The following is a 72,089-nucleotide window of genomic DNA, read 5'->3' as shown; positions in this document are numbered from 1 at the left end:
TGCTATTGCTTTCTTCATGACTTATACATGTTCCTATGACTATGAGATTATGCAACTCCCGTTTGCCGGAGGAACACTTTGGGTGCTACCAAATGTCACAACGTAACTGGGTGATTATAAAGGAGCATTACAGGTGTCTCCAAAGGTAGATGTTGGGTTGGCGTATTTCGAGATTAGGATTTGTCACTCCGATTGTCGGAGAGGTATCTCTGGGCCCTCTCGGTAATACACATCACATAAGCCTTGCAAGCATTACAACTAATACGTTAGTTGTGAGATGATGTATTACGAAACGAGTAAAGAGACTTGCCGGTAACGAGATTGAACTAGGTATTGGATACCGACGATCGTATCTCGGGCAAGTAACATACCGATGACAAAGGGAACAACGTATGTTGTTATGCGGTCTGACCGATAAAGATCTTCGTAGAATATGTAGGAGCCAATATGGGCATCTAGGTCCCGCTATTGGTTATTGACCGAAGACATGTCTCGGTCATGTCTACATTGTTCTCGAACCCGTAGGGTCCGCACGCTTAAGGTTACGATGACAGTTATATTATGGGTTTATGCATTTTGATGTACCGAAGGTTGTTCGGAGTCCCGGATGTGATCACGGACATGACGAGGAGTCTCGAAATGGTCGAGACGTAAATATTGATATATTGGAAGCCTATATGTGGATATCGGAAGTGTTCCGGGTGAAATCGGGATTTTACCGGAGTACCGGGAGGGTTACCGGAACCCCCCGGGAGCCATATGGGCCTACATGGGCCTTAGTGGAAAGGAGAAAGGGGCAGCCCAAGGTGGCTGCGCACCTCCACCCTCCCCTAGTCCTATTAGGACTAGGAGAAGGTGGCCGGCCCCCCTCTCTCTCTTTCTCCCCTTGGAATCCTAGTTGGAATAGGATTGGGGGGGGGGGAATCCTACTCCCGGAGGGAGTAGGACTCTCCTGGCGCACCCATTGTGGCCGGCCAGCCTTCCCCCCTTGGCTCCTTTATATACTGAGGTAGAGGCACCCTAGAACACACAAGTTGATCCACGTGATCTATTCCTTAGCCGTGTGTGGTGCCCCCTGCCACCATATTCCTCGATAATATTGTAGCGGAGTTTAGGCGAAGCCCTGCTGCTGTAGTTCATCAAGATCGTCACCATGCCGTCATGCTGACGGAACTCTTCCCTGACACTTTGCTGGATCGGAGTCCGGGGATCGTCATCGAGCTGAACGTGTGCTCGAACTCGGAGGTGCCGTAGTTTCGGTGCTTGATCGGTTGGATCGCAAAGACATATGACTACTTCCTCTACGTCGTGTCAGCGCTTCCGCAGTCGGTCTGCGTTGGGTACGTAGACAACACTCTCCCCTCTCATTGCTATGCATCACATGATCTTGCATGTGCGTAGGAATTTTTTTGAAATTACTACGAAACCCAACAGTGGCATCCGAGCCTAGGTTATTTATGTTGATGTTATATGCACGAGTAGAACACAAGTGAGTTGTGGACGATACAAGTCATACTGCCTACCAGCATGTCATACTTTGGTTCAGCGGTATTGTTGGACGAGACGACCCGGACCAACCTTACGCGTACGCTTACGCGAGACCGGTTCCCTCGACGTGCTTTGCACATAGATGGCTTGTGGGCGACTGTCTCTCCAACTTTAGTTGAACCAAGTATGGCTACGCCTGGTCCTTGAGAAGGTTAAAACGGAGTCTATTTGACAAACTATCGTTGTGGTTTTGATGCATAGGTGAGATTGGTTCTTGCTTAAAGCCCGTAGCAGCCACGTAAAACTTGCAACAACAAAGTAGAGGACGTCTAACTTGTTTTTGCAAGGCATGTTGTGATGTGATATGGTCAAGGCATGATGCTGAATTTTATTGTATGAGATGATCATGTTTTGTAACCGAGTTATCGGCAACTGGCAGGAGCCATATGGTTGTCGCTTTATTGTATGCAATGCAATCGCGATGTAATGCTTTACTTTATTACTAAACGGTAGTGATAGTCGTGGAAGCATAAGATTGGCGAGACGACAACGATGCTACGATGGAGATCAAGGTGTCGCGCCGGTGACGATGGTGATCATGACGGTTCTTCGGAGATGGAGATCACAAGCACAAGATGATGATGGCCATATCATATCACTTAAATTGATTGCATGTGATGTTTATCCTTTTATGCATCTTATCTTGCTTTGATTGACGGTAGCATTATAAGATGATCTCTCACTAAATTATCAAGAAGTGTTCTCCCTGAGTATGCACCGTTGCCAAAGTTCGTCGTTCCCAGACACCACGTGATGATCGGGTGTGATAAGCTCTACGTCCATCTACAACGGGTGCAAGCTAGTTTTGCACAAGCAGAATACTTAGGTTAAACTTGACGAGCCTAGCTTATGCAGATATGGCCTCGGAACACGGAGACCGAAAGGTCGAGCGTGAATCATATAGTAGATATGATCAACATAAACGATGTTCACCATTGAAAACTACTCCATCTCACGTGATGATCGGTTATGGTTTAGTTGATTTGGATCACGTAATCACTTAGAAGATTAGAGGGATGTCTATCTAAGTGGGAGTTCTTAAGTAATATGATTAATTGAACTTAAATTTATCATGAACTTAGTACCTGATAGTATCTTGCTTGTTTATGTTGATTGTAGATAGATGGCTCGTGCTGTTGTTCCGTTGAATTTTAATGCGTTCCTTGAGAAAGCAAAGTTGAAAGATGATGGTAGCAATTACACGGACTGGGTCCGTAACTTGAGGATTATCCTCATTGCTGCTCAAAAGAATTACGTCCTGGAAGCACCGCTTGGTGCCAGGCCTGCTGCTGGAGCAACACCAGATGTTATGAACGTCTGGCAGAGCAAAGCAGATGACTACTCGATAGTTCAGTGTGCCATGCTCTACGGCTTAGAATCGGGACTTCAACGACGTTTTGAACGTCATGGAGCATATGAGATGTTCCAGGAGTTGAAGTTAATATTTCAAGCAAATGCCCGGATTGAGAGATATGAAGTCTCCAATAAGTTCTATAGCTGCAAGATGGAGGAGAACAGTTCTGTCAGTGAGCATATACTCAAAATGTCTGGGTATAATAATCACTTGATTCAATTGGGAGTTAATCTTCCGGATGATTGCGTCATTGACAGAATTCTCCAATCACTGCCACCAAGCTACAAGAGCTTCGTGATGAACTATAATATGCAAGGGATGAACAAGACTATTCCCGAGCTCTTCGCAATGCTGAAAGCTGCGGAGGTAGAAATCAAGAAGGAGCATCAAGTGTTGATGGTTAACAAGACCACTAGTTTCAAGAAAAAGGGCAAAGGGAAGAAGAAGGGGAACTTCAAGAAGAACGGCAAGCAAGTTGCTGCTCAGGAGAAGAAACCCAAGTCTGGACCTAAGCCTGAAACTGAGTGCTTCTACTGCAAGCAGACTGGTCACTGGAAGCGGAACTGCCCCAAGTATTTGGCGGATAAGAAGGATGGCAAGGTGAACAAAGGTATATGTGATATACATGTTATTGATGTGTACCTTACTAGAGCTCGTAGTAGCACCTGGGTATTTGATACTGGTTCTGTTGCTAATATTTGCAACTCGAAACAGGGACTACGGAATAAGCGGGCACTGGCAAAGGACGAGGTGACGATGCGCGTGGGAAACGGTTCCAAAGTCGATGTGATCGCGGTCGGCACGCTACCTGTACATCTACCTTCGGGATTAATATTAGACCTAAATAATTGTTATTTGGTGCCAGCGTTGAGCATGAACATTATATCTGGATCTTGTTTAATGCAAGATGGTTATTCATTTAAATCAGAGAATAATGGTTGTTCTATTTATATGAGTAATATCTTTTATGGTCATGCACCCTTGAAGAGTGGTCTATTTTTGAATCTCGATAGTAGTAATACACATATTCATAATGTTGAAGCCAAAAGATGCAGAGTTGATAATGAAAGTGCAACCTATTTGTGGCACTGTCGTTTAGGTCATATCGGTGTAAAGCGCATGAAGAAACTCCATACTGATGGACTTTTGGAACCACTTGATTATGAATCACTTGGTACTTGCGAACCGTGCCTCATGGGCAAGATGACTAAAACACCGTTCTCCGGTACTATGGAGAGAGCAACAGATTTGTTGGAAATCATACATACTGATGTATGTGGTCCGATGAATATTGAGGCTCGTGGCGGATATCGTTATTTTCTCACCTTCAGAGATGATTTAAGCAGATATGGATATATCTACTTAATGAAACATAAGTCTGAAACATTTGAAAAGTTCAAAGAATTTCAGAGTGAAGTTGAAAATCATCGTAACAAGAAAATAAAGTTTCTACGATCTGATCGTGGAGGAGAATATTTGAGTTATGAGTTTGGTGTACATTTGAAAAACTGTGGAATAGTTTCGCAACTCACGCCACCCGGAACACCACAGCGTAATGGTGTGTCCGAACGTCGTAATCGTACTTTAGTAGATATGGTGCGATCTATGATGTCTCTTACTGATTTACCGCTATCGTTTTGGGGTTATGCTCTAGAGACGGCTGCATTCACGTTAAATAGGGCACCATCAAAATCTGTTGAGACGACGCCTTATGAACTGTGGTTTGGCAAGAAACCAAAGTTGTCGTTTCTTAAAGTTTGGGGCTGCGATGCTTATGTGAAAAAGCTTCAACCTGATAAGCTGGAACCCAAATCGGAGAAATGTGTCTTCATAGGATACCCAAAGGAAACTGTTGGGTACACCTTCTATCACAGATCCGAAGGCAAGACATTCGTTGCTAAGAATGGATCCTTTGTAGAGAAGGAGTTTCTCTCGAAAGAAGTGAGTGGGAGGAAAGTAGAAATTGACGAGGTAACTGTACCTGCTCCCTTACTGGAAAGTAGTTCATCACAGAAAACTGTTTCAGTGACACCTACACCAGTTAGTGAGGAAGCCAATGATAATGATCATGAAACTTCAGATCAAGATACTACTGAACCTCGTAGATCAACCAGAGTAAGATCCGCACCAGAGTGGTACGATAATCCTGTTCTGGAAGTCATGATACTAGATCATGATGAACCTACGAACTATGAAGAAGCGATGGTGAGCCCAGATTCCGCAAAGTGGCTTGAAGCCATGAAATCTGAGATGGGATCCATGTATGAGAACAAAGTATGGACTTTGGTTGACTTGCCTGATGATCGGTAAGCAATTGAGAATAAATGGATATTTAAGAAGAAGACCGACGCTGATGGTAATGTTACTGTCTACAAAGCTTGACTTGTCGCGAAAGGTTTTCGGCAAGTTCAAGGGATTGACTACGATGAGACCTTCTCACCCGTAGCGATGCTTAAGTCCGTCCGAATCATGTTAGCGATTGCCGCATTTTATGATTATGAAATTTGGCAGATGGATGTCAAAACTGCATTCCTGAATGGATTTCTGGAAGAAGAGTTGTATATGATGCAACCGGAAGGTTTTGTCGATCCAAAGGGAGCTAACAAAGTGTGCAAGCTCCAGCGATCCATTTATGGACTGGTGCAAGCCTCTCGGAGTTAGAATAAACGTTTTGATAGTGTGATCAAAGCATTTGGTTTTATACAGACTTTCGGAGAAGCCTGTATTTACAAGAAAGTGAGTGGGAGCTCTGTAGCATTTCTGATATTATATGTGGATGACATATTGCTGATTGGAAATGATATAGAATTTCTGGATAGCATAAAGGGATACTTGAATAAAAGTTTTTCAATGAAAGACCTCGGTGAAGCTGCTTACATATTAGGCATTAAGATCTATAGAGATAGATCAAGACGCTTAATTGGACTTTCACAAAGCACATACCTTGACAAAATTTTGAAGAAGTTCAAAATGGATCAAGCAAAGAAAGGGTTCTTGCCTGTGTTACAAGGTGTGAAGTTGAGTAAGACTCAATGCCCGACCATTGCAGAAGATAGAGAGAATATGAAAGATGTTCCCTATGCATTAGCAATAGGATCTATCATGTATGCAATGCTGTGTACCAGACCTGATGTGTGCCTTGCTATAAGTTTAGCAGGGAGGTACCAAAGTAATCCAGGAGCGGATCACTGGACAGCGGTCAAGAACATCCTGAAATACCTGAAAAGGACTAAGGATATGTTTCTTGTATATGGAGGTGACAAAGAGCTCACTGTAAAAGGTTATGTTGATGCAAGCTTTGACACTGATCCGGACGATTCTAAATCGCAAACCGGATACGTGTTTACATTAAACGGTGGGGCTGTCAGTTGGTGCAGTTCTAAACAAAGCGTCGTAGCAGGATCTACATGTGAAGCAGAGTACATAGCTGCTTCGGAAGCAGCGAACGAAGGAGTCTGGATGAAGGAGTTCATATCCGATCTAGGTGTCATACCTAATGCATTGGGTCCAATGAAAATCTTTTGTGACAATACTGGTGCAATTGCCTTGGCAAAGGAATCCAGATTTCACAAAAGGACCAAACACATCAAGAGACGCTTCAACTCTATCCGGGATCTAGTCCAGGTGGGAGACATAGAGATTTGCAAGATACATACGGATCTGAATATTGCAGACCCGTTGACTAAGCCTCTTCCACGAGCAAAACATGATCAGCACCAAGGCTCCATGGGTGTTAGAATCATTACAGTGTAACCTAGATTATTGACTCTAGTGCAAGTGGGAGACTGAAGGAAATATGCCCTAGAGGCAATAATAAAGTTATTATTTATTTCCTTATAATCATGATAAATGTTTATTATTCATGCTAGAATTGTATTAATCGGAAACATAATACATGTGTGAATACATAGACAAACAAAGTGTCACTAGTATGCCTCTACTTGACTAGCTCGTTAATCAAAGATGGTTATGTTTCCTGACCATGAACAATGAGTTGTTATTTGATTAACCGAGGTCACATCATTAGTTGAATGATCTGATTGACATGACCCATTCCATTAGCTTAGCACCCGATCGTTTAGTATGTTGCTATTGCTTTCTTCATGACTTATACATGTTCCTATGACTATGAGATTATGCAACTCCCGTTTACCGGAGGAACACTTTGTGTGCTACCAAACGTCACAACGTAACTGGGTGATTATAAAGGAGCTCTACAGGTGTCTCCAAAGGTACATGTTGGGTTGGCGTATTTCGAGATTAGGATTTGTCACTCCGATTGTCGGAGAGGTATCTCTGGGCCCTCTCGGTAATACACATCACATAAGCCTTGCAAGCATTACAACTAATACGTTAGTTGTGAGATGATGTATTACGGAACGAGTAAAGAGACTTGCCGGTAACGAGATTGAACTAGGTATTGGATACCGACGATCGAATCTCGGGCAAGTAACATACCGATGACAAAGGGAACAACGTATGTTGTTATGCGGTCTCACCGATAAAGATTTTCGTAGAATATGTAGGAGCCAATATGGGCATCCAGGTCCAGCTATTGGTTATTGACCGAAGACGTGTCTCGGTCATGTCTACATTGTTCTCGAACCCGTAGGGTCCGCACGCTTAAGGTTACGATGACAGTTATATTATGAGTTTATGCATTTTGATGTACCGAAGGTTGTTCGGAGTCCCGGATGTGATCACGGACATGACGAGGAGTCTCGAAATGGTCGAGACGTAAAGATTGATATATTGGAAGCCTATATTTGGATATCGGAAGTGTTCCGGGTGAAATCGGGATTTTACCGGAGTACCGGGAGGGTTACCGGAACCCCCCGGGAGCCATATGGGCCTACATGGGCCTTAGTGGAAAGGAGAAAGGGGCAGCCCAAGGTGGCTGCGCACCTCCACCCTCCCCTAGTCCTATTAGGACTAGGAGAAGGTGGCCGGCCCCCCCTCTCTCTCTTCCCCCCTTGGAATCCTAGTTGGAATAGGATTGGGGGGGGGAATCCTACTCCCGGAGGGAGTAGGACTCTCCTGGCGCACCCCTTGTGGCCGGCCAGCCTTCCCCCCTGGGCTCCTTTATATACTGAGGTAGAGGCACCCTAGAACACACAAGTTGATCCACGTGATCTATTCCTTAGCCGTGTGCGGTGCCCCCTGCCACCATATTCCTTGATAATATTGTAGCGGAGTTTAGGCGAAGCCCTGCTGCTGTAGTTCATCAAGATCGTCACCACGCCGTCGTGCTGACGGAACTCTTCCCCGACACTTTACTGGATCGGAGTCCGGGGATCGTCATTGAGCTTAACGTGTGCTCGAACTCGGAGGTGCCGTAGTTTCGGTGTTTGATCGGTTGGATCGCGAAGACGTACGACTACTTCCTCTACGTCGTGTCAGCGCTTCCGCAGTCGGTCTGCGTTGGGTATGTAGAAAACACTCTCCCCTCTCGTTGCTATGCATCACATGATCTTGCGTGTGCGTAGGAATTTTTTTGAAATTACTACGAAACCCAACAGGTCGGGCTACATATGGCCCAACTATACTGTGGGCCTTTAGCAGGCCGAAAGAGACAACGGGCTCGTACTGGACCATGAAGAGCATGGGCCGCTAAGAGGCCGAAAGTCAGGTCGTATAGTAAATGGCCCAACTGTGTTGTGGGCCTTTAGCATGCCAAAAGAGAAACCGGGTTGGTATTGGACCATGAAGAGCATGGGCCGTTAACAGGCCAAAACTCAGGTCCGACTACAAATGGCCCAACTCATTTATGGGCCGTCAACAGGCTGAAAGACACAGCAGGCCGGGAATTGGCCCAACACTTAAATGGGTCGCTAAAAGGCCGAAACTGAGGTCCGACTACAAACGGCCCAACTCATTTATGGGCCGTCAACAGGCTGAAAGACACACCGGGCCAGAAATTGGCCCAACACTTAAATGGGTCGCTAAAAGGCCAAAAGATGTACATCCTGAAAATTGGCCCATCCCTTGAATGGGCCGTTAACAGGCCGAAATCACATCGGGCCGATATTGAGCCCAAATATATAGCGGGCTATTAACGGGCTCGAACTGACGATGGGCTGCAATGGTCTCAAATCTTTAACGGGCCATTGACGGGCCGAATTGGCACATCTCGTATGGGCCGTGGGCTTAAATGGACCTGACACAAGTAGGCCTTATATGGGCCGGCAAGCTAAATTTTACTGGGGCGGCCTTTTTCACCGGAATGGGCCACTATTGGGCCATGCCATGTGTCGACCTATCATAGGCGCCTCCTGTCCAATGAGTGGATGACATGTGTCCCAACGGTGAGCCAACACATGTTTCCTCCGGCCAATGAGAATTTTACACATGGAAAATCCCCATTGGTCTGGGCTGTTAACGGGTTATCGGATCTGAAACCGGACCCGATAGCTTAACGGCGACCCGTTACGTTGGATGCCACTTGTCGGTCACCCTTGACGAAAGCACTTTCATGACGCGCCATTTATCGTCATGGAAGTGGACACTTCCATGATGATAATTTTGGTAATGTCATGGAACACTTCTACGACAACACAGGTATGACTATCTTGATTCTGTCAGAAATTTTTCATGGATGTACATGCATGACAGAAAACGTGACCTACTGTGACAAACATGTATCATCACATATGTGTATTTTTTGTAGTGATCGCAGCCCACAATTAGGAGACAGGTTCATTTGCATGCTTCAATATGATGAATCAGGAGTGCTACATATGTTCTATGCTATTTTACCTGAAAGAGAGCAGAAGGAGTGATTAGCTAGCTAGAATGAGTTTGAAGATGATGATGTGCTACACTATGACTATGATGATTAAATAGCTAGTGTTGGTGGTGATTAGATAGCTACCGTTGCTAGTGTTGGTGGTGATTAGCTAGCTAGAATGAGTTTGAAGATGATGATGTGTGCTACACTATGACTATGATAATTAAATAGCTAGTGTTGGTCGTAATGACTATGATGATGATTACATAGCTTGTGTAGGCGAATTAGATTCAAGTGGAGGCAACATGTGGTGCACCACATGTTGCCTCCACTTGAACCTAATCCACCTTAGTATACACAAGAGTGTGTGAAATGAAGGTCGATTAGGTTCAAGTGGAGGCAACATGTGTTGCACCACATGTGGTTTAAGTGGAGGCAACACATGTTGCCTCCACTTGAATCTAATCCACCTTAATTTCACACACTATTGTATATACTAACTAATCATGGTTATAAAATCATATGATGAAAGTACTGTATATAAAACATATACAAATACAGCGAAAATAAGGTGCAATTAAAAAACAAAAACTAAGCAGTAGCACTTTTCAGAAGAAATGCTACTGCTACTTACCTCTATCAGCAGCGCTTTTCCAACAAGAGCGCTACTGCTAACTAGGTGTATCAGTAACGCTGGTAAACCAGTGCTACTGCTACCAGTTAGCTATAGCGCCTTAGTGGTAGCGCTGGTACAAGCGCTACTAGTAGCTCTAAAACCAGCGCTACTACTAGGGTTTTCCCTAGTAGTGCTAGCCTGGGGCCTCACGAGGACATACAACACACTAGCCATCTTGCCTATGTCGACTCCATGTTTAGTTAAATGAAGTTTGCCTGCTTGTGTGTATCTTATAAATATGTGAAGTATTTTGGCATCCAGATGGCCTCAAATGAAAAAGTGTTCAACGTGTAATTTGTTTGTCTCGTTGAAGTTTACAAATTTGCTTTTTGGATTATCTTAATTCAAGATCATATGCAATCTCCACAGATGATAGAATGTGATAGCCTATGACTTGCATGAATTCTAGACCCACTTGTACAAAAAATATTATTAGTATAAAATGCCGATACTTTTGCATGTGCTCATGTCAAGGTATTATATGATCAATAGGGGAAAAAGTATCATGAGATTTGGAAAAAAGTTTTGTGTACTTTGCTTTGTAATAGGAGGATCTACTATGGTGTTTCCTGGACATTCAAGTCCAACTATGATGTTCTCATTGACTAATCATCTTCTTTGTAAATGTAACTTCAAAATGGAATAGATCATCTACTTCATCTTTAGTATTGATAAATTCAACTTCATACTGTCACTTGTGGTGTCATAAATTAATTTTCCTATTTTGTAAATACCTAAAACTTGATACCTTGTGAAGCACAATGCAAAAAATATCTACCCAACACACTCCATAGTTTTTCTATGTAAACTAGACCACATACTAGATTTTTTTTCAATTTTTGAGATTTTCAAGATCTCATCTGCTTTTTAGGGTTATTTTTTGAAGTTTTCTTTTTAGGGTTTAAAAGGCATTTTTCATCCAAAAAAATAAAACTTTGGACAAGAAATGTAAATAGATAAAAACTGAGGCAAGATTCAAACCCATAACCTTGGCTTTACACATTGGTTGGACTAAGAGGGTTACCATAGGGCTAGTGTGTCACTAATGAATACAAAATGTAACTAATTTTTTTGTAGTATGTATAATGACAGTATACTTTTTTTAGGAAAGAAAGAGACGCTACATGCTACATGTACATTTTTTTAGTGAAAGCCATCATGGCGCACCACTACATGTACTTCTAGTAGTCAAATAAAAGAAACAAAACAACACGTTGCTTTGAAACGAGTCTAATTAAAAATCGGACCCACCTATCATATTATATTTAAAAAAATCTGTAGTAAAAACAGGTGATGTACGTGAGATTTGAACCGTGGTGATGGGCATAATGTACAGGGAAGTTTGGCACTAGGCTAGGGTTGAATTAGTTGTACACATTTATAGATCTATCCTTCTTTAGTATGTCCAATGGCACTACATGTATATTTCAATGAAAAAATAGACAAAAACACGTTCTATTGTAACTATTCTAATTAAAAAGGAAACCTACCTCATGTTTTCTTGAAATTATTCTAGTTAAAAAGCGGATACCACCTTGAAAAATCTGATGAAAAAATAGGTGCTATGGGAATTGAACCATGATGCTGGGCATCATGGGCCAGGCCCGGGGGCTCCTGTCGGTAAAACAAAGATTTACGTTTGTTGCCCAGACTTATAGACATGCGTGTTTGTTGGGGAACACAGTATTTCAAAAAATTTCCTACGATCACGCAAGATCTATCTAGGAGATGCATAGTAACGAGATGGGGAGAGTGTGTCTACATACCCTCGTAGACCAAAAGCGGAAGCGTTTAGTAACGCGGTTTATGTAGTTGAACGTCTTCGCGATCCAACCGATCCAAGTACCGAACGCACGGCATCTCCGCGATAAGCACAGGTTCAGCTCGAGGACGTCTCTTGAACTCTTGATCCAGTTCAGGCCGAGGGAGAGTTCCGTTAGCACGACGGAGTGCCGACGGTGATGATGAAGTTACCGAGCCAGGGCTTCGCCTAAGCACTACGATGATATGATCGAGGTGTGTAACTGTGGAGGAGGGCACCACACACGGCTAAAAGATCAACTTGTGTGTTCTAGGGTGCCCCCTCCCCATGTATATAAAAGAGGGAGGAGGGGAGGGCCGGCCAACCCCGAGGGCGCGCCCAAGAGGGGAGTCCTACTAGGACTCCAAGTCATAGTAGGATTCCACCAAAAGGGAGAGAGGGGGAAGGAAGGAGAGGGAGAGGGAGTAGGAAGTTGGGGGGGGGGCGCCCCCTTCCCTTGTCCAATTCGGACTGCAAGGGGGGGCCTGCCCTGGCTGCCCTCCTCTCTCTTCAATAAGGCCCATGGCGGCCCATTAGTTCCCCCTCGGGGGGGGGGGGGGGTCCAGTAACCCCTCCAACACTCCGTTTTTACCCGAAACGATCCGGAACACTTCCGGTGTCCGAATAACATGGTCCAATATATCAATCTTTATGTCTCGACCATTTCGAGACTCCTCGTTATGTCTGTGATCTCATCCGGGACTCCGAACAAACTTCGGTTCATCAAAACACAAAACTCATAATACAAATCATCATCGAACGTTAAGCGTGCGGACCCTACAGGTTCGAGAACTATGTAGACATGACAGAGACACATCTCTGATCAATAACCAATAGCGGAACCTGGATGATCATATTGGCTCCTACATATTCTATGAAGATCTTTGTCGGTCAAACCACATAACAACATACATTGTTCCCTCTATCATCGGTATGTTACTTGCCCGAGATTCGTTCGTCGGTATCATCATACATATTTCAATCTCATCATCGGCAAGTCTCTTTACTCGTTCCGTAATGCATCATTCCATGACTAACTCATTAGTCACATTGCTCGCAAGGCTCATAGTGATGTGCATTACCGAGAGGGCCCAGAGATACCTCTCCGATACACGGAGTGACAAATCCTAATCCCGATCTATGCCAACTCAACAAACACCATCGGAGACAATTGTAGAGTATCTTTATAATCACCCAATTATGTTGTGACATTTGATAGCATGCAAGGTGTTCCTCCGGTATTCGGGAGTTGCATAATCTCATAGTCTGAGGAACATGTATAAGTCATGAAGAAAGCAATAGCAGAAAAACTAAAAGATCATTATGCTAAGCTAACGGATGGGTCTTGTCCATCACATCATTCTCTAATGATGTGATCCCCTTCATCAAATGACAACACATGTCCATGGCTAGGAAACTTAGCCATCTTTGATTAACAAGCTAGTCAAGTAGATGCATACTAGGGACACTCTGTTTGTCTATGTATTCACACATGTACTAAGTTTCCGGTTAATACAATTCTAGCATGAATAATAAACATTTATCATGATATAAGGAAATATAAATAACAACTTTATTATTGCCTCTAGGGCGTATTTCTTTCAGTCTTCCACTTGCACTAGAGTCAATAATCTAGATTAAAAAGTAATGATTCTAACACCCATGGAGTCTTGGGGCTGATCATGCTTTGCTCGTGAGAGAGGCCTAGTCAACGGGTCTGCAACATTCAGATTCGTATGTATCTTCCAAATCTCTATGTCTCCCTCCTTGACTTGATCGCGGATGGAATTGAAGCGTCTTTTGATGTGCTTAGTTCTCTTGTGAAACCTGGATTCCTTTGCCAAGGCAATTGCACCACTATTGTCACAAAAGATTTCCATTGGACCCGATGCACCAGTTATTACACCTAGATCGGATATGAACTCCTTCATCCAGACTCCTTCATTTGCTGCTTCCGAAGCAGCTATGTACCCCGCTTCACACGTAGATCCCGCCACGACGCTCTGCTTAGAACTGCACCAACCGAGAGCTCCACCATTCAATAGAAATACGTATCCGGTTTGTGACTTAGAGCCATCCAGATCAGTGTGAAAGCTTGCATCAACGTAACCGTTTATGATGAGCTCTTTGTCACCTCCATAAACGAGAAACATATCCTTAGTCCTTTTCAGGTATTTCAGGATGTTCTTGACCGCTGTCCAGTGATCCACTCTTGGATTACTTTGGTACCTCCCTACTAAACTAATACAAAGGCACACATCAGGTCTGGTACACAGCATTGCATACATGATACAACCTATGACTGATCCATAGGGAATGACTTCCATTTTCTCTCTATCTTCTGCATTGGTCGGGCATTGAGTCTGACTCAACTTCACACCTTGCAACATAGGCAACTTCTTCAAAACTCTATCAAGATATGTGCTTTGTGAAAGTCCAATTAAGCGTCTTGATCTATCTCTATAGATCTTGGTGCCTAATATATAAGCAGCTTCACCGAGGTCTTTCATTGAAAAATTCTTATTCAAGTATCCTTTTATGCTATTCAGAAATTAAGAATCATTTCCAATCAACAATATGTCATCCACATATAATATCAGAAATGCTACAGAGCTCCCACTCACTTTCTTGTAAATACAGGCTTTGTGATGCCCTCGATTCAATCGTACACTAATCATACATGCAAATGTGTACGATCAAGATCAAGGACTCATGGGAAGATATCACAACACAATTCTAGACACAAATTAAAATAATACAAGCTTTATATTACAAGCCAGGGGCCTCGAGGGCTCGAATACATAAGCTCGAATACACAAGAGTCAGCGGAAGCAACAATATCTGAGTACAGACATAAGTTAGACAAGATTGCCTTAAGAAGGCTAGCACAAAAGCAACAATGATCGAAAAGGCAAGGCCTCCTGCCTGGGAGCCTCCTAACTGCTCCTAGTCATCTGCGGTCTTCACGTAGTAGTAGGCATCCTCCGAGTAGTAGTAGTCATCAGTGGCGTCTTCTGGCTCCTGGGATTCGTCATCTGGTCGCAACAATCGGGTATGGGGGAAAAGAAGAAGCAAAGCAACCGTGAGTACTCATCCAAAGTACTCGCAAGACTTACATCAGATCTAAACTATGTATGCATATGTATCAAAGGAATGGGTTGTATCTATGGACTAAACTGCAGAGTGCCAGAAGGGAAGGGGAAAGCCTAGCCTATCGAAGACTAGCATCTTATGGAAACCACCATTTTGCAGCAACATGAGTGAGTAGAGTAGTATAAAGTAAAGTAGTAGAAGTGTTATCAACCTCGGCTAGAGATCCTTTCTTGACTCCCTGCGAGAAAGCAATCCCAGAGCCATACTATCCATTTTTCATATCCATTTGTCATCACACACCGTTTCTCATAACCACTTCTCATCTCAAGTATCCAGTTCTAGTTGTATCAATCGGGATACAACTCCACGTGTCCATTACCATAGGACATGCTATCGATAGATGTTTTCTTCCCTGCAGGGGTGCACCAACTTACCCACCACGCTCGATTAACTCCGGCCGGACACACTTTCCTGGGTCATGCCCAGCCTCGGCCAAACAATACGCCGCAACCCGACCTAAGCTTAATAGAGAGGCCAGCACGCCAGACTAAACCTATGCCCCCAGGAGTCATGGGACATCTCCCAGGGAACTCTTGCATGTTGCGTACGTGGCCGGTGAGCAGACCTAGCTACCTACTTCAACAAGGCAGGAGCTTACGCAGTCCAACCCGGCGCGCGCCGCTCAGTCACTGACGTCTATTATGCTTCGGTTGATGTATACGACGCAGAACTCCCATACTATGCCCACGTGATGGTTAGTGCTATCAGGCCAGAGGCCCCTTGGATCAAATATCCAAACTGTAGTGGATTAGGAGCATGCGGTAACGAGCAGAGACTCACGATCGATGTGACCCCGTCGCCCCGTCTCGAGTACTTGCGGCAAGGGCTAAGAATGCCCGGCCACACCTCGTAAGTATCTCGCGGGCACCTTCCAAGTCAACCCGACTCCACATCACTCGCTATTAAGCTCGCGCGGGTACCCCTCAGGGCCGACCCGTCTTTAGTAACATGGCTCAGTGCAAAGTCATAGTAACCATAGTAACTGTGTGTCTAACACCAAGGGTAAAACCCGAGGATTCACCCCCGGTGAATTTCACTCGATGTTATCATCAAGGTGAACGTAAGTCATGACCCACAAGTATACGGGATCTCTCATAGTCCTTTCGATAAGTAAGAGTGTCGAACCCAACGAGGAGCATAAGGAAATGATAAGCAGTTTTCAGCAAGGTATTCTCTGCAAGTACTGAAATAAGTGGTAACAGATAGTTTTGTGATAAGACAAATTTTAGCGAGCAACAAGTAACAAAAGTAAATAAAGTGCAGCAAGGTGGCCCAATCCTTTTGTAGCAAAGGACAAGCCGGAACAAACTCTTATAATAGGAAAAGTGCTCCCGAGGACACATGGGAATATCGTCAAGCTAGTTTTCATCATGTTCATATGATTCGCGTTCGATACTTTGATATTTGATATGTGGGTGGACCGGTGCTTGGGTGCTGTTCTTACTTGAACAAGTGTCCCACTTATGATTAACCTCTATTGCAAGCATCCGCAACTACAACAAAAGTATTAAGGTAAACCTAACCATAGCATGAAACATATGGATCCAAATCAGACCCTTACGAAGCAATGCATAAACTAGGGTTGAAGCTTCTGTCACTCTAGCAACCCATCATCTACTTATTACTTCCCAATGCCTTCCTCTAGGCCCAAATAATGGTGAAGTGTTATGTAGTCGACTTTCACATAACACCACTAGAGGCTAGACAACATACATCTTATCAAAATATCAAACGAATACCAAATTCACATGACTACTAATAGCAAGACTTCTCCCTTGTCCTCAGGAACAAACATAATTACTCACAAAGCATATTCATGTTCATAATCAGAGGGGTAATAATATGCATATAGGATCTGAACATATGATCTTCCACCAAATAAACCAACTAGCATCAACTACAAAGAGTAATCAACACTACTAGCAACCTACTAGCACCAATCCCGGACTTTGAGACAAGAATTGGATACAAGAGATGAACTAGGGTTTAGAGATGAGATGGTGCTGGTGAAGATGTTGATGGAGATTTCCCTCTCCCGATGAGAGGAGCGTTGGTGATGACGATGGTGATGATTTCCCCCTCCCGGAGGGAAGTATCCACGGCAGAACAGCTCTGCCGGAGCTCTAGATTGGTTCCGCCAAGGTTCCGCCTCGTGGCGGCGGAGTCTCGTCCCGAAAAGTTCCTTCTGATTTTTTTCTCATCGAAAGACTTCATATAGGAGAAGATGGACGTCGGAGAGCCACCAGGGGGCCCACGAGGTAGGGGGGCGCGCCCTAGGGGGGGGTGCCCTAAGGGGGGGCGCCCCCCACCCTCGTGAGCAGGGTGTGGGCCCCCTGGCCTTCATCTTTGGCGAGGATTTTTCTTTATTTATTTTAAGATGTTCCGTGGAGTTTCAGGACTTTTGGAGTTGCGTAGAATAGGTCTATAATATTTGCTCCTTTTCCAGCCCAGAATTCCAGCTGCCGGCATTCTCCCTACTTATGTAAACCTTGTAAAATAAGAGAGAATAGCCATAAGTATTGTGACATAAAGTGAAATAACAGTCCATAATGCAATAAATATCGATATAAAACCATGATGCAAAATGGACGTATCAACTCCCCCAAGCTTAGACCTCGCTTGTCCTCAAGCGAAAAACCGATAACAACAAATATGTCCTCATGTTTAGAGGTAGAGGCGTCGATAAAAATAAAATATGGACATGAAGGCATCATGATTATTCTCATAACAGAAACATATATAGATTTTCGTCATAGGATTACTTATGTTCAAGTGATGATCTATTCACAATGCAAAAGTATAAATCATAAACCTTATTGGGCTCCGACAAACTATAATCTCAGTCACTGAAGCAATTGCAATTTATCATAACATCAGAAAGAGTCTATGTCAGAGCTAAAAAGCAAGTCCACATACTCAACTATCATTTAGTCCTCCATAATTGCTAACACTCACCCAATACTTGTGGTTACGGAGTTTTAATCGGACACAGAGAAAGATAGGGGCTTATAGTTTTGCCCCAAAACCTTTTACCTCAAGGGTAATGTCAACAATAATGGTTCATGCTCCCCTACATCCAATTCGATATATATATATATATATCATGTTCCTTCCAACATGCTGAGCTTGCCAAAGGATAAAATGAAAAAGAAAAGGTGAAGATCACCATGACTCTTGCATAGGGTAGAAGATAATAATAAAGGATATGCCCTTCACAGAGGGAAGCAGAGGTTGCCATGCGCTTTTATGGTTGGATGCATAAAATCTCAATGCGAAAGAACGTCACTTTATATTGCCCCTTGTGATATGAACCTTTATTATGCAGTCCGTCGCTTTTATTACTTACACATCACAAGATCGTATAAAGCTTATTTCTCCCACACCAATCTATCATACATATTTAGAGCAATTTTTATTGCTTTTCCCCGATGACAACTTACTTGAAGGATCTTACTCAATCCATAGGTAGATATGGTGGACTCTCATGGCAAAACTGGTTTAAGGGTATTTGGAAGCACAAGTAGTATTTCTACTTGGTGCTGAGAATTTGGCTAGCATGAGGGGGAAAGGCAAGCTCAACAAGTTAGAGGATCCATGACAACATACTTTATCTCAGATATAAGAAAGACATAACTCATTACGTTGTCTTCCTTGTCCAACATCAACTCTTTAGCATGTCATATTTTAATGAGTGCTCCCAATCATAAAAGATGTCAATGATAATATATCTATATGTGAAAACCTCTCTTTCCTTATTACTTCCTATTAATTGCAACAATGACCAAAGCTATGTTTGCCAACTCCCAACAACTTTTAATCATCATACTCTTTCTATGTGAAGTCATTACTCTCAAGAAGATCAATATGAACTTTTTGTTTCTTTTTATTCTTTTTCTATTTTCTTTTATTCACCCAAGATCATGGCAAAATAATCAAGCCCTTGACTCAACACTAATCTTTATTACATATAGCTCACTGACTCGATTACATAGAGAGATCATAAAGCAAACTCAAAACTAGATCATGTCATAAACTTTAATCTACTAAATCAAGATACTACTAATAGGATCGAACTAAGAAAAATGGTAAAGATAGGAGTTGTGATTGTGATACGATACCGGGGCACCTCCCCCAAGCTTGGCAGTTGCCAAGGGGAGTGCCCATACCCAAGTGATTATATCCCCTTTGTTGGTGAAGAAGGTGGAGGTGACGGATAATCGCACATCAAGCATAAGAGGTCCTCTAGCTTGCGAATAATGCCCTTGAGTGCAACAGTATGCTCCTTCAACAAAATATTTTCTTGTGTGAGATACTTGTTTTGTATACGAGCTAACTCAATCATCTTGAAAGCTTCGATCTCAGTTGGGGTAAGAAGGTTATGATCAAGTTGGAGGGTGTCTTTTGCTGCTGGAGCTTGATCCTCCGTGGCCTTCTTGATCCTTTCATCCTTGTTGACCCTCGTGGGTTCTTCCCTCTTCAGATCTATCTTCATTAGCCAAGCATCGTTGTCACCATTGTTGGGGGAGGGAGACGACATGATGCCTAGCTTGGAAAACCCTGACAGAAAATAGCTTGAAACAAGAACAGAGGAGGTTTGCGTGATACGGGAGTCAAAACCTTCGGGAGATTATATAATGAATTTTTACCGAGCAAAATACGTATTGTGCAAGAAAATGGAGTCCGGAAGGCACACGAGGTGCTCACGAGGTAGGGGGGAGCGCCCAGGGGGGTAGGGCGCACCCACCACCCTCGTGGGGCCCTCGTGTCCTTCCCAGTCTGCTACTTATTTTTCTATTTTTGTAAATATTCCAAAACGGAGAAATATTGCCTTAAAAATTGTTTTGGAGTCGGTTTACTTACCGTACCACATACCTATTCCTTTTCGGAGTCTGAAACATTCCAAAAAGTGTCCCTTATGTATTCCTCTTGGGTTACGGTTTCAATAATATCGGTTTCAACATTTATGGGATTACCTGAGATATAATGTTTAATTCTCTGACCGTTTACCACCTTCGGATTTGTGCCCTCGAAGTTGTTGATTTTTATGGCACCAGAACGATAGACCTCTTCGATAACATAGGGGCCTTCCCATTTAGAGAGAAGTTTTCCTGCAAAAAATCTTAAACGAGAGTTGTATAGCAATACATAATCACCTACATTAAACTCATGCTTTTGTATCCTTTTGTCATGCCATCTTTTAACTTTTTCTTTAAACAACTTGGCATTTTCATAAGCTTGGGTTCTCCATTCATCAAGTGAGCTAATATCAAATAACCTCTTCTCACCGGCAAGTTTAAAATCATAATTAAGCTCTTTAATAGCCCAATATGCCTTATGTTCTAGTTCGAGAGGTAAGTGACATGCTTTTCCATAAACCATTTTATACGGAGACATACCCATAGGATTTTTATATGCAGTTCTATAGACCATAATGCATCATCAAGTTTCTTGGACCAATTCTTTCTATACCTATTAACAGTCTTTTGCAAAATTAATTTGGATCTCTATTGCTCAACTCTACTTGACCACTAGACTGAGGGTGATAAGGAGATGCAATTCTATGATTAACATCATATTTAGCAAGCATTTTACGGAAAGCACCATGAATAAAGTGTGAACCACCATCAGTCATTAAATATCTAGGGACTCCAAACCTCGGGAAAATAACTTCCTTAAGCATTTTAATAGAAGTGTTATGATCAGCACTACTAGTTGGAATAGCTTCTACCCACTTAGTAACGTAATCAACAGCAACTGAAATATGTGTGTATCCATTAGAGGCAGGAAAAGGTCCCATATAATCAAAGCCCAAACATCAAATGGTTCAATAACAAGTGAATAATTCATAGGCATTTCTTGACGTCTACTAATATTACCAATTCTTTGACATTCATCACAAGACAAGACAAACTTACGGGCATCCTTGAAGAGAGTAGGCCAATAAAAACCAGATTGCAATACCTTATGTGCAGTTCTATCTCCAGCGTGGTGTCCTCCATAAGACTCGGAATGACACTTGCGTAGGATCTGTTCCTGTTCATGCTCAGGTACACAACGTCTAATAACACCATCTACTCCTTCTTTATAAAGATGTGGGTCATCCCAAAAGTAATGTCTTAAATCATAGAAAAACTTTTTCTTTTGCTGGTATGTGAAGCTAGGTGGTATAAATTTAGCAACAATATAATTAGCATAATCAGCATACCATGGAGTACTACGAGAAGTACTTATAACATTTAATTGTTCATCAGGAAAGTTATCATTAATAGGCAGTGGGTCATCAAGAATATTTTCTAACCTAGACAAGTTGTCTGCAACGGGGTTTTCAGCTCCCTTTCTATCAACAATATGCAAATCAAATTCTTGTAGCAAGAGAACCCATCTAATAAGTCTAGGTTTAGCATCTTTCTTTTCCATAAGGTATTTAATAGCAGCATGATCAGTTTGAATAGTTACTTTAGAATCAACAATATAAGATCTGAACTTATCACAAGCAAATACAACTGCTAAAAGCTCTTTTTCACTAGTAGTATAATTTCTTTGAGCATTGTCTAGAGTCTTACTAGCATAATGAATAACATTTAATTTCTTATCAACTCTTTGCCCTAGAACAGCACCTATAGCATAATCACTAGCATCGCACATAATTTCAAAGGGTAAATTCCAATCAGGTGGCTGAACAACAGGTGTAGAGACTAATGCTTTCTTAAGTATTTCAAATGCTTCTACACAATCATCATCAAAGACAAATGGTATATCTTTTTGCAATAAATTAGTCAGAGGCCGAGAAATTTTTGAGAAGTCCTTAATGAACCTCCTGTAAAATCCGGCGTGACCAAGGAAACTTCTTATACCTTTGATGTCCTTGGGACATGGCATCTTTTCAATAGCATCGACCTTGGCTTTATCAACTTCAATACCTCTTTCAGAAACATGCCCCAAGACAATACCTTCATTAACCATAAAGTGGCACTTTTCCCAATTCAAGACAAGATTAGTTTCTTCACATCTCTGCAAAACTCGATCAAGATTGCTCAAGCAATCATCAAAAGAGGAACCATAGACGGAAAAATCGTCCATGAAAACCTCACAAATCTTTTCACAAAAGTCAGAGAATATAGCCATCATGCATCTTTGAAAGGTAGTAGGTGCATTACATAAACCAAAAGGCATACGTCTATAAGCAAAAGTACCAAAAGGGCATGTAAAAGTAGTCTTTGATTGATCTCTAGCCGACACAGGTATTTGAGAGAAACCAGAATAACCATCTAGAAAGCAATAGTGTGTATGTTTGCATAATCTTTCTAGCATTTGATCAATAAAAGGTAAGGGGTAATGATCTTTCTTAGTAGCTTTATTTAATTTGCGGAAATCAATTACCATCCTATAACCTGTGATAATTCTTTGTGGAATCAATTCATCTTTATCATTAGGAACAACAGTAATACCTCCCTTCTTAGGGACACAATGGACAGGACTTACCCACTCACTATCAGCAACGGGATAGATTATACCTGCCTCCAGAAGCTTTAGTATTTCTTTTCTTACCACTTCTTTCATTTTAGGATTCAGACGTCGTTGAGGATCACGAACTGGTTTGGCATCTGCTTCCAAATTTATTTTATGTTGACATAGAGTGGGACTAATGCCCTTAAGATCATCAAGAGTATATCCAATAGCAGCACGATGCTTCTTCAGAGTTTTCAATAATCTTTCTTCTTCATGCTCTGAAAGGTTAGCACTAATAATAACAGGATATATCTTCTTTTCATCAAGATAAGCATATTTAAGATTATCAGGCAAAGGTTTAAGCTCAAACACGGGATCACCCTTGGGTGGAGGAGGATCCCCTAAAATTTCAACAGGCAAATTGTGTTGCAGAATAGGTTCCTGTTTAAAGAATACTTCATCTATTTCCCTTCTTTCATTCATGAACATATCATTTTCATGGTCTAGCAAATAGTGTTCTAAAGGATCACTAGGAGGTACGAAATAGAAGCAAGACCAATAATTTCATCCTTACTAGGTAATTCTTCCTCACGATGTTGTTTACTAAATTTAGAGAAATTAAACTCATGAACCATATCATCCAAGCCAATAGTAACAACATTCTTTTCGCAATCTATCCTAGCATTAACAGTGTTCAAGAAGGGTCTACCAAATATAATGGGACAAAAGCTATCTTGCGGAGAAGTAAGAACAAGAAAATCAGCAGGATATTTAGTTTTCCCACACAAGACTTCAACATCTCTAACAATTCCAATTGGTGAAATAGTATCTCTATTGGCAAGTTTAATTGTGACATCAATACCTTCTAACTCAGCAGGTGCAATTTCATTCTTAATTTCTTCGTATAAAGTATGCGGTATAACACTAGCACTCGCACCCATATCACATAAGCCATGATAACAATGATCTCCTATTTTAACAGAAATAACAGGCACGCCTACCACAGGTCTATGTTTATCTTTAGCACAAGGTTTAGCAATTCTAGCAGTTTCACCTTCGAACTGAATAACATGCCCATCAATATTATCAGACAAGAGATCTTTAACAATAGCAATATTAGGTTCTACTTTAACTTGCTCAGGAGGTGTATAAGTTCTAATATTGCTTTTACGAACAACAGTTGAAGCTTTAGCATGATCCTTTATTCTAACAGTGAAAGGTGGTTTCTCAATATAAGAAGTAGGAACAATAGGATCATTATAAATGACAGTCTTTTCTTCAACTTTAATAGGTGCAGCTACTTTTACTTCTATGGGAGGATGATATTTAAACCACTTCTCCTTAGGGAGATCAACATAAGTAGCAAAAGATTCACAGAAAGAAGCTACTATCTCAGAGTCAAGTCCATATTTAGTGCTAAACTTACGGAAAATATCGGTGTCCATAAAAGATTTAACACAATCAAACTTAGGTGTCATACCTGACTCCTTACCTTCGTCGAGGTCCCAATCTTCAGAGTTGCGTTTAATTCTATCCAATAAATTCCATCTGAATTCAACAATAGTCTTCATCATAAAAGAGCCAGCACAAGAAGATATCGAGCATGTGCGATTTGTTATTCAGAAAGAGCCGAGCATAAAATTTTTGCATAATCATTCTCAGGAGCTCAATGATTGGGGGCATGAATATACATTGATTTAAGCCCCCCAAGCTTGAGCGATGCTTTCTCCTCGCGAGGCCAGAAATTATATATATATAATTGTGATCACGATGAAACAAGATGCATAGGGTAATACTTTTGATGAAATTCCAACTTCAAAATCTTATAGTCCCATGATCTCATATCATCACATAGCCTATACCATATGATGCGTCTCCCTTCAAAAGATAAAGGGAAGACCTTCTTCTAGGCAACATCATCGGGTATACCTGCAAGCTTAAATATTCCACAAACTCATCCACATATATTAAGTGCTCATCAGGATGCTTCGTTCCATCTCCTGTAAAAGGGTTAGCTAGCAGTTTTTCCATCATACCCGAAGGAAATTCAAAAGGAGTTTTCATTTTCATAGGTCAGTAGGTTGAAGGAAGCAACTCTTTGCTCTACTGGAACGGGGTTGAAGATACCCGAACAAGCCCCTCAGAGAATTACTTTCCATAGTAACAAGTGACAGTAAATTTCAGCACACTATATAATTTTTTCTACCAAATTCCACCTACCAAGGCGGCTACAACTCCCCGGCAACGGCGCCAGAAAAAAGAGTCTTGATGACCCACAAGTATAGGGGATCTATCGTAGTCCTTTCGATAAGTAAGAGTGTCGAACCCAACGAGGAGCAGAAGGAAATGATAAGCGGTTTTCAGCAAGGTATTCTCTGCAAGTACTGAAATAAGTGGTAACAGATAGTTTTGTGATAGGAAATTGTAAGAGCAACAAGTAACAAAAGTAAATAAAGTGCAGCAAGGTGGCCCAATCCTTTTGTAGCAAAGGACAAGCCGGAACAAACTCTTATAATAGGAAAAGCGCTCCCGAGGACACATGGGAATATCGTCAAGCTAGTTTTCATCACGTTCATATGATTCGCGTTCGATACTTTGATAATTTGATATGTGGGTGGACCGGTGCTTGGGTGCTGTTCTTACTTGAACAAGCATCCCACTTATGATTAACCTCTATTGCAAGCATCCGCAACTACAACAAAAGTATTAAGGTAAACCTAACCATAGCATGAAACATATGGATCCAAATCAGCCCCTTACGAAGCAACGCATAAACTAGGGTTTAAGCTTCTGTCACTCTAGCAACCCATCATCTACTTATTACTTCCCAATGCCTTCCTCTAGGCCCAAATAATGGTGAAGTGTTATGTAGTCGACGTTCACATAACACCACTAGAGGCTAGACAACATACATCTTATCAAAATATCAAACGAATACCAAATTCACATGACTACTAATAGCAAGACTTCTCCCTTGTACTCAGGAACAAACATAATTACTCACAAAGCATATTCAAGTTCATAATCAGAGAGGTAATAATATGCATATAGGATCTGAACATATAATCTTCCACCAAATAAACCAATTAGCATCAACTAAAAGAGTAATCAACACTACTAGCAACCTACTAGCACCAATCCCGGACTTTGAGACAAGAATTGGATACAAGAGATGAACAAGGGTTTAGAGATGAGATGGTGCTGGTGAAGATGTTGATGGAGATTGCCCTCTCCCGATGAGAAGAGCGTTGGTGATGACGGTAGTGATGATTTCCCCCTCCCGGAGGGAAGTATCACCGGCAGAACAGCTCTGCTGGAGCTCTAGATTGGTTTCGCCTCGTGGCGGTAGTCTCGTCCCGAAAAGTTCCTTCTGATTTTTTTCTCATCGAAAGACTTCATATAGGAGAAGATGGACGTCGGAGAGCCACCAGGGGGCCCACGAGGTGGGGGGGCGCGCCCCCCACCCTCGTGAGCAGGGTGTGGGCCCCATGGCCTTCATCTTTGGCGAGGATTTTTCTTTATTTATTTTAAGATGTTCCGTGGAGTTTCAGGACTTTTGGAGTTGCGCAGAATAGGTCTCTAATATTTGCTCCTTTTCCAGCCCAGAATTCCAGCTGCTGGCATTCTCCCTCCTTATGTAAACCTTGTAAAATAAGAGAGAATAGCCATAAGTATTGTGACATAAAGTGAAATAACAGTCCATAATGCAATAAATATCGATATAAAAGCATGATGCAAAATGGACGTATCAGTAAGAGGATCCACCCTCGAGGTTCACACTTGAGGGGTTGCATGACAGAGCCGTAACAGAAGTGGTTAAGGAGGAAATCACCGTCGGTGACCTCGACCATATAGCTACACTACAGAGATCTCACCAGGAGTGATGTAAGAGGTTCCACCCTCGGCACTCGATGATAACTCTGCAAAGTCATACAACTAGGGGTGTGATGTGCGGTGTCGGGGCCTGGACGCCGATCACGTTGATCGAGTCATCGAACATAAGCAAGGCAACTGGGACAAGGTGGGGTCAATGATGGATCTCTAGCCAACCTATACTAAGCAGTTTTGGATAAGCAGGTAAGGTATAAAAGCAGGTAACAACAACAGGATATGCATCAGAGTAGGATCATACAGAAAGCAGTAGCAGTTCTAATGCAAGAATGAGAGGGAAAGAAATAGGCGATATCAGAATGCTCAAGGGGGGTTTGCTTGCCTGGATGCTCTGTTGAAAAGAAAGAAGTGTCGTCGTCGACATAGTCAATCACAGGGGCGGCATCGGTCTCAGGGTCTACCGGAGAGAAGAGGGGGAAGAAACAATAAATATAAAGCAAACAAAGCATCACAAAACATAACATGGCAATATGTTGTGCCGGGTGTGACCTAACATATGGCTACACGATACAGGTGAAGGGGGAATTCAACCGGGAATGTTTTCCCAGTTCCGGACCTGTGTCAAACAGATGACCGAAGGGGGATGTTCCATGTTCAGATAGTTAGAGGCATCTGACAGGTATGTGGGTAGCGTATTCAGGTTCGTCACGTTTTTCTGAGCAACTTTTATGTAGAAAACCTTTTCATCCGAGTTATGAATTATTTTCTATGAATTATCAAAGATTTAAAGATTTTCTGGAATATTTTTATTTAATATAATCAAAATTTGACCAAGTCAAAATGACTAGTCAAAACGGGGTGATGTGGCCCACATGTCATTGGCACATAATTTAATTGATGGCTAAACTAAAATGGAGGCGTTAAAATTAACATAGGGGGCCACATGACATAGGCTAGCAATTATCCTAAGAAGTACTAATTAGTCTAACTATTTGACCACTAAGTATTTAATCAACCTAAACTAATCAGGGCCATCCGCACTTGGCAGTGAGCCATCCTGCCTCCCACGCACACACACAACACATTCACGCAGACAGTTCTGTTTTCTGCTAACAAAAGGTATCACTTTGTGATTTTCATCGAATTTAATCTATGCACCAAATGGATTTGGTCCAATGGAAACACTTGAGCCTTGTCAAGTGTACTACCTTCTCATATTTTACTTAGTCATTTTACCAGTTGTTTAACCACAGATTAGGGGCTGTCTAGGCGGTTAGTCAATGTAAAAATTGAAAAGCTAGCTAGCAATACAGTAAGCAGCAACAATATTAGCGCATTAGCCGAGCAAGAGCTTCAGCAGAAACAGCGCAGGCAGGCATAGGGGCGCGCGCGGGACGGCAAGCAGGGCTGGGCGCGGCCTGGAGCAATGGGCACGTCATCGGGCGAGCAGCAGACTACGAAGGCGGGCGCTGCCAGGCGACAACTAGTGAGCGGAGCGCGCGCAGCTGCGGGCACGACAACGAGGTACATGGCAGGGGCCAAGGCGGTGCTTGCGCACGGGCGATGGCAGACGGCTCCAGCGGCAGTAGGCGAGCGGCGAGCGGGAGCGAGGCGTGTAGGGGCGCACGACCAGAGAGGCTCGCGGGCATGACACGGGCGCCCACACCTAGCAGCAAAAGCAGTAGGTAGCATCTGTCCAGCGGCAGCGGTTGCTCGCGGGAGTAGCGGTGGGCGGAAGGCCACGAGGGCGGGCAACGCGAGATGGCGTGGGGAGAAGAGGTCCGGGCGCGAGCGCAGCAGCAAGGGAGACGCGGCGGGGCGCACACGGTCAAAATGCGCGTGAGGCCAGGGCACGAGCACGCATGCGCAGCCGGCGCCGGGGCGCGACCACGGGCATGGCGACCGCGGGGTTGTTGGTTATTGGTGCGAGTGGTCGCGGTGGCGTAAGGCATTCGGGATGGGGGGGGAGGAGGGAGGGTTTGGACGGGGGCCTCACCGGACCTGTAGTTGTGCAAGAGGTTGCTCGGGGAGGGGTCGAAGCATAGGACAACGACGAAGTTGATGAAGAAGGTGGCGGAGCTCGAGGACGAGGATGGCATCGATCCGCTCGATGCAGGGACGCCCAGCTCGAGCCCGCCCATGTAGATGTCATAGGGGAGGTGGACGCATTGGAGGGGCTCAGGGACGGTGGTGGCCGCGGCTACGTCGGTGTCGGCGTCGCGTCCATGGCAGAGCTCGGAAGGAGGGGAAAGGGGACCTGGCCGAGGGGATAGGCGGAGGAGGAGAGAGGGGAGTGGGTGGAGATATTTTGGGCAAGATGGGGAAGGGCTCGAGGCGTCTGGGAGGGTCCTTATACTCTCCGGCGTCGCCGGCGAGGCGGTCGGGGGCAACCATGCCCCTGTAGCGACCGCACCACGGGAATAGGAGGAGAAGGAGACGGGTGGGGGTAGTTGGGCTGGCGCAAGTGGGGGTGGACCGAGGCCCGGGGGAGTCAGGGGCCTTTCTCTTTTTATTTACTTTGCATTTCTTTTCTTTTTTTAAATTTTCTGTTTTCTATTTAGTTTTATTCTAACTTTTGTAAAATACAAACCTAGACACCAAATTAGTACTATTAAATATACCACTGCCACATTTAGTTTGAGGTTCAAATAAAATAGTTTAGTATTTTTATAACTTAAAAACATTTAATAATTATATTCAGCCACTGTTATATTCGCAAAATAGGATTAAAATACTTTTCAAAAGTGTTGGGTCACCACCATAATTAGTTATGGAATATTTGCCACACTTTGAACATTTTGTTTGTATGTTTGAGAAATTTGAATATTGGACTTTAATTTGAATTAGAATTAGAATTGTGATCTGGATAAAGTGAGGATTAGCAACAATAATGTGATGATGTGGCACCATTAGTAGGGGTTTACTGTAGCTTAATTATCCGAGCATCACAATTCTTCCCTACTACAAGAAATCTCGTCCCGAGATTCAAGGGGTGGAGTAAGGGGGTAAAACTCCGGAAGGACGGAGCTCAACACAAGATAGGTACCTCAATGTGGCATAGAGGTATCTCTCGAGTTGAAATTCAAGAAAGTCATTGAGAGCAAGGTGAGGTGCAATAAGAAGCTTCAACCTGGTAGACAATCGTTTATTGCCTGAAAGAAGGGGTGAAAGGGGTTCAAAGCGATGGAATAAGTATTGCGTCTGATACCAGAATAGATCGCCTCACGGAAGGTGGCTCGGGATTTTCATATGAAGCCAAGCGTGAGAAATAACGTTAGAAACAAGGGTGTACAAGAGAGTCAGGTTTCGATCTTGTGGAACTGTGGGTTATGGGACCACCATGTGAGTTAAAAGCAGGAAGGCGCTAACACCTTGAACGGCCATGATAGCAAGGCAGGTTAGAGGATAGCCTGTCAGTTATGTTGGCAACAAAGTTTGGTACCAAGGGCGTGGGACGAAGAGAACCATTTTCCTGCTCGTAAGATGAGGCGGACCAATAGGCAAAGTTCTCGTCCATCGGTGGTTACCGGAATGTCATCAACAATAGTAACAGGGTCTTACTGATAGAGTTGTACACCAAGGTGCTTACTTAAGCAGGGATTTATCTCTGCTCAGACAAGTTAAAATACAAGAAAGGTGAAACAAAACAATGGAAAGGAAAATGTGATTACTATGATAATCAGACCAATGGAAAGGAAAGTTGTTTATACCCAAGTATTAGAGTACAACTTCCCCAAGGAAAGGCAGAGCATGATAGGGCTCCAAGTATTAAAACGTTTAGACAGAGGGGCAAGGAATTTATGAGGTTTACCCATACAACAATGTTTGGATAATTGATCAAGAATAGTTAGCATTGCGCTCCCAATGTTCTTGTTGATGACCGGAGTACCACACACATGCTTTGGGATAGTGTTGACATGGTCATCAGGGAAAGGTCAAACTTCGGATACACAAAGGATCCATCGGAAACAACTTATAAAATAAGTCATACAATTTCAGCAAGGAAAAGATGAGGATGGGGCCCACGGGCTTAGCAACAATTCATCGAGGGGGCAAGGATGGTATTTCTCATCATGAATTAGATTGATAACCTAGAAGAGCTCAGAATTGTTGAGATGATCACAACATATTTGTCGAGAGGTTTCATGAAAATGCAATCCATCGGCGATGACATCAAGTCAAAGGAATGATGAACCGAAAGGTTATTGGAACCACGGGTATGATACAAACTCAAAATCAAGCTTGCTATTCAAGGAAAAATGATATGACAAGGAAGAACGACGTAGGCTTAGCTCATCGTCAAAAATTTTGCTCCGGGAAGAAGGACCAGGTAGCACAGTTAAAATTTAGCACAATAATCATATAGCCGATCACGCTAGGAATGACTTGAAGGACAAATATACTCGTAAGCAAAAAAAAATTACTTAGAGTTATTGAATCGAAGTGCAAAATCGATTCACTTATCGATGTTCTCGAGTGACTAATAACTCATAACCCGGGGGGAAATCTGAAGTCGGTGAGAAGTAATACTAGATGAAGACTCATAGGAAGCAACAGAGTTCCTTGTTATTCTCGAGATACTGGAGGGTAATAGTCGAGAGAAGATAAAAATAGAGGTTGCGGATATGCATTGATCTGTAGAAGACAAGTGCTCTAACTTGTCTGAGAAATGGTATCAGGGAGAAATATGGTCGGAACCACAATTGTAAAGGATCAATTCACAGATACCAGATGATATTATATCAAGGAATTAGTTATTATAACAAGAAGCTTTCATGATAGGATCTACATCGTGTCCATGGGCATGAACACAAACTTCAAGGCCGACTCCCACTTCTTCAATGCCTAACATTTCATTCACTTCTTGTCTTTGAAGAAGTTGTAGTGTTGGAAGTTTTATCTGGCATAACACCAGTAGAGTATGAATTGTAGGAGTTTCCGGGTTCACACAGATTAGAAAAAGGCATAGGTTCAACCCATCGGGGCATCTTAGGAGCGTATACCACAAACTTAAAGAGTAAATAACACAAGCTCGAAGGTAGAGCATGGTTCACAAAAGGAGAGGATACAATTTACCAAAGGCATTATGTAACAAGGCAAAAACTCATGAGAATTTAGAATGTGAGAGTCACTATCGGATAATAATCCAACAAAGGATTTGGCAGTCCACAATGGATCTGATGTGATTATCGGTACTCAACCAGAGGAAGAATGAATGCAAAGGCATCGGATTATAGATATATCTGGATAATTTCAAAGCTTAATTACAAAGGAATTATGATTTCCAAATCAGGGGATCAGAAGCAGATGCTCTAATCAAAAGATAAGCAAGTTGAAAAGACATAGCTCAACAATCATTCAAGGTTTGATTTGCCAAGAACAAGCTCAAGTTCGGGGTGATGTCTGAGCTGGAAGAGTGAATGCTAGGATATGATTGAGGATTGCGAGCATTCGCAACATATTGGATCAAGGAACTCGAAAGGATAGTGACAGAGGATGTCAACGGAGATTACTAGAAATATGGAATTAACCATAGTGCAGGCACGCAAGACTTTCCAAAGCAATAGGTTGCAAAGGATTCTCGGAAAGTCGAATAGAATTTAGGGGTATTTTATGAAGCACATGCATAACAAGGAATGAACAAATCATCGATAAGTGTGAGGAATTATTCAAACATGTATTCATCCGGAAAAAGGAGCTGCAAAGTAGCAGGCACAAAGGATTCTCGGAATATCCAAAGTATTTCAGGGTATCTTGTAACAACAGGAGCAACTGGGGATGAAGGTACAAGCGGCAAGGATGTTATTCATGGGGGTTACCAGTGGTTAGAAACTACAAGGCAGTGGACACAGGGTCTCGTGATACATCGAGAAGTACCTTCAGAGTCTTCTGATGTAGCAGACGATCATCTATGTTGAAGGAGCTCTCCGGAAGGAAGCGGTTACGAGAACCTAGTGTTAGAGTTAGCTAAATTATTTAACCCGAATAGAAGAGAGATCAGAGTCGCAGAGTATAGACAAGGAATTAAAGATCCTAATACCACCCATATGGCGACGTGGGCCCGTAAGACACACAACCAAGTTAGTAAAACGGTTTTCGGTTTCTAGACTCAACTTCGGCCAAGGAGTTGGAAAGAGGGATCCTACAGGCAGACGGCTCTGATACCAACTTGTGACGCCCTCAATTCAATCGTACACTAATAATACACGCAAATGTGTACGATCAAGATCAAGGACTCGCGGGAAGATATCACAACGCAACTCTAGACACAAATTAAAATAGTACAAGCTTTATATTACAACCCAGGGGCCTCGAGGGCTCGAAGAGTCAGCGGAAGCAACAATATCTGAGTACAGACATAAGTTAGACAAGATTGCCTTAAGAAGGCTAGCACAAAAGCAACAACGATCGAAAAGGCAAGGCCTCCTGCCTGGGAGCCTCCTAACTACTCCTAGTCGTCTGCGGTCTTCACGTAGTAGTAGGCATCCTCCGGGTAGTAGTAGTCATCAGTGGCGTCATCGTCGTCTGGCTCCTGGGATCCGTCATCTGGTCGCAACAATCGGGTATGGGGGAAAAGAAAGTAGCAAAGCAACCGTGAGTACTCATCCAAAGTACTCGCAAGACTTACATCAGATCTAAACTAAGTATGCATCTGTATCAAAGGAATGGGTTGTATCTGTGGACTAAACTGCAGAATGCCAGAAGGGAAGGGGAAAGCCTAGCCTATCGAAGACTAGCATCTTCTGGAAACCACCATCTTGCAGCAACAGGAGGGAGTAGAGTAGCATAAAGTAAAGTAGTAGAAGTGTTATCAACCTCGGCCAGAGATCCTTTCTCGACTCCCTGCGAGAAAGCAATCCCAGAGCCATACTATCCATTCCATTTGTCATCACACACCGTTTCTCATAACCACTTCTCATCTCAAGTATCCAGTTCTAGTTGTATCCATCGGGATACAACTCCAAGTGTCCGTTACCATAGGACAGGCTATCGATAGATGTTTTCTTCCCTGCAGGGGTGCACCAACTTACCCACCACGCTCGATTAACTCCGACCGGACACACTTTCCTGGGTCATGCCCGGCCTCGGCCAAACAATGCGCCGCAACCCGACCTAAGCTTAATAGAGAGGCCAGCACGCCGGACTGAACCTATGCCCCCAGGGGTCATGGGCCATCTCCCCAGGAACTCCTGCACGTTATGTACGCGGCCGGTGAGCAGACCTAGCTACATCCTTCAACAAGGCAGGAGCTTACGCAGTCCAACCCGGCGCGTGCTGCTCGGTCGCTGACGTCTATTAAGCTTCGGCTGATGTATACGACGCAGAACGCCCATACTATGCCCATGTGATGGTTAGTGCTATTAGGCCAGAGGCCCCTCGGATCAAATATCCAAACAGTAGTGGATTAGGAGCACGCGGTAACGAGCAGAGACTCACGATCAATGTGACCCCATCGCCCCGTCTCGAGTCCTTGCGGCAAGGGCTAAGAATGCCCGACCACACCTCGTAAGTATCTCGCGGGCACCTTCCAGGTCAACCCGACTCCACATCACTCGCTATTAAGCTTGCGCGGGTATCCCTCAGGTCCGACCCGTCTTTAGTAACATGGCTCAGTGCAAAGTCATAGTAACCATAGTAACTGTGTGTCTAACACCAAGGGGAAAACCCGAGGATTCACCCCCGGTGAATTCCACTCGATATTATCATCAAGGTGAACGTAAGAGGATCCACCCTCGAGGTTCACACTTGAGGGGTTGCACGACAGAGCCGTAATGGAAGTGGTTAAGGAGGAAATCACCCTCGATGACCTCGACCGTATAGCTACACTACAGAGATCTCATCAGGAGTGATGTAAGAGGTTCCACCGTCGGCAGTCAATGATAACTCTGCAGAGTCATACAACTAGGGGTGTGATGTGCAGTGTCGGGGCCTGGACGTCGATCACGTTGATCGAGTCATCGAACATAAGCGAGGCAAGTGGGACAAGGTGGGGTCACTGATGGATCTCTAACCAACCTATACTAAGCAGTTTAGGATAAGCAGGTAAGGTATAAAAGTAGGTAACAACAATAGGCTATGCATCAGAGCAGGATCATACAGAAAGCAGTAGCAGTTCTAATGCAAGTGTGAGAGGAAAAGAAATAGGCGATATCGGAATGCTCAAGGGGGGTTTGCTTGCCTGGAAGCTCTGTTGAGAAGGAAGAAGTGTCGTCGTCGACGTAGTCAATCACAGGGGCGACATCTGTCTCGGGGTCTACCGGAGAGAAGAGGGGGAAGAAACAATAAATATAAAGCAAACAAAGAATCACAAAGCATAACATGGCAATATGTTGTGCCGGGTGTGACCTAATCTATGGCTACACGATACAGGTGAAGGGGGAATTCAACCGGGAATGTTTTCCCGGTTCCGGACCTATGTCAAACAGATGACCGAAGGGGAATGCTCCATGTTCATATAGTTAGAGGCATCTGACAGGTATGTGGGTAGCGTATTCGGGTTCGTCACGTTTTTCTGATCAACTTTTATGTAGAGAACCTTTTCATCCGAGTTACAGATTATTTTCTATGAATTATCAAAGATTTAAAGATTTTCTGGAATATTTTTATTTAATATAATCAAAATTTGACCAAGGCAAAATGACTAGTCAAAAAGGGGGGATGTGGCCCACATGTCATTAGCACATAATTTAATTGATGGCTAAACTAAAATGGAGGGGTTAAAATTAACATAGGGGGCCACATGACATAGGCTAGCAATTATCCGAAGTAGTACTAATTAGTCTAACTACTCTGACCACTAAGTATTTAATCAACCTAAACTAATCAGGGGCATCCCCCACTTGGCAGTGAGCATCCCTGCCTCCCACGCACACACACAACACACTCACACACACCGTTCTGTTTTCTGCTAACAAAAGATAGCACTTTGTGATTTTCATCGAATTTAATCTATGCACCAAATGGATTTGGTCCAATGGAAGCACTTGAGCTTTGTCAAGTGTACTACCTTCTCATATTTTACTTAGTCATTTTACCAGTTGTTTAACCACAGATTAGGGGCTGTCTAGGCGGTTAGTCAATGTAAAAATTGAAAAGCTAGCTAGCAGTCCAGTAAGCAGCAATAGTATTAGCGCATCAGCCAAGCAAGAGCTTCAGCAGAAACAGCGCGGGCAGGCGTAGGGGCGCACGTGGGACGACAAGCAGGTCCAGGCGCGGCCTGGAGCAATGGGCACGTCGTCGGGCGAGTAGCAGACTACGAAGGCGGGCGCTGCCAGGCGACAACTAGCATGTGGAGCGCGCGCAGCTGCGGGCATGACAACGAGGCACATGGCAGGGGCCAAGGCGGTGCTTGCGCATGGGCGACGGCAGACGGCTCCGGTGGCAGTAGGCGAGCGGCCAGCGGGAGCGAGGCGTGTAGGGGCGCGCGACCAGAGAGGCTCGCGGGCACGACACGGGCGTCCACACCTAGCAGCAAAAGCAGCAGGTAGCATCTCTCCAGCGGCAGCGGTTGCTCGCGGGAGTAGCGGTGGGCGGAAGGCCACGAGGCACGAGCAACACGAGACAGCGTGCGGAGCAGAGGTCCGGGCGCGAGCGCAACAAGAAGGGAGACACGGCGGGGCGCACACGGTCAAAACGCGCATGAGGCTAGGGCACGAGCACGCATGCGCGGCTGGCGCCGGGGCGCGGCCATGGGCGTGGCGACCGGGGGTTGTCGGAAATTGGTGCGAGCGGGCACGGTGGCCTAAAGCATTCGGGACGGGGGGAAAGGAGGGAGGGTTTGGACGGGGGCCTCATCGGACCTGTAGTTGTGCAAGAGCATGCTCGGGGAGGGGTCAAAGCACAGGACGACGACGAAGTTGAAGAAGAAGGCGGTGGTGCTCGAGGAGGAGGATGGCGTCGATCCGCTCGATGCAGGGATGCCCAGCTCGAGCCCGCCCATGTAGATGTCATAGGGGACGTGGACGCATCGGAGGGGTTCAGGGACGGTGGTGGCTGCGGCTACGTCGGTCTCGGCGTCGCGTCCATGGCAGAGCTCGGAAGGAGGGGAAAGGGATCTAGGTGAGGGGATAAGCGGAGGAGGAGAGAGGGGAGTGGGTGGAGATATTTTGGGCGAGATGGGGAAGGTCTGGCGTCGCCGGCGAGGCGGTCGGGGGCAACCATGCCCATGTAGCGACCGCACCACGGGAATAGGAGGAGAAGGAGGCCGGTGGGGGTAGTTGGGCTGGCTCAGGTGGGGGTGGACCGAGGCCCGGGGGAGTCAGGGGCCTTTCTCTTTTTATTTACTTTGCATTTCTTTTCTTTTTTTAAATTTTCTGTTTTCTATTTAGTTTTATTCTAACTTTTGTAAAATACAAACCTAGACTCCAAATTAGTACTATTAAATATACCACTGCCACATTTAGTTTGAGGTTCAAATAAAATAGTTTAGTATTTTTATAATTTAAAAAGCATTTAATAATTATATTCATCCACTGTTATATTCGCAAAATAGGATTAAAATACTTTTCAAAAGTGTTGGGTCACCACCATAATTAGTTATGGAATATTTGCCACACTTTGAACATTTTGTTTGTATGTTTGAGAAATTTGAATATTGGACTTTAATTTGAATTTGAATTAGAATTGTGATCTGGATAAAGTGAGGATTAGCAACAGTAATGTGATGATGTGGCACCATTAGCAGGGTTTTACTGTAGCTTAATTATCCGGGCATCACAGGCTTCTCCAAAAGTCTGTATAAAACCATATGCTTCTATCACACTATCAAAGAGTATATTCCAACTCCAAGAGGCTTCCACCAATCCATAAATGGACCGCTGGAGCTTGCACACTTTGTTAGCACCTTTTGGATCAAAAAAACCTTCTGGTTGCATCGTATATAACTCTTCTTTAAGATATCCATTAAGGAATGCAGTTTTGACATCCATTTGCCAAATTTCATAATCATAAAATGCGACAATTGCTAACATGATTTAGACAGACTTAAGCATCGCTACGGGTGAGAAGGTCTCATCGTAATCAACTCCTTGAACTTGTCGAAAACCTTTCTCAACAAGTCGAGCTTTGTAGACAGTAACATTACCGTCAGTGTTGGGGATATGACTATTGGGTATGACCCGCCCAGGAGGGGCTGGGTTATCCCAATGGCGGTTCATCAAAACAAAGCCAATGAAGATGTTGAAGATGGCGGTTCATGAAGCAGAAATACTAAAGGGCCCAAATCCCAAAGGCAGCTTAAGGCCCATAGGTGTAAGCCGCCATATATGTATGGCTCGTATTGAAAGGCAAGTGTAACTAGTCATCGGGCCGGACATGTTTTTTATATAAAGGGATGGCCCGGTGGCGGCTTAGGGAAAGAGAGAACAGACCGAAAGCTAGGTCAAGCATATTCGCTCCCTGGTAATCGATACATAAGCAATACCACCTCAAACCGGATTAGGCCTTTACCTTCATTGCAAGGGGCAGAACCAGTATAAACTCCTTGTGTCATTTGTCCCTTTTAACCCCTTTAAGCAAACCCTGTTGTGATGGCTCCACGACTAAGTCCTTCTGCTAGGACATCTACCGTGACAATTCCACGACAGTTGGCGCCCACTGTGGGGCCAGCGCACAGTGGTTTTGAGTTCTTACATGGCAACTTTGAAGGGATCAAAGGATACGCTGTGGGCCGGATGACCAAGAGTCATCGCGGCAAGGTCTACATCTATGACGCAGGCTGGGGCCCCGAGGCCGGCTCAATCGAGTACGGGTACTGGGCCCCTTCGGCGGAATTCATGTATTCATCGGCAAGATCGACGAGTCGGGCCCTGGACCGGACATCTGCACCGACATCATCGAGACGGCCCAGAGTGCACGACCCGCCCGGGTGCAACCCGCCGTGAAGCACGCCTTCGTTGGATTCATCCATGGGGCGGAATTTGAGGAAGGATCCGTGTCTGGCGGTGAGATGACCATCTATTCTGATGGTGAGTAGTCCACGGACGAGACTACTTCATTATATCAACTGCAAGACGGCAGGCTTGGGGGCTGTTCCGATGGCGATAGTATTCCCGACCCCTATGAGCTGCTGAACCGGGTCATGATTTTCATGGCCGGTACAAAACCAGGGCAGAATTCTACGACTGCAGCAGCAATGATTTCCGGGTCAGCAACAGCGACGGCGGCCGGGGAAAGAGGCCCTGTGCGCCCGCCGTCTCATGTCTTGTCCAACTTATTGGACACTTTGACAACATTGTTAACAACAGAGGTTAACTCGACAAATCAAGCTCAGCATAACACGGAAGTTGCAAAACTGCGAGATGAGATAGCCCAAGCCAAGGAAGATCTGGCAGCTGAGGACGCGAGGATGACTACGGAGCGAGCTGCTCTGGATGCCCAGGCACAACGGATCCAGGCTGATTCCTTTCGGCTCACGTTGGATCAGAACACTTCAAACGAAGTGATGAGGAGAAGGCACCGGAGTCGTCTGACTCCGATTTACGAGGCAAGGAACCTCTTCAACACACCTGGTGCAGGGACCAGTGACCCGCCAGAGGTAAGCCAGGTGGTAGCCACGCCTAGGACTAGAGCGCCGGCTCAGCCACACACAACATATCCGCCTTGTGTGAACAATACCCCACCACAATATGTGCCAACGCCGCCGGGTCATTATTCTAACCCTTTGGATAATATGATCGCTGTGGCGACACAGTTGGCGGCTCCCCTAGTTGAAGGCGAGTCTCCAGCTGCGGTTGAAATGAGGAGGGCTAGAGAGCTTCTTCAGACAGCATTGGTACAGCAGGAGGCTTATTCTTAGAGTTGTGAGAGGATTCATTCAACCCCTCGCCCAAGTCGGAGTTATAGCAGACACATTGAATCACTGGTTGTTTCAATCAGTGACAGGCACCGTAACCAGCCTCATGGACATGACCCGGCGCGTGATGGTGCTCAGGATTTGGTGGACCAGGGCAGAGCACGTTGAGAGGCTGAGCTGGCGGCTCAGCAAGCGGCTCATCAGCATTCTCCGGTTTATCCGACAACTTCGGTGGAAATAGGTGTGACCTCCAGAACCTTGGGAGTGCCATGTTTAGTGCCGGCTTTACGTAACATACGTTTGCCCAATGATTTGAAGGGTCCTCGTAAGGTGCCCAACTACACAGCTGACTTACCCCCTGAAGCATGGGTTGAGAGTTACGAAATGGCGATGGAGATGTTGGATGTTGATGATGCTGCATGTGCTAAGTACTTCACCATGATGTTGGAAGGAACGACCCGTACTTGGTTGAAAGGGCTGCCAGCCAACTCCATTGGGTCATGGGCCGAGTTAAAATCCCGGTTTATCCAGAATTTTAAAGATATGTGCAAGCAGCCTATGTCGATTATAGATTTGGCCTCCTGTGTCCAAGAAGAGGGTGAGTCGAGAACACATTTGGTGCGCCATGTCTCAGTGATCCTGCACTCGTCGGATCGCATCAATGCCGATTTGTTAGTCTTAATGTTGGAGAGCAATTGTCATTTCATGCCCCTGAAGCAGAAATTAGGGCGGCTCAAACGCCACTGCAATGACATGGGGATGCTCATGGCGGCTCTGGTTAAATATGCCGACTCTGATAGTACCAAGGACCCCGAGTCCGATGAAGAAAAGACGGGTAAGGGAAAGAAGAGTAGCAACACCAAGGGGTAGCAACATAACCCAGCAAGTCAAGGGGGTAATGGTAAGCGCAAGGCTGGTAACAATTTGGATTTTGTGGCTAATACCAACACGCAGAATAATGGCCAGCGTCGTGAGGGAAAGCCACCTCCTCGGACGGGGGGCCAGGTTTCAATCTTGAGCACGTGATGAATCAGCCCTTCCCAAAGCATGGTACACGGGAAATGTCGTCCGGTCACCTCTAGCAGGATTGCCACATTATGAAGGAGTATAAAAATTCTGATCTTTTCCAGAACAGTCATGGGCCGGGCGGCGGCTCAGGTTCCGGCTTTCATGGTCCGGCTTATGGTGGTGGCGCGTCTAATTCTGGTTTCTAGGGCCAAGGAAATCAAGGTAATCAAGGCAATCAGGGTGGTTATAATCAGCAAAACAATTAGGGGAATCAGTAGCAGCAATCTGGTTATTAGAGTAACCCGAAGTAGTTGAATAGTGGCCAATACCACGTCTTCACCACAAGTTTATGCAAGAGGGATCAGAAGCTCCATAAAAGGGTTGTGAACACCATTGAGTCGCCGGTTCCCCGTTACTTGCGATGGTCTGAGCAGCCCATTGTGTGGAGTCGTGAGGATCACCCGCCCCGGGTTAATAATCTGGGTCACTTGGCTCTGGTGGTGGCACCTCAGGTTGGAGGATATAAATTCACTTAGGTACTCATGGACGGGGGTAGCCGCATCAATATCCTTTATTATGAAACTTTCTGTCACATGGGATTGACTGATAAAAATCTTAAGCCGTCGTACACTGTTTTTCACGGTGTGGTGCCTGGTAAGTCGGCATACCCGGTTGGTAAAATAGCGCTGGAGGTTGTTTTTGGAGATGAGTATGATTCCAGATCTGAGACGTTGACCTTTGAAGTGGTTAAGATCAAGAGCCCTTATCATGCTCTGTTTGGGTGACCGGCTTATGCTAAGTTTATGGCAAGGCCTTGTTATGTTTACTTGCAACTGAAGATGCCGGGTCACAAGGGCACTATAACAGTGCATGGGAGTCGCAAGATAGCCTTGGAGTGTGAAGAAGGTGATGTTGCTTATGCTGAGTCTGTCTGCGCAATAGAGGAATTGAAGTTTTATAAAGATAATGTTGACCCGGCAGATATGACATCTTTGAAAAAGCCAACTACGGAGCATGATCCGGTCTTGAAGTTTAAGTCGACAGATGACACTAAGCTAGTTGATTTCATTCCTGGCGATTTATCCAACCAGTTCAGCATCAGTGCTAATCTGGATCTGAAATAGGAAAGCGTGCTCATCGAGTTCATTCGTGAGAACCGGGAAATCTTTGCATGGAAACCTTCTGACATGCCAGGTGTACCGAGGGAATTCGCTGAGCACACTCTTAATATTGACCTAGAGTTTAAGCCGGTCAAGCAATTTCTTCGTTGTTGTAATGAAGAGAGGCGTAAGGCCATTGGTGAAGAAGTGGTCCGGCTCTTGGCGGCTGGGTTCATAGTTGAAGTTTTTCATCCTGAGTGGTTGGCTAACCCGGTGTTGGTGCTTAAGAAGAACGACACTTGGTGTATGTGTGTGGACTACACGGACTTAAACAAGGCTTGTCCGGCTGATCCTTTTGCTCTCCCTCATGTTGATCAAATTATTGATGCTACGGCGGGTTGTGAGCTTTTGAGCTTTTTGGATGCTTATTCTGGTTATCATCAGATCAAGATGGCAGTTAAGGACCAGGAGAAGACAACTTTCATCACTCCGTTTGGAGCCTTCTGCTATGTGTCTACGCCTTTTGGGCTCAAGAGAGCCCAGGCGACTTACCAGCAGTGTGTGCTTATATGGATCGACGTAATGTTCATGCTTATATGGATGACATTGTGATGAAGTCCAGGGAAAAGGAGACCCTGATTAACGATTTGAAGGAGACTTTTGACAATCTCTGGGTTTATAAGATGATGCTTAACCTAGACAAGTGTGTTTTTGGTGTGCCAGCAGGCAAGCTTTTGGGTTTTTTGGTTTTGGAATGAGGTATAGAAGCTAACCCGAAGAAAATAAAGGCTATCACCTCTTTGGCTAAACCGGCGTGTATCAATGATGTCCAGCGTTTGGCAGGTCATATTGCGGCCTTAAGCCGGTTCATAAGCCAGTTGGGTGAGAAGGCTATCCCACTTTATCAGATGATGAAGAAGACAGATCACTTTGTTTGGAGTGATGCTGCTAATCAAGCGTCTGAGGACTTGAAGAAACAGTTGGCTGAGCCGCCCGTTCTTGCTGCTCCCATTGATAAAGAGCCTTTGTTGTTATTGTGGCTGCCAATAGCCGAGCTATCAGTGTAGCCATTGTGGTAGAAAGGAAGGAGCTGGGCAAGGAGTATCCGGTTCAACAGACGGTTTACTACATCAGTGAGGTACTCATTGAGTCCAAGCGGAGGTATCCGCATTGGCAGAAGCTCGTATATGGCGTATTCATGGCTAGTCGAAACCTCAGGCAATATTTTCTAGGTCATCCCATCACTATGGTGAGTTCTGCCCCTTTAGGGGATATCATTCAAAACAGAGAAGCCATAGGTTGGGTAGCCAAGTGGGCCATTGAGCTTGGACCCCATGGTTTGAAGTATGTGCCTCACATGTCTATCAAGTCGCAAGCACTTGTGGATTTTATCAATGATTGGATAGAGTTGCAGATGCCTGAGGAAAAGGCGGATAACACATATTGGACTATCCACTTTGATGGATCCAGACAGTTAGAAGGCTCGGGGGCTGGAGTTGTCTTGACTTCCCCACGAGGTGATAAATTTTCTTATGTCATCAGGTTGATGTTCCCTTGTACTAACAATGCAGCTGAGTATGAGGCCTTGCTCCACGGTCTTCGGATGGCTAAGGAGATGAATTCAAGCCGGGTGAGGTGCTTCCGCGACTTAGATCTAGTAGCTCAGCAAGTTTCTGGCACTTGGGATTCTAAGGATCCAATCATGGCGGCTTATCGTTGAGAGGTTGATGCTATTGCTGGGCATTTCAAGGGTTATCAGGTTGAACATGTTGATCATAGGAAAAACGAGGCGACTGATGCTTTAAGTCGGCTAGGGTCTCAGCATAAGCCGGTGCCACCTAATACTTTCCTGGATATTTTGCATAACCCTTCTGTCAAATTGCCTATAGAAGAGGATCTTGCTATTCCTGACCCTGAAGCACAACTAGCGGTGGCTCTTCATGCTATTCCTGATTGGACAGTTCCATATCTGGCTTATATGACCCGGGGCGAGTTACCTGAGGATGAAACTTTGGCCAGACAGATAACCCAGCGGTCTAAGTCAATGACTATTGTCAATGGAGAATTGCATCATTGCAGTGTCACATGGGCGTTTTGTGTTTCTCCTGAAGAAGGCTGTGAGACTCTATGAGAGATTCATGAAGGAGATTCTGGTCATCATGCCGGGTCTAAATCTCCAGTAGCCAAGGCTTTTCATCATGGGTTTTATTGGCTGACAGCTCATGCTGATGCGGAGGATCTAGTCAGTAGATGTGATGGTTGTCAGAAGTTCTCACGACGAGCTCATGTGCCGGCTCAAGAATTGAGGATGATTCCAATTACTTGGCCATTTGCAATATGGGGGCTTGATATGGTTGGACCTTTCAAAAGGTCCAAGGACAAAAAGACGCACCTCTTGGTAGAGGGTTGACAAGTTTACGAAGTGGGTTGAGGCAGAGCCGGTCAGTAAATGTGACGCGACGACAGTGGTTAAATTCACGAAAAATGTGATTTTCTGTTTTGGTTTTCCCTGCACTATTATAACTGATAATGACACTAATCTATCCAAGGGTGCATGGAAGAATTTTGTCAACATGAGCACATCCGGCTTGATGTATCATCAGTGGCTCACCCCCAGTCTAATGGTTAAGCTGAGAGCCAATCAAGAGATCCTGAGGGGCATCAAGCCCCGACTTATGGTTCCTTTGCAGAGGAAGCTTGGTTGTTGGGTGGAGGAGTTACCCTCAGTCTTATGGAGTATCAATACTACCCCCAACAGATCTACGGGTTACACGCCTTTCTTCATGGTTTATGGAGCAAAGGCGGTTCTCCCCAGTGACATCCGTCACGATTCACCTTGTGTGGCGGCTTATGTTGAAGCTGATAATGAAAGGGCATGTCAGGATGCACTTGACTTGTTAGATGAGGAGCGTAACCTTGCAGCGGCTCGTTCGGCGATTTACCAGCAAGATCTGCTCCGTTATCACAGCCGCTGGGTCAAAACCAGGACCTTTCAAGAAGGCGACCTGGTGCTCTGGCTTATCCAGGATCAAACTGACATGCACAAGTTATCCCCACCTTGGGAAGGACCCTTTGTGGTCAGCAAAAATCTGAACAATGGATCATACTACCTTATCGATGTTCTAGACCACAAGGACTCACGCACGTCGGAGGAGGAGACCCGCTGACCATGGAATATCGGTCATCTTCGGCCTTACTACACCTGAAGCCATTGGATCTTGTGATGTACATATTTTGACATTGTATATATTATAAGGAGTATAATAAAGCCGGCATCCCTAATAAATCAGGGCTTCTGTAATTTCATTTGTAAGAATAATGAGTCTTTATCACTGTAGATGGTCATTTGGGGGCTTCCTGGTCATGGAGCATATATGTGAATATCCCTCTTGATCCGGCTTATACGCCACACTTACAAACCACTTGGGGGCTTCCTGCTTGTTGAGCATAGCTGTGAATATCCCTCTTGGTCCGGCTTATATGCCATGCTTACAAAGCACTTGGGGGCTTCCTGTCCAAACATAGGCGCATTCACCAAAGAGAACATAGTGTTACTACCCTCGTGAGGTAGCTTGGAACACCAGGTGTATTCACCAAAACCTTCCGGGTTATCCTGCTTTGTAGAATCTGCCACTCTGCCCGGGTAATCCCGGAATGACAAGCCAAACTCTTGACAGCCAATCTTACATAGACCGTGAACTTGTCAACGCTAAACCAGCGGTCATGTGAGGCCGGATTCGCAAAGTGTAAAAGGTTAACTTGGTGGCTTGGCGGCCCATGAAAGCCTTGGAGCTTTAGGCTTGGCGGCCTATGAAAGCCTCGTTTTCTCGATTTTGATTCGTTATCTTTTTAGAGCATTTTTAGGATTCATATATTTATGCCCTATTAACAAGGCATTATATGTTCAATTTTTTGGGTTGTCACCCTTACTGCACTGGTATGATAAGCCGACAGTGTGATCAAGTACCAGAGGTATGATATTTTATTAACAATTATATAAGGATTGCGGTTCTACCGGCCCTGGTTATGGACTATTTGTCCCCAATGGTTTAATATGGGGTATTGTGACCCGCCCCACGGTAAACCACCAGGGCGCTTGTGATCTGTTTGTGTGCAGGGTATTGCTAAATCTGATCTGTATAAATAGACGCTATCATAAGCATAAAGTGTTAGTTTTTCAACTGGCGGATCAACAATTTGCGCAAAACAAACCGTGCATGATGGCACGACAGATCAAAGTTTCACTAGCCTATTACATGACTCAACGAGCCAAAAATGTGTTTTCAGATCAAATATTTGAACCGCCCAGCGGATCAATCTTCCTAGCCTTGATGACTTGAAGCTTCTAGATCATCCTTCTCCGGTTTTTTGTCCCCTCTGCCGTTTGGAAGTTTGGTGATGACCAATCAATGCCACACAAGGCTTGGAATTTAGCTTCATCATCTATAAGGTCGGACAGACCAACTTCAGGGGCGAAAGTATGCTTACGGATTGGGGGAATCAGATCCATCACTTTATAAGCCGACGTGGGCATCTTCTGATTTTCCGCATCATAAGCCGGCTGATATTTTGATAGATTTGTTTCGTCGGCAATCAGAGTCGCCAGAGGACGTATTTCCTTCACACAAGCAGCAAAGTCCTTTTGGTCAAATGAAGTGCCATCTTCTTTCAAGTTTGGGTACCCAGTCCAACTCGGCCGGGTCTAGCTCTAGTAACCATGCCCAAGCCCGGCTCAAGGCCGTCACGGCACCGGCTCTTGCAGATGATCGCTTTATCTCTTCAATCTTAGCAGGCATAACAGAAAGTTTCTTCAAAATGTCACTCAACAGAGTGGGGGCCTGATTAGTTGGAGAAATCATGGCCAGCGTGCGCTGAGTTTCGGTATATAGCTGTTCAACAAGCGTATGTACGGCTTTAAGCTTCACCAGCATGTCTTGACCAAGATTGCTACTCCTGGAACCTGTATAATAATTATGGATTGATCAGAGATAGTTTGTAACGTTGAAGTTAAGACTCAATTTTGACGATGGCAAAGCTACTCACCAAAGATAGGAGAAACCATCTGGGACATACGGTGTTTTAAACCGGTAAGCTCAGTTGTCACCTCTTGAAGAGCAGATTCTGCCTTTTCAGCCCACTATATTAGAGCAGTTCTCTCTTCAGCCCAGGTGGTTCTTTCAGTATTAAAGTTGGTCTTTAGTTTTTCTGTTTTAGTCAAACAAAATTGGAATTTTGAGTCAGCCTTCCGGGTCTTAGATTCTTGATGCTCCAGCCGAGTTTTTGTGTCAGCCAATTGCGATTGAAGTTGAGCAGTGGCGTCCTATACATGCAAAGATTTACAACCATATTCATATTCAGGTTACAGTAATAAAAGTCCCAAGCCTTTTGCAAGCAACAACACTTGGCACTTGGGGGCTAATGCGTACTGAAAAGATTCTTCGTACAGCGGTTCATATGAATAAGTCCCCAGCACTTTGCAAGCAAGAGTACTTGGCACTTGGGGGCTAATGCATATTGCTCGCATTTCATTACTACTTTATGATGACCCGATTGGGCCGCAAACGACCACAACCGGCTCATGGGGGCTACACGAGTAAGCTTTGATTTACAAACAATGATGAACAAGTACCGGTTTGTTCATGCTCACTACAAGAAATATGTCAACTTGTGACCACCACTATTGGTCACTGAAAGGTCATTGTTTTTCATTTGCGACCTTTTTTTGACCAAAAACAGAAGGTCAAAAGCTGGCGGTCGTAAACTGAAATTAACGACCTTCTCTGTGATATGTAAAAGGTCGTTGGTTCTACGACCAAAATTTTGGTCACTAGCAGCCTCCCCAAGCCACGTAGGATCCAACGTGGCAAGCTGACGTGGATAAGATTCAGCCTAGTCCGATTAGGTGTCTGTATGGGCCGAGCCCATTAATTCAACCCATTTATTATATTTATTTCTGTTAATTTTTGTCTCCTACATGGGCCAAGCCCAAATGGTCAGCCCATCAATTTTTATGCATGTTTGGCCTTTCAAGAATATATGTACAATTTTGTGCAGCCCATTTCTGGTTTACATTGGGCCTTTTTATACATTCAAATATCAATTCAATCCTGGAGTTGGTTCAGTACTCTTTTCAGCCCATTCACATATTCATACATATGATCCACCTTTTCGACAAATTTTGCAAATGATTTCATATTTCAGCACTAAATATGTTTACATCACATGCCATAAATCCCTACAAAATAGTATCACTTGTTCCTATACAAAACTATCAAATGATACGTACAACAAAACAAAATACAGAAAATTTAGTTCAACAAAAATATGTTTTCTTCCCATTCCATCTTCCAGAACACACAACACCTGTGAAAATAAAGATGCCACAACAAAATTGGAAGGGTCAGCCACTAGAAGCATATTGAATACAAGGGAAACAATCAAACTAAAGAAATGAAAGGCGCGCACTGTGAAAATTTTGACAGCACGAATATTTTTTATATTACTATAATAAACAGAAATGTAATCTGATTGCACAAGACACATGGCATTATCACACACCTAGACGAGCGAAACATTAACATGCGAGTATCAGACAAACAAAGCATTCACGCTGATGATTAACTTATAAGCCCAGCCACCCTCAATCCTCAATACAACACTAAGTTTTACTAATCCAGGCAACCTAATACACTATAGTCCAGAGGCACCTCAATTCGACCACCGACCTTGGCGCATAACAGAATCATGACGTCCATTTGCACCTAGGGCTGAATTTAACCATGAAAATTGGCTATCAAGTAGTATACTCATGTGGTGAATTTTATGGAATATTTAATCTATACTCTGCATCTACCAAAAGCAAATCTCCTTGAACATGTTCTGATGCCAAACAATCCAAAGGCATCTAACTGAAAAAGGCAAAAGAATGGTACTTCTGCTGCAGTTAATTGAAACCCAAAGCACCCCCAAACCGTAGCAGACTAAACTAGCTAGCTCTAGGAGAACTAAAACGCTAGCTGAAAGCAAGGAATGGAGGAATGGATGGTCACCGTTATTGAAGTTGATGCTTCAGGAGCCCGCTGGCATGGTGGTTCAGGTGGTCGAGGAAGAAGAGGAGCATTACTGCATAATCGTCATAAAACAATAGTGATTGAGTAAATCATAAAGCAGAATAACAAAATCATAATTAATCTAAATCGACTTAGAATCAGATAGTATATGATGAGCATCTTTACATCTTTTACTAATCAAAGCACTTGCGCGCACACCGGCAAAACTCTCCACCCGCTCTGTCTTCACAGCGAAGGAAGCGAGCCATAGAAAATTTAGTACTAGGGGTTTCTTCAACTTCCATACTAAGAATGAATGTAATGTATCATGACAACTTTACCTAATCCTTGAAACAAGTAGGCATATTATTACTTTTAATGCCTCTACGAGTCATGATCCCGACCTTTGGGTCAATATGTAACACACTTTGCAACTGATACTAGTTCACAGCAACTCAATTTTAATAAAATATAGCGTCCTAACTCCTAGTTAGTTCCAGAATTGCCCATGTTTTACACACCTCATCTTCCTGAGGACACTGGACATCTCCTCTCTTCTTCTTCTTTGCCCTCTTGTGGGTACCCAACTTTCGCTTCACCACCTTCAGGGCACGCTTGTCCTTGCCAACCTTAAGAAGCTCAGTGATACGCTTCTCATACGGATCAAACCCAATGACCTCCCTGATCAAGTTCTTGACGAAATTCACCCTCTTGGTACCTTTCTGCAAACCAAAATGGTAACCGGTCAGAACAATGAGAATGAAAAACTTAAACAGGAGTAAACATCACAATAATATGAATTCTTACTACCACAAAGGATCTATTGCACTTGAGAATGAAGGAATTATCACATATTCAACAAATTATGAATCTAAACTGAATTTCGTCTACCAAATAAACTAGAACACCTCAAATCCAGTCTACTAAGAGTATTTATTTATCTAGACTACATAGTCAAAGAAATTTCTAAAGAAAGCCCAAAACATGATGCCCATGGGCATGTAATATACATATCTTCAAATGACCAACTGAGCAAAGCAAGGTGATCATTATTAGTAAGATGAAATATTTCACCGATTAACCAACTAGCTTTCCTGGATCACTGATACCTCTCCTTCGTATCTATAATTTTTGATTGTTCCATGCCAATATTCTACAACTTTCATATACTTTTGGCAACTTTTTATACTATTTTTTGGGACTAACATATTGATCCAGTGCCCAGTGCCAGTTCCTATTTGTTGCATGTTTTTTGTTTCGTAGAATATCCATATCAAACGGAGTCCAAATGGGATAAAAACTGGCCGAGATTTTTTTGAATATATATGATTTTTGGGAAGAAAAATCCACGCGAGACGATGCCCGAGGGGGCCACGAGGCAGGGGGGCGCGCACCAGGGGGGCAGGCGTGCCCCTGAACCTCGTGGCCACCCCGTAAGGCGGTTAGTGCCCTTCTTTCGCCGCAAGAAAGCTAATATCCGGATAGAGATCGTGTTAAAATTTCAGCCCAATTGGAGTTACAGATCTCCGGGAATATAAGAAATGGTGAAAGGGAAGAATCTGAGAACGCAGAAACAGAGAGAGACAGAGAGATAGATCCAATCTCGGAGGGGCTCTCGCCCCTCCCACGCCATGGAGGCCATGGACCAGAGGGTAAACCCTTCTCCCATCTAGGGAGGAGGTCAAGGAAGAAGAAGAAGGAGGGGGGCTCTCTCCCCCTCGCTTCCGGTGGCACCGGAGTGCCACCGGGGGCCATCATCATCACCGCAATCTTCACCAACATCTACACCGCCATCATCACCAACTCTTCCCCCCTCTATGCAGCGGTGTAACCTCTCTCTTACCCACTATAATCTCTACTTAAACATGGTGCTCAATGCTATATATTATTTCCCAATGATGTATGGCTATCCTATGATGTTTGAGTAGATCCGTTTTGTCCTATGGGCTATTTGATGATCAAGATTGGTTTGAGTTGCATGTTTTATTATTGGTGCTGTCCTATGGTGCTCTCCATGTCGCGCAAGCATGAGGGATCCCCACTGTAGGGTGTTGCAATACATTCATGATTCGCTTATAGTGGGTTGCGTGAGTGACTGAAACACAAACCCGAGTAAGGGGGTTGTTGCGTATGGGATAAAGAGGACTTGATGCTTTAATGCTATGGTTGGGTTTTACCTTAATGATCTTTAGTAGTTGCGGATGCTGGCTAGAGTTCCAATCATAAGTGCATATGATCCAAGTAGAGAAAGTATGTTAGCTTATGCCTCTCCCTCATATAAAATTGCAATAATGATTACCGGTCTAGTTATCGATTGCCTAGGGACAAACAACTTTCTTGTAACAACAAGATCTCTACTAAAACTAACTTAGTTGTGTATTTATCTAAACAGCCCCTACTTTTTATTTACTTGCTCTTTATATTCTTGCAAACCTATCCAACAACACCTACAAAGTACTTCTAGTTTCATACTTGTTCTAGGTAAAGCGAACGTCAAGCGTGCGTAGAGTTGGATCGGTGGTTGATAGAACTTGAGGGAATATTTGTTCTGCCTTTAGCTCCTCATTGGGTTCGACACTCTTACTTATCAAAAGAGGCTATAATTGATCCCCTATACTTGTGGGTTATCAAGACCTTTTTCTGGCGCCGTTGCCGGGGAGCAATAGCGTGGGGTGAATATTCTTGTGTGTGCTTGTTTTATTTATGACTAAGTAATTTTTATTTGTTGTTCTTCGTTGTTCTTTATCTTTAGTTATGGATATGGAACATGAAATACCAAAAAAAATTAGGTGTACTTGCTACTTATGGAGATGAGGGACCTCCTGAAACCCTCGATGCTCAATATGTGAAAAATATTATGTACCACTTTGATAATCCTGAGAAAACCTCATTCAATCTGGTAATGGGAGTAACATTGGATCAATGTGAATACTTTAGGAATTATCGCTTGACACAAAAAGGGAAACTATTATAGGATCAAATTTATATATTGTATTGGTATGCCAGGCAACTATGCTTGAGATATGATTATACTTGTTGCTCTAGGATGAAGGCTCCACACCTTCCCTTTTCATGTGAATTTAATGATAATGAAACCTTAGCTTCTTATGCTAATGGTATATATGATTACTATGATGTGGAACAAATAGAATAATTTGTTGCTTTTAAGGGTGCTTATGAAATTGAATCTTTGTTTGAAAAGTATGAAGCTTTTGATGATGATGTTTATAGGCCTAAAAATTTAGCTATCCTAAAATATTGCTATGATAATTATGAATATAATTCCTGTATTAATGCGCTTATTAAGAAAGTCTCCGCTGTCCAAGAAGAGACTAATATTTTGCAGGAATCTATGGAAGAAGAAGTTGATGAAACTGTGAGCTCATTAGATGAAAAATATGAGGAGGAGAGCGAAGAACAAAAGGAGGAAGAGAGGATTGATCACCCGTGCCCACCTTCTAATGAGAGTAACTCTTCAACTCATACATTGTTTAATTCCCCTTCATGCTTACCGAAGGATGAATGCTATGATGATTGTTATGATCCTGTTGATTCTCTTGAAATATCCCTTTTTGATGATGCTTGCTATGATTGTGGCCAAGATGCCAATCTGAATTATGCTTATGAAGATGAACTTGCGATAGTTCCTTATGTTAAAAATGAAATTGTTGCTATTGCACCCACACATGATAGTCCTATTATCTTTTTGAATTCTCCAAACTACACTATATCGGAGAAGTTTGTGCTTATTAAGGATTATATTGATGGGTTGTCTTTTACTACTACACATGATGATTTTGATAGATATAATATGCATGTGCTTGCTTCTCCTACTTGCAATTATTATGAGAGAGGATCTACATCTCCGCCTCTTTATGTTTCAATACAACAAAATTGCAAGAAACTGGTTATACTATGCATTGGCCTTTACTTTGTGTGCTTGAATTGTTCTTTTATGACATGCCTATGCATAGGAAGAGAGTTAGACTTCGTCATTGCATGATATATGTTACTTTGTGCTCACTACTAAATTACAAATCATTGTTAATTAAAATTGGCTTTGATATACCTTGGGATCCGGGTGGATCCATTACTTGAGCACTATATGCCTAGCTTAATGGCTTTAAAGAAAGAGCTGCCAGGGAGACAACCCGGAAGTTTTAGAGAGTCATTTATTTCTGTTGAGTGCTTTTATATAGTTTAAAAACAACAAAAATAAAGAGGGGAACCCAAAGCTTTTTCAAAAGGGAAAGTGAAAGTGAGAAAGACAAGCATTGTTGAAGTGGGAGAGCTCCTTGAACTTTGTTCATGCTCACGACAACTTTGTGAATCTTGATTACAGAAAGTTTTCAACAAAAATAATTATCCCCTTGTAAAATTCCATTGTATTATAAAAATAATGTGCCAAGGTTTGCCTTTAGGATGTTTACATTTGCTTGATGGTTTGTACGGTGCAGGACAGAAACTTTGGCTGTAGTGCGCGATTTTACATTTTTAGCTGGTACGTCAAATGGTTATGATTCTTTTTGCACTGTATTTCTATAAAATTTTTTTATTTTTACTAATTTTGGTAGAATTTTTCAAGTACCATAAGTATGGTGAATGTTCAGATTATCACAGACTGTTCTGTTTTTGATGCATAGTTTGCTTGTTTTGATGAAACTACCAATTTATATCAGTGGATTAAGCCATGAAAAAGTTATATTACAGTAGACACAATGCAAAAAAAAATATGAATTGGTTTGCAACAGTACTTAGAGTAGTGATTTGCTTTATTATACTAACGGATCTTACCGAGTTTTTTGTTGAAGTTTTGTGTGGATGAAGTGTTCGATGATCGAGAAGGTCTCGATGTGAGAAGAAGGAAGAGAGGCAGGAGCTCAAGCTTGGGGATTACCGAGGCACCCCAATTAAATATTCAAGGAGACTCCAGCGTCTAAGCTTGGGGATGCCCCGGAAGGCATCCCCTCTTTCTTCAACAAGTATCGGTATGTTTTCGGATTTGTTTCGTTCATGCGATATGTGCAATATTGGAGCGTCTTTTGCATTTAGTTTTCATTTTTTCTCTTTTATGCACCATGTTGGTATGAGATAGTCCTTGGTTGATTTATACAATGCTCTTTGCACTTCTCTTATATCTTTTGAGTATGGCTTTATAGAATGCTTCATGTGCTTCACTTATATCATTTGATGTTTGGATTGCCTGTTTCTCTTTACATAGAAAACCGCCATTTATAGAATGCTCTTTTGCTTCACTTATATTTGTTAGAGAGTGGGCATATCTTTTTTAGAAAGAATTAAACTCTCTTGCTTCACTTATATCTATTTAGAGAGATGACAAGAATTGGTCATTCACATGGTTAGTCATAAAATCCTACATAAAACTTGTAGATCACTGAATATGATATGTTTGATTCCTTGCAATAGTTTTGCGATATAAAGATGGTGATATTAGAGTCATGCTAGTGGGTAGTTGTGGATTAGTAGAAATACTTGTGTTGAGGTTTGTGATTCCTGTAGCATGCACGTATGGTGAACCGTTATGTAACGAAGTCGGAGCATGATTTATTTATTGATTGTCTTCCTTATGAGTGGCGGTCGGGGACGAGCGATGGTCTTTTCCTACTAATCTATCCCCCTAGGAGCATGCGTGTAGTACTTTGTTTCGATAGCTAATAGACTTTTGCAATAAGTATGTGAGTTCTTTATGACTAATGTTGAGTCCATGGATTATACGCACTCTCACCCTTCCACAATTGCTAGCCTCTCTAGTATCGCGCAACTTTCGCCGGTACCATAAACCCACCATATACCTTCCTCAAAACAGCCACCATACCTACCTATCATAGCATTTCCATAGCTATTTCGAGATATATTGCCATGCAACTTCCATCATCATCATATACATGACTTGAGCATTGATTGTCATATTGCTTTGCATGATCGTAAGATAGCTAGCATGATGTTTTCATGGCTTGTCCGTTTTTTGATGTCATTGCTACACTAGATCATTGCACATCCCGGTACACCGCTAGAGGAATTCATATAGAGTCATATCTTTGTTCTAGTATCGAGTTTTAAGTAAATAAAAGTGTGATGATCATCATTATTAGAGCATTGCCCCAGTGAGGAAAGGAGGATGGAGACTATGATTCCCCCACAAGTTAGGATGAGACTCCGGATGAAAAAAAAGAGAAAGGCCAAAAAAAGAGAAGGCCCAAAAAAAGAAGAAGAAAAAACAAAAAAATGAGAGAAAAAGAGAGAAGGGGTAATGTTACTATCCTTTTACCACACTTGTGCTTCAAAGTAGCACCATGTTCTTCATATAGAGAGTCTCTTGAGTTATCACTTTCATATACTAGTGGGAATTTTCATTATAGAACTTGGCTTGTATATTCCGATGATGGGCTTCCTCAAATGCCCGAAGTCTTCATGAGCAAGCAAGTTGGATGCACACCCACTTAGTTTCAGTTTGAGCTTTCATACACTTATAGCTCTTAGTGCATCTGTTGCATGGCAATCCCTACTCACTCACATTGATATATATTGATGGGCATCTCCATAGCCCGTTGATATGCCTAGTTGATGTGAGACTATCTTCTCCTTTTTGTCTTCTCCACAACACCATTCTATTCCACCTATAGTGCTCTGTCCATGGCTCACGCTCATGTATTGCGTGAAAGTTGAAAAGGTTTGAGAACGTCAAAAGTATGAAACAATTGCTTGGCTTGTCATCGGGGTTGTCCATGATGTGAATATTTTGTGTGGTGAAGATGGATCATAGCTAGACTATATGATTTTGTAGGGATAACTTTCTTTGGCCTTGTTATTATGAAAAGACATGATTGCTTTCTTAGTAGGCTTGAAGTATTATTGTTTTTATGTCAAATGATAGACTATTGCTTTGAATCACTCGTATCTTAATATTCATGCCATGATTAGATATGTGATCAAGATTATGCTAGGTAGCATTCCACATCAAAAATTATCTTTTTTATCATTTACCTACTCGAGGTCGAACAGGAATTAAGCTTGGGGATGCTGATACGTCTCCGTCGTATCTATAATTTTTGATTGTTCCATGCCAATATTCTACAACTTTCATATACTTTCAGCAACTTTTTATACTATTTTTTGAGACTAACATATTGATCCAGTGCCCAGTGCCAGTTCCTGTTTGTTGCATGTTTTTTGTTTCGCAGAATATCCATATCAAACGGAGTCCAAACGGGATAAAAACTGACGGAGATTTTTTTTGGAATATATATGATTTTTGGGAAGAAAAATCCACGCGAGATGATGCCCGAGGGAGCCACGAGGCAGGGGGGCACGCCAGGGGGGTAGGCATGCCCCTGACCCTCGTGGCCACCCCGTAAGCTAATATTCGGATAGAGATCGTGTTAAAATTTCAGCCCAGTCGGAGTTACGGATCTCCGGGAATATAAGAAACGGTGAAAGGGAAGAATCTGAGAATGCAGAAACAGAGAGAGACAGAGAGACAGATCCAATCTCGGAGGGGCTCTCGCCCCTCCCACGCCATGGAGGCCATGGACCAGAGGGGAAACCCTTCTCCCATCTAGGGAGGAGGTCAAGGAAGAAGAAGAAGGAGGGGGGCTCTCTCCCCCTCGCTTCCGGTGGCACTGGAGTGCCACCGGGTGCCATCATCATCACCGCAATCTTCACCAACAACTACACCGCCATCATCACCAACTCTTCCCCCCTCTATGCAGTAGTGTAACCTCTCTCTTACCCGCTATAATCTATACTTAAACATGGTGCTCAATGCTATATATTATTTCCCAATAATGTATGGCTATCCTATGATGTTTGAGTAGATCCGTTTTGTCCTATGGGCTATTTGATGATCAAGATTGGTTTGAGTTGCATGTTTTATTATTGGTGTTGTCCTATGGCGCTCTCCATGTCACGTAAGCGTGAGGGATCCCTGCTGTAGGGTGTTGCAATATGTTCATGATTCACTTATAGTGGGTTGCATGAGTGACTGAAACACAAACCCGAGTAAGGGGGTTGTTGCGTATGGGATAAAGAGGACTTGATGCTTTAATGCTATGGTTGGGTTTTACCTTAATGATCTTTAGTAGTTGTGGATGCTTGCTAGAGTTCCAATCGTAAGTGCATATGATCCAAGTAGAGAAAGTATGTTTGCCTCTCCCTCATATAAAATTGCAATAATGATTACCGGTCTAGTTATCGATTGCCTAGGGACAAATAACTTTCTCGTAGCAACAAGCTCTCTACTAAAACTAACTTAGTTGTGTCTTTATCTAAACAGCCCCTACTTTTTATTTACTTGGTCTTTATATTCTTGCAAACCTATCCAACAACACCTACAAAGTACTTCTAGTTTCATACTTGTTCTAGGTAAAGCGATCGTCAAGCATGCGTAGAGTTGTATCGGTGGTCGATAGAACTTGAGGGAATATTTGTTCCGCCTTTAGCTCCTCGTTGGGTTCGACACTCTTACTTATTGAAAGAGTCTACAATTGATCCCCTATACTTGTGGGTTATCAACCACTCGAAAGGAAAGACACCAAAATCCTCCAATAGAAACGACCGCACAGTTTAGATCCACCAAAACCAGCAGCAAGCCATGATCTACGAAAGACTCGCCGTTGGAAGCAAGCAAGCTACCACGCCACACAATCTACCAACAAGAAATGGAGCCTAACGCTTGAAACCCGCACAGATCAATAGAACAGCATAGGCACAAGCACAACAGCACCAGCGTCATCTGTATGCAAGATGTGTCTCGGATATCAGCACAGGCACAAGCACAATAGCACCAGCGTCATTTGTATCACCCTTGTGGTAACAACACATGCACAAGCACAACAAGGGTGGAAGAACCTTACCCCCTTGCGTTTGGACGGGCGCGACGGCAGCTAGCGTTTGGTGACAATGTGGCTCTTGTTGATGCCCATGAAGAGGCCTGACTTGGGCTACGACGGAGCCATGGGCGAACCTTTCCCCTGCATAGCCACCCATGTTAGCGACGGGGAGAAGCGAGGCGGGGAACGGAGGAGGAGATGGTTTGGATCCGCGGCGGCCGTGGGGGAGCTTACCTTTACCTGGGAGAAGTGAGCCAACGCCGACAGCGAGGACGGGGACGAGGCCGACGCGTCCCCCTCGGGGGCCGGCTCAGGCTGCGTCCGCTCATACCAGTTCCCGTGGAGCTCCGTTGGCAGGCGCTCCATGTTCATGGAAGCTTCGCGAAGGTAGGGTTTGGGGAAAGGGCGACGAGGATTTGTGCGGGGAGGGGAGGAGTCGAGCGAGCGAGAGCCGCGGGGTTGAATGAGGCGAGGTGGGAAGGCGGAGGAGCGTCAGGATTCAGCCGTCGTTGAGTGAGGCGTGGTGGATCTCCGGTCAGCGAGGGGACTGGAGAGGAATCAGGGGAGGGAGAGGAATTGAGTGGATCTTCGGCCAGTGCGGGAGGGGAGGGAGGTGGAGGCCGTAGTTGTGGTCGCCGGTGGTGTTAAAGTGGTGCGCGCCGCCCCACGAAACCCTAGCCACGGGGAGATTTGGGAGGGACGAGGCGGCGGTGGTGTGGGTGGGATGGGATCGGGGTGGGTGGGAGACGAGGGGGAGTGGTGGGATTGGGGTGGGTGGGGCCGTGGGGGTTTCCACTTTTCATTTTCTTTTTTTTTCTTCTTTTCTGTAGATAGATGGATGGATGCATGTGGGATGATGGATGGACGCCATGTCATCGATCCGTGTCAAACCAACTCCACCAATGGGAATAGAGTATATGTGATTTGTGTTTTTTCTTTTGTTTTTCTTCTACTTTTACGCATGAAAAAAAATCAAAAAATGGTCTCACATTGTGCACAAGTTTGTATCTTGAATGACAAACAATGTTGACTAAGGAATTTTTCATTTTCTTTGCACGAAAAAAGTATTTCCCATTTTTCGGGTGCCCAAAATAAGGTTTTCTTGTGAAGAACCTACCAAATAATTGTTGCAAAATTGTACCAAATCAATTTTCTAAAATACTAGGACATATTTAATGCACAAATGACCAAATGGTTGGGTGTCAAAAGTATGAGTTTTGTAAGATTCCATCCGCAGCTATGAACGGTTATGCCCATGGTTTTAACTGCGTTTTGAAATTGGCATAAAGAATTAAAGAAATCAAAAAAATTTGGAAAACCTTCGCATTCTGTCATCATATGTGACCAAGTTTTCAGGAAAAAATAAACTTGTAATACGGTAATAAGCTATCATGCGTGAAGAATCATGGCTTTCAAGCCAAATGATCAATCTTATGGCCACACACATGGCATAGTTTGTTCAAATGATCTCATATTGTGCACAAGGGTGCATCTTCGAATTCCAAACAATGTTGCCTAAGGAAGTTATCATTTTCCTTGCACGAAAAAATCATTTTCCATTTTTTGAGTGCCCAAAATGAGCTTTTTTTGTGAAGGACCTACCAAATATTTGTTGCAAAATTGTACCAAATCAATTTTCTAAAATACTAGGACATATTTAATGCACAATTGACCAAATGGTTGGGTGTCAAAAGTTTTGATCCACCTCTTGTGAAAAAGACAAATTTCTGCCAATTCAGTAGGAAGCGGGTCAAATTTGAACTGCAGCTGCCTCATAGTTTTCTCTTTATTTTTTTCAAAAATCATTTCTAGGTACAGAATTATCTATTTAATCAGAGAAACATCAAAAGTTTTCCAATATTCAACAACTAGCTAGGAATGGTCAAGCCCGCAGTTTTGACCGCATTTTGAAACGGGCATAATTTAAAAAAAAATCAAAAAATTGGAAAACCTTCGCATTGTGTCATTATATGTGACCAAGTTACTAGGAAAAATAATAAACTTGTAGTATGAAAATTATTTTAAAAAAGTATTCCCAGAAATGAGCTATCATGCGTGAAGATTTATGGCTTTCAAGCCAAATGATCAATCTTATGGCCACATTCAAGGCATAGTTTGTTCAAGTGATATCATATTGTGCACAAGGGTGCATCTTGGAATTCCAAACAATGTTGCCTAAGGAAGTTATCATTTTCTTTGCACGAAAAAATCATTTTCCATTTTTTGAGTGCCCAAAATGAGCTTTTTTTGTGAAGAACCTACCAAATATTTGTTGCAAAATTGTACCAAATAAATTTTCTGAAAGACTAGGACATGTTTAATGCACAATTGACCAAATGGTTGGGTGTCAAAAGTTTTGATCCACCTCTTGTGAAAAAGACAAAGTTTTGCCGATTCAGTAGGAAGCGGGTCAAATTTGAACTGCAGCTGCCTCATAGTTTGCTCTTTATTTTTTCCAAAAATCATTTCTAGGTACATAATTATCTATTTAATCAGAGAAACATCAAAAGTTTTCCAATATTCAACAACTAGCTAGGAACGGTTAAGCCCGCAGTTTTGACTGCATTTTGAAACGGGCATAAAAAATTCAAAAAAATAAAAATATTGGAAAACCTTCACATTGTGTCATTATATGTGACCAAGTTATTAGGAAAAATAATAAACTTGTAATACAAAAATTATTTTAAAAAAGTGTTCTCAGAAATGAGCTATCATGCGTGAAGATTTATGGCTTTTAAGCCAAATGATCAATCTTATGGCCACATTCATGGCATAGTTTGTTCAAATGATCTCATATTGTGAACAAGGGTGCATATTGGAATTCCAAACAATGTTGCCTAAGGAAGTTATCATTTTCTTTGCACGAGAAAATCATTTTCCATTTTTTGAGTGCCCAAAATGAGTTTTTTTGTGAGGGACCCACCAAATATTTGCTGCAAAATTGTACCAAATCAATTTTTTAAAATACTAGGCCATATTTAATGCACAATTGACAAAATGGTTGGGTTTCAAAAGTTTTGATCCTCCTCTGGTGAAAAAGACAAATTTCCGTTGATTCAGAAGGAAGCGAGTCAAATTTGAACTGCAGCTACCTTATTGTTTGCGCTTTATTTTTTCCAAAAATAATTTCCAGGTACATAACTATCTATTTAATCATAAATACATGGTTTGGTGGCGATACATCGAGTTTTGGATGGTGGCCCAGGGCCTCAACTCCAAAGCACATAAACTCGCATGCCCGCCGCGTTGTCACTGCGTGACCTTGGTGTTGACATGCGTTCTGGGATGCCTAGGCATGTCTAGTGGGTTGGGAACTCCCCAGGTAGGTTCTAGGAAGAAAATTACAACAGAAGAATCTCACGAGGAGAGCGACCTATGCTCATAGATGAATTAGTAGCGAAGTGTTTGATTAGCGGTACGGGAAATGCACGTGGCCAATGTGCGTGAGTTTTGGATGAGGATGATCATCTACTAAGAGGAATGTCTTCAAAAAAATTTAGCTCAAGAGGAGGATCCTAGGTGGTACTTTCTTTGCAAAGTATCACACTGGACAAAACTATGAATGTTGAAGCTGGGCTCAAAATAATGAATAGATTGAGCTGAAATTTGGTGGAGGATGGTTATTTGGGCATAGGAAAGTACTACAAAAAATTGATTCCATTTGGACATTCCAAAGTGGTACTTCCTTCACAATGCTCTTCTCTGGACAGAAAGTTGGGAAAATTAGCGAGAGAAATTGGATGAAAGAAATGAGCTCAAATTTGGTGTAGGTAAGTTACATAGGTATGGTCATGCGCTTGTAAATTTTTAGATCATTTGGGTAAGCCTAGCTAGTACTTACTTCACAAAGCTTCTCTCGAGGTAGAAACTATGGAAATTTCCTGAGAAATATTTACTAGGAAAATGGAGCTGAATATTATCATGTGGCGATGATTTGGGTATGGAAGAGTGCCCAGAAAGTTTTAGGGTAATGGGAGGGGTCTAGATAACCCTTGCTTTGCAACGTGCCAATCTGACCATAAAGTATAAATTGAACCTGGGCTCACATAGATGATTTAAATGATCTGCAATTTGGAGGAAGGTGATAATTTGGGCATATGAAGGAACTGTATAAATTTCATGTCATTTGGATATATAAAAAAGGTACTTCCTTCACAATGCTTCTAGGTGGACAAAAACTTTGAAAATTTGCCGAGGAAGATTTGCTAGGAAAATGGAGCTAAATTTTGTCATGAGGTAATGATTTGGATAGGAAAAAGTGCCCAAAAAATTCAAGGGCAATCAAGAATATATAAATAACACTTCCTTCATAAAGTGCTATGGTGAACAGAATAGGAAAATGAATATTGTTGAATTATTTTTGAACTAGGCAAGGAAGGATTTTTACATATTTGACGAAGATATGACCCAAAGAATTTATGAGTTTTTTTGGGAATTTTGGGAATGACAGAAATATAGGTTGCTTCAAAACCTAGGGCAAAAATTGACACATGGACATGACACATAGGCAAATCTGATGAGGTGGCGCCAAGTCATACCAATCCACCACAATTTACAAGGTTATGACCATCTATATTGGTCATGATCAGCTAGAAATAAGGCAGCGGACTAGTGCTGTCTGCTTTATGACCAATTCGTGTGAGGAAATTACGACCTTTCTGACCAAAATGGTCAATATAGTTTAGGGGTTTGGAGCCCCCCGAACAGCTTTTGACCAATTGGCCTCAAATGGTCATTGATCTATGACCAATTCTTCCAGGGTCACTGACAGAAGGTCACTAGTTGACATATTTCTTGTAGTGGCTGATTAAACCGGCCCTTAGGGGCTACGGATGCAATGTTGATCATTAAGATCCGGTTTAACTCTGAAGGTGAAAGACAACCTTCTAAAGGGTTTTTTATCGAACATGCTTTTATACTCATCACGATTCTAAGTCTACAACATATTCTATTCTGTTATACACAGTAGACTTGGGGCCTGACAGGATATGCGTAATTTTATTAAGCCGAAATTCATACCTCATATTTCTCGTGCATCTGTTTCACCATGTCAATCACAAGATCGCGGCTAGTATGAACTTGGTTGAGATAACCAGAGAGTACTTCACTGACGCTTAGTTGAGAGTAATTAGCAATGTCAAATCTCACTTTCCATCTTTCAATGAACTCGTCTTTGGCGGAGTGCTTGGCCAAGACAGTAGGTTGTCCCGGTTCTTTGAAGCCGGTGCCAGTGATCACAACATCGTCGACATGTGTTCCTGACGGTTTAATTGGGCTTGATGATTCAGTGTTCAAAGGATTGAGGTTTGTATGGTCACTGGAGAGGTCAGGAATTTCTGGTGGATCATCACGGACATGCTCTTGGGGTTGCGGCACATAGGTGTCAGAGGCTGGAATTTGTTGTTCTGGTTCATTGACCTTGGGGTCTTCAACCAGCTTGATCACCTTTGCCTTCTTGCTAGGCTTTGCTTGTCCACTGCACGGGTTATGAGAGGTCAGTACAAGTATAATAGCATAAGGAGATAGAAAATAAAAGTAATTATTGTTACCCAGGGGCAGTTTTGGAAGCCGGTAGCTGGGTCTGTGATGAGTCGCCAGAAGAAGAGCGAGAAGCCTCCTGATAGTTTGAATCGGAAGAATTAAGTGGCTGACGAATGAGACCCGCCAGTGGATAAACAGAGTTTAAATTTGGAAAGACCTCGTTTCGACGTTTCCGTGGAGCTGGAGTATTTGGTAAGCCGGACGATAACTCTTCACCTCCGCTGGTCCGAGTTTGTCGCCGGTTCTCGTGCTGCTATTGCTTCAAAAGAAAGTGAGGATCCAAATGAGCTAAGGGGTGTGAAAAGCTTACTTTCCGGGTTACCCGTCGAATTTTCTATCTTGGCAAAGGCTCTGAGTCAGAGGAAATAATAGTTACCTCTTCTTCAACCGCTTCACTGCCGCCCCCCCGTGTCATCCTGATGATAATCAGTGTCAATAAGATGGTTGAAAAGGGCCAAGGGAATCAAGAGCTACCTCCGATTCAGAACTGTCGTCCGGTTCAAGCATCTCGGAAGCAATTAATTTCTTCTTATTCTTCTTGGCGGCTTTCATTTTGGCGCTGGCTTTCTTGGCAGCTTCATGGTTATACTCCTTGTTCCAAAAATCATATTTCGCCTGTGAAAATCATCGAAGTTGAGTTATTGGAACATTGGAGTAATAAGGTGAAGTAAGTGATTTAGGGACTCAGATCTGGTGGCGGGTTAAGTTTGTAGAAAGGGTTCAACCCCACTTTGCTGCAGCTCCCCAGGCTCTCATTCAGAAGGGTCTTTGTCATTTCATTGACTGCATCATCAGTGAGGCACACGGAGCTGTGGCGTAGTGGATCTTTTGCACCACCCGTGTAAGTGCACATTAAGCCGGACCGACGGCTCAAGGGTATGATTTGCCAAGAAACCCAGCACCGAACCAAATCAATGCCGGTTAACCCATTTCCTAGCAGGGCCTTGACCTTTGCAATAGTGGGTGCAAGCTTTGCACGTTCCGCAATGGTGGGCTTTTCGGGAAGATGATTCTTTGGCTCAAGCCGCTGGACACGATAACCCAACAGTGGATTTTCATCAGCCGGAGAAGTATCTTTACAGTAGAACCATGTTAGGTTCCAAACTTTGGGGTGACTCGGTAGGCGAGCATAGGGGAACACAACATCTCTTCTTCGTTGAATTGAGACCCTGCCAAGTTCTAAGATGGGTCTGTTAGTAAACTCATTTTGCCATTTCAGATAAAAATATTCCCTGAAGAGTTCAACACTGGGTTCTTCCTGAAGGTACACTTCACAAAAAACTTGAAAATTGCAGATGTTTGACATGGAATTGGGTCCGATGTCTTGAGGATGGAGTTGAAAGAAGTGCAGAACATCTTGCAAAAATTTGGAACCGGGCGGTGAGAAACCCGGATTCATGTGATCAGTAAAAACAATGACCTCGCCATCTTTTGGCTGAGGACTTTCTTCGCTTGGTTTGGGCACGCGCCAATGCATGGCATTTTTTGCTGGCAATTAGCCGGTTTTGACAAAATCTTTGAGCGTATCTTCGGTGACACTGGAGGGAACCCAATTAAATGAAGTGTCTGTCTTCAGCATTGTGAAGGAAGAAGCCTAAAAGAAAGAAAATATTCCGGTTTAAGTTGATTTGTTAATCCGGAAGTAAAGGCTCCAGTATATATTCAGATTGGCGGCTTAAAAGGGGCCTAATGACATATAGCTAGTTATAACCGGTGATGTAAGCTGCCATGACCATAATGGTATTCAAGATCTATCAAGAGTGAAATCTGCTAAGTGTTGGACAAACAGGTTTTACAAAATGGAGTAGCTAATTTGGATTTAACGCTGTGTGAAAAAACAAAGTAAAACAAAGTCTAATATCACAGCGGCCAAGGAACTAGCGCATTGGCAAGATTTCTGCGTCGAAGAAGCACATTTGGTAATTAAAGGAAGGTACATAAACAGATTCCGCATGTTTTAAGTGTTATCTTTGGATCAAAATGAAGATTAAAGAGAGATAAGGAGAAGAACGACAACGAACTCCTAAGAACTTCAAAAACCATAATGGAGATCGACAGTGGGGAAAAGTGATGTGCTTACTAGGTCTATTGAGCAACGGAGAGGCGCCACAATTCTATGGATTCGTTCAGGTCGATGCGGCGGCCAGAGTTGAGGAAGCTGACGAGCTCGGCGGTGGTGGTGCTCAGGTGTTCACACGCGTCGCAAAGAGAGAGGTTGAAGATGAGAAGGAGAAGGGGTAAAAATGAAAAGCATGTCTAACCCTATTTATAAGGAAAGGAGTAATAGGCGGGTGTGAAAATCGAGGACGCCAAAGAATGATTATTTAGCCGCTCGGACGCCTCGATTTTTTATATTGTTATTAAAGATAAGGATATATTAAGATAGGCTGGGTATTGTGTGAAATTAATGGCAGATGACGTCATTTGCGGGTTTCCGTAATTCCAAGAGATGACGTCATGGCGGGTTACAATATCTTGCAAGAGCAAGTGAAGAAGGATTTTTTCTAAGTGTTGAATGAACAAGTTCAAATCAACCCTGGGGCCTAATGTTGGGGATATGACTATTGGGTATGACCCGCCCAGGAGGGGCCGGGTTATCCCAATGGTGGTTTATCAAAACAAAGCCCATGTAGATATTAAAGATGGCAGTTCATGAAGTAGACTTACTAAAGGGCCCAAAGCCCAAAGGCAGCTTAAGGCCCATAGGTGTAAACCGCCATATATGTATGGCTTGTATTGTAAGGCAAGTGTAACTAGTCACTGTGCCAGACATGTTGTTTATGAGCTGGCCGGGACTCTGTAATCTGCTGGGCTTCAACCTATGTATATAAAGGGATGACCTGGTGGCGGCTTAGGGAAAGAGAGGATAGATCAAAAGCTAGGTCAAGCGTATTCACTCCCTGATAATCAAGACATATGCAATACCACCTCAAACTGGATTAGGCCTTTACCTTCATCGCAAGGGGCCAAACCAGTATAAACTCCTTGTGTCCTTTGTCTCGTTTAACCCCTTTAAGCTAACCCTGTTGCGATGGCTCCATGACTAAGTCCTTCTGCTAGGACATCTGTCGTGACAATTCCACGACAGTCAACGTTAGTCTTGTTCTTGAAGATCCATTTATTCTCTAGTGCTTGCCGATCATCAGGCAAGTCAACCAAAGTCCATACTTTGTTCTCATACATGGATCCCATCTCAGATTTCATGGCCTCAAGCCATTTCGCGGAGTCTGGGCTCATCATCGCTTCCTCATAATTTGTAGGTTCGTCATGATCATGTAACATGACCTCCAGAACAGGATTACTGTACCACTCTGGTGCGGATCTTACTTTGGTGGACCTACGAGGTTCGGTAGTAACTTGATCAGAAGTTCCATGATCATCATCATTAGCTTCCTCACTAATTGGTGTAGGAATCACTTGAACTGATGTCTATGATGAACTACTTTCCAATAAGGGAGAAGGTACAGTTACCTCATCAAGTTCTACTTTCCTCCCACTCACTTCTTTCGAGAGAAACTCTTTCTCTAGAAAGGATCCATTCTTAGCAACGAATATCTTGCCTTCGCATCTGTGATAGAAGGTGTACCCAACAATCTCCTTTGGGTATCCTATGAAGACACATTTCTCCGATTTGGGTTCGAGCTTATCAGGTTGAAGCTTTTTTACATAAGCATCGCAGCCCCAAACTTTAAGAAACGACAACTTGAGTTTCTTGCCAAACCATGGTTCATATGGAGTCGTCTCAACGGCTTTCGATGGTGCCCTATTTAACTTGAATGCAACCATCTCTAAAGCATAACCCCAAAATGATAGTGGTAAATCAGTAAGAGACATCATATATCGCAGAGTAAAGTCTATTTTAAACCTTGAATTCGTAGAGATAGTATAAATTGAACCCTCAACTTGGAATCCCTAAAATCTGCACCCTGTATTCATCAATCCCGGTCAATTTCAACCCTAAACCAAACCTACACTATTTGTTGCATCGGGAGAAAGACAATCCCAGCCGGGAAAAATTGTTTCTGTCACTAACTCTGCGGGCCTACATGTCATATTCATCTTCCCACTCTATACATCCGAGCAGTGTGCCGCTTGCCTTCAACGCCCCGATGTCGTCTTCTGTTCCTGGTGTGCACCCCGCCGCAAGGATGACCATTGAACATCGGCGAGGGCCCTCCAGAGCACCGCCGTCGGGGCACCCCTTCTCAGCGCATGCATGGTGTTTACCTGGCTGCTCGACAAGCGTCCAGGCATACCCAATATGCCCCCGTACTGAGCTGATCTAATGTCCTCTATGCTTCTATGATCTGGTGAGCTCAAGGCCCGTCAACCTCGTCATCCCCTCTGTGCCGACCTCCATGGCCCGACCTGGCTTTTGGTCGAGCACCTGGTGTGCACACGGCTTGATGAGCTGGAGCAGTGTGTGCCGATTGATGCCCATGCGGAGGACGGCGGAAACAACATGACTAGCAACACAAAGACCCGCTCAGGGAAATGACCTGACGTGGACGGTGGCGGCGTGCAACAGTATGCACGACAACCCTCGAGCACTGCCTCGTCCCGCGCACAGGAGGCGTGGAATTTGGCGTCGTGCACGTCGGCCTGTCGGCGTCGCATGCATCGTGGAAGAACACCACGTCGGCATAGCATTGTACGTCCACCCACGCACCGGTGAAGATCAGTCACAGAAGTGGACGTGTTTCTGGCCAGTGGCATGATCCAGAAACTCCGACAAGCAAATACCGCTGCTTCAGGCCTCAATTCTGAGGATGCACTGGAGGGGTAGCAGTTCGTCTTGGTTCCCTGCCGCGCTCGAGGAAGATGACAACGAGTAGTACTGCCGCGGCTCCCTGCTGAAGATGACAAGAGAGGGGCGCTAGCAGCATGAGCTTCTCCACCCTTGCACGATGACGGTACGTTCGTGCCTTGCGGCCAGGTGCATCGCTGTGTCCCCAGCTCTAGGTTGATTTAACTCAATGAGACGCAAGTACAAAGCTATGAAACTACCTGCCTGATTCATTGTTTGCTACGTGCGTATGCAAACACAAGGAATTTTTTCAAGAGAATATGAGGAGGGAATCAATCCATTTGGCTGGAAGAGAACAAGGAAGCACACGAATCTGACATGTCAACCCGCATTGTCAGTGAGAGTAGCCAGGGAACCCGGTCGAGATCGTGCTTTTTCTGGTGCGTCAAACAGACCTAAGGTCAAGGTTGACCGGGATTAGAAAGTATAGGGTGTTGATTTCAAGGATTCAAAGTTCGAGGTTGTATTCCAACGAGATGTACGAATTCAAGGTTTAAAATAGACATTACTCTAGATCGCACCATATCTAATAAAGTGCAGTTACAATGTTTGGACACACCATTACACTTTGGTGTTCCAGGTGGCGTGAATTGCGAAATATTCCACGTTATTTCAAATGAAGACCAAACTCATAACTCAAATATTCACCTCCACGATCAGATCGTAGAAACTTAATTTTCTTGTTACGATGATTTTCCACTTCTGTTGGGGATATAACTATCAGTTATGACCTACCCAGGAGGGGCCGGGTCAGCCCCAATGGCGGGTCACGAAGGAAGCCCAATAAACATTCAAGACGATAGTTTATTAAAGCTTATAGAAGGCCTAAGGCCTAGAGGCGGCTTAAGGCCCAATATTGTAAACCGCCATATATAAGGAAAGACTTGTAAAGAAAGGCATGTAAAAGAAGTCACTGAGCCAGATACGATTTATGAGCCGGCCGGGACTCTGTAGGCCACCAGGCGTCAACCCGTGTATATATGGGGACGACCCGGTGGCGGCTTAGGGTAAGAAACAAGAGACCGATTACCAAGCCAGTGAATTAGCCTCTCGGTAATCGAAACCCCAGCAATACCAACACAACTAGACATAGGCCTTTACCTTCATCGTAAGGGGCCGAACTAGTATAAAACCTCCCGTGTCCTTTGTCTCGATTAACCCCTTTAAGCTTCATAGTTGCGATGGCCCTATGACTAAGTCCTTTCACTAGGATATCTGCCGTGACAATTCCACCATAGTTGGCGCCCACCGTGGGGCCAGCGCACGGTGGATTTGAGTTCTTGAAGGGCAACTTCGAAGGGCTCAAGGGATACACTGTGGGCCGGATGACCAAGAGTCATCGCAGCAAGCTCTCCATCGATGACGAAGGCTAGGGCCCTGAGGCCGGCTCAATCAAGTACGGGTACTGGGTCCCCTTCGGCGGAATCCATGTCTTCATCGACTAGATCGGCGAGTCGGGCCCTGAGCCGGACCACCCATGTTCAATCTGTCGTGAAGCATGCTTTCGTAGGCTGCGTCCACGGTGGTGAATACTCTGAAGGATTGGTGGATGGCGCTGAGACGGTCGTCTGTTCTGACGCTACATCATCAACGGGTGAGACGGACTCTATGTATCAGCTGTAGGATGGCATGCTCGGGGGCTGTTCCGATGGCAGCAGTATTCCGGACCCCCTTGAGCCGCCGAATTGGGCCTGAGTCTTCATGGCAGGAACACAGCCTGGGCAGAACTCCACATCAGCAGCAACAACAATTACTGGGCCAGCCGAGCCGGGTCAGGAGACCCTGCGCGCCCCCCGACTCAGATTCTAATGGACCTCACAAATAAACTGACGACTTTGTTTACTGCCATCGTAGAGCCGGCAGATAAAGCCCAGCATGACGCAGAGGTGGCACGCGTACGTGAAGAGATGGTACAAGCTAAAGAAAATTTAGCAGCAGAGGAGGTCAGGATGGCAGCGGAGCAGACGGCTTTGGACGTCATGCTCAACAACTTCAAGCGGAGACGTTCCAGCTCTCGGTGGATCTGAACGCGTCAAATGAGGTCATGAGAAGAAGGCATCAGAAAAATCGGTCACGTCTACCTCTGACGCTCGATCCTAGGAACCTTTTTCATACACCCGGGGCTGGGGCAAGCAACCCACCGGAGGCAAATCGGATCACGACGCCCGGGGCACCGGTTCAACCGCGCGCCATGGAACCACCTCGTGTACATACCGCTCCGCCTCATTATGTACCAACACCGCCGGGTCACTTCTCCAATCCCTTGGAAAACCTCATTGCAGCGTCGCCTCGTTTGGCGGCTCTCCCGATGGAAGGCAACTCGCTGACGGCAATCGAAACGCGAAGGGTGAGAGAACTTCTTCAAACAGCTCTGGCACAGCAGGATGCATACTCCTGCAGTCAAGACAGGATCCATTCAACTCCTCGCCCAAGCCGAAGCCCAAGCTACAGTAGGCATATGGACTCAGCTGAGATGTCAAGCAATGCTGAATGCTGCAACCGGTCGCACAGGCATGCGCCGGTACAGGCTGGAGCCCTTAACTTGGCGGATCAGGAGAGGATCCGACAAGAGGCCGAGCGAGTGGTTCAACTGGCAGCGGAGCAGGCGTCTCATCAGACTTTTCCGGCTTATCCAGCGACCTCGGTTGAGGCAGGAGTGGCCACGAGAACCGGAGGTGTCTGTCGGTGTCAAAACCGGCGGATCTCGGGTAGGGGGTCCCGAGTTGTGCATCTAGGCCGGATGGTAACAGGAGGCAAGGGACACGAAGTTTTACCCAGGTTCGGGACCTCTTGATGGAGGTAAAACCCTACGTCCTGCTTGATTGATATTGATGATATGGGTGTTACAAGAGTAGATCTACCACGAGATCAGAGAGGCTAAACCCTAGAAGCTAGCCTATGGTATGATTGTATGTTGTGATTGTTGTATATCTCTATCGACTAGCCTGGCCTCGGTTTATATAATGCACCAGAGGCCTAGGATAACAAGAGTCCTAGCCGAATACGCCGGTGGGGTGGAGTCCTTGTCTTGATCGCCAAGTCTTGTGGAATCTTCCTTGTATGCGGCAGCTGTCCGAACCGGCCCATGAGTATGCGGCCATGGGGGTCCTCAGCCCAATCCAACTGATCGGGAGACGATGTGATGAGTACCCCCTAGTCCAGGACACCGTCAGTAGCCCCCTGAACCGGTCTTCAAGTTAGGGACGCTCCTTGATTCTTCTGAACTGTTCTTCATCTTCGGTTGACGGTCTTGAAAACTGGTTCAACAAATCTTCTCATCTTCAATCTTGAGGATCGCCGAAATGCATTCGGCGAGTTTACACGTCGGGTACCTGAGGAGCCCCTTTAAGTTTCCGGCCTTTATCAATGCCTTGTTATTTTTATGCCACACCTCGGGTTTGAAGTTGTTCCCGGGAGGCAGTGTCCTCTTGCGTCCGAGCTCTAACGCCGGACTGCATTCGAGGTATCTTTTGCGGCCGAGCACCAATGCCGGACCGCTTCCGAGCTCCAACGCCGGAATGTATCCGAGCTCCAACGCCAGACTATGTCCAAGCTCCAATGCCGGACTGTATCCGAGCTCCAACGCCGGACTATATCCAAGATCCAACGCTGGACAGTGTCCCAGCTCCAACGCCGGACTATATCCGAGGTGTCATATCACCTTGGTTCAAAAAAGTTGAAGGAGTTTAGCCGAGCTTAATGCCGGAAATGCCCTCTATGGAGCCAGCCACTAGCGCCCGAGCTTTATGCCGGACTGCTTCCGAGGTGGTGCACCACCCCGACTGTGGGCCGATTTTTTGTCAATATTTTTTATTATTGCAATTTATTCTATGCCGAGATATATAGCCAGTAGCTCTCAAGGTGTGTATCGGTCTAAAACCCGAGATGCACCTGAAGGATGACGTAAGACCGCTGATCCCAGTAGCCGCTGAGACTCAGGTTGATTTGCAAAATCGGCCTGAGGATCAAGTCCTAGCTCGGCAGAATACTTCGGGACACAAAAAGCGGCGTGCTTAGTCCTCGAGACTCAGGTTGGGTGCGGCCGACCAACCTGAGGATCAAAATCTCCTCGGCAACTGTATTGCACTTAAAATTTTCTGCATTGAACAAGCAATGTAGTAGCCCCCGAGACACTGGTCGGGTGGCAACACCAGATCAGGGGATCGATGTGCCCCTTTATTATTTGTAAATAATAAGCCCAAAGCCCAGTAGCCCCTGAGCCTTAATGCGGGCACGGGTGGCTGAATTAAGGATCGATATCCATAGTAAAATCACAAATTATGTGTAATGACTCTATGTATCCAAGTACTTTACATCATTAATGCTCAGATCCGTATTGTACAAAACCTTGTTAACCGACCATCGGCTTCAACCTCCTCGTCCAGAAGCCGGGGAGTGTTTGT

This window comes from Triticum urartu, chromosome 7 (genome assembly GCF_003073215.2).
Source record: "Triticum urartu cultivar G1812 chromosome 7, Tu2.1, whole genome shotgun sequence".
Lineage (NCBI taxonomy): Eukaryota > Viridiplantae > Streptophyta > Magnoliopsida > Poales > Poaceae > Triticum > Triticum urartu.
The sequence above is the reverse complement of the archived record's forward strand: the minus strand, read 5'-3'. Positions refer to the sequence as shown.